The sequence below is a fragment of the Balaenoptera physalus genome, assembly GCF_965194825.1.
Source record: "Balaenoptera physalus genome assembly, chromosome: 1".
Taxonomy (NCBI): domain Eukaryota; kingdom Metazoa; phylum Chordata; class Mammalia; order Artiodactyla; family Balaenopteridae; genus Balaenoptera; species Balaenoptera physalus.
Genome location: NC_138882.1, coordinates 85,299,607 through 85,371,695, shown reverse-complemented (window position 1 = coordinate 85,371,695; position 72,089 = coordinate 85,299,607). Strand labels below are relative to the sequence as shown.

Sequence of the window (72,089 nt, the reverse complement as noted above, 5' to 3'; positions counted from 1 at the left end):
TCAAAACTACAATGAGGTATCACTTCACACTGGTCAGTTTGGTCATCATCAAAAATCTACAAATAGTAAATGCTGAAGAGGGTGTGTAGTACAGGGAACTCTGTTGCACTCTTGGTGGGAATGTAAATTGATACAGCCACTATGGAGAACAGTGTACAGGTTCCCTAAATACTAAAAATAGAGCTACCATATGACCCAGCAATCCCACTACTCGACATATACCCTGACAAAACCATAATTCAAAAATAGTCATGTACCACAATCTTCATCGCAGCTCTATTTACAATAGCCAGGACATGGAAGCAACATAAGTGTCTATCGACAGATGAATGGATAAAGAAAATGTGGTGCATATATACAATGGACTATTACTCAGTCATAAAAGGAAAAGATATTGAGTTTTTTGTAATTAGGTGGATGGACCTGAGGTCTGTCATACAGAGTGAAGGAAGTCAGAAAGAGAAAAACAAATATAGTATGATAATATATATATGGAATGTAAAAAAAAAAAAATTGTGAAGAACCTAGGGGAAGGACACAGGCATAGTGAATGGACTTGAGGACACGGGAAGGGAGAAGGGTAAGCTGGGACGAAGTGAGAGAGTGTCATGGACATATATACTCTACCAAATGTAAAATCAATAGCTAGTGGGAAGCATCCACATAGCACAAGGAGATCAGCTCGGTGCTTTGTGAACACATAGAGGTATGGGATAGGAAGGGAGATGCAAAAGGGAGCAGATATAGAGATATATGTATATGTATGGCTGATTCACTTTGTTATAAAGCAGAAGTTAGCACACCATAGTAGAACAATTATATTCCAATAAAGATGTTTTTTAAAAATACAGTTAAATTAGAAAAGAAAATGAACACAGAATATGAAAGGGTAATAGAGTTTAAGAATCTCCCTGTTTTCTGTACTAGGTATATCTGAGCCACTTTCCTGCTGGAGCAAACATGGCGGTGGTGCTGAGGGTGGTGATGGTGGTGATGGTGATGATGAAGCAGACAGTGATGATGGGCCACCTCACAAAATGCTAATTATGTGTCCATCATTGTGCTAACTGAATTACACAGATTCATTTAATTTCTAAGCATAAGAAAGTGGGCACTCTAAATGTGATTCTCCCTACATTTTAAGAAGGGATTCAAATCCTGAGGAGTTACATAATTTGTTCCTCAAATCAATCAAGCAAGAAGTAAAAAAAAAAATAACCTGGATTTGAAATTATACAGAAATAATCATCGATAGGACTCAAATTCAGATAAAACTTATTGTGAGAGCCTGAAACGTGGGGTCAAAGAAGGACAGAAATCAACCAAAATTATGATATGGTATAGCAAAAAGCAGGTTGTAAAAGAAAGAAAATATTTTTACCATCAAACAAAAGAATTGTATTTTATTCAAGACGTGGAGGATAAGGAACAAATGCTCAGCTGGTAGGAACCCCTGTCCAGGTGACAGACAGACACAGAAGACATTAACAGATTCCTCAGAGGGCGCCCAGGAGGAGAGCTGCTGCTCTTCCTTCTAAGGCTCTGTGATGCTTTCTCGGGTACGTCTCAGAGGGAAGCGGTATAACGCAGCCTCAGATAGGAAACCTCTGACGGACAGGAATCACCGCACGCATACTGCAGGCTGAAGGGTGGAGAAGCTTCTTCTGTATCCATGATAGGCTTTAAAGAGAAGATGAAGGTGGAGCTGTGGAACTCGGTGAGCCAATTGTCCTTATCCTTTCCTGATCCATAGAAACGCTGAAGCTGTTACTTGTTCTTGGGTGGGCACTTCTGCTGGCATTGTTGGGGAGGTGGCACAGGAGGGCATTTCTGCTGGCACTGCTGAGGTGGGCATGGCTCAGGGCCCTTTATACGTGGGCAAGGTTCTGGACACTTGGGAGGTGAGCAAGGATCAGGGCACTTAGGTGGGCACACTGGAGGTGGCTGGCAAGGCTGCTTGCACTGCTGCTGTTCAGAAGACCACTTTCTGGAGTCTTAATATCTGAAAGGAAATATAAGACCGTGTTCACCAGAAGGAATTCTTACAGAGAGGAGCGGAAAAGCTTGTGTAATAAGAACAGATACTATCACGGCAATCTCTAAGCATGGGCTTTAATATCTTTAATACCTTTCAATGAATTTCTGACTTCTCTTTCGCTCTTTAGCAAATCGATACATCACCCCAGAGAAAATCTTTTCTTTTCTCACACAACTTTTCCAAAGAAAATATCTTTATTTGAAAGAAACAAGCAGGTGTTTTTACTTTTATTTCTTTTTCTTTTTTATGAAAACAACATCTTCACAAAAGGCCAACACAAGTCCTAAAATCCTGGGCAAGCTCACAAGCAATTGCTATCATCATCTTCTCTCATGAGGTACCAACAGAATGACATATACAGAGTAAAGGGCAATCAGGAAGAATGTAAGGACCTCACACCTTCTAAGATAAATGCCTCTAACGTCACAGCAGAGGGACACCACAAAGGCATAGGAAAGGGAAAATACTTTATTCTTTTTCTTTCATGTCAAAATTTCCTATTAATTTCTTCTTCAATACAAGAATTCAAACAAGGTATCAGAAATCTCATAAATACAATATAACTTTGTGCCCAAATTGCAAGTTCCCATCCAATAAGTAGCATTAAACCCATAATGGTAACTTTGGACCCATCAAATTTGCTGTCTCCAAGATAAATGCTACATTCAGAAGCTGAAGAACAAATTTGAACTAAAGAATCCTACTCACCACGTTCTCCAAATTCAATTGGGACTACAGTAGCAGGAGGATGGCTGTGATGCAGCAGAGGACCTATTCATTGGGGCTTGCTGTCCCACCTAGGAGGAAGGGGAGCTGCCAAAACTGGCCCGGTCCAATCATTTCCCAACCAAAATGCAAATCCATCTATAACTGGCTAGGCAAAGACTCTGAAAACAAGAAATGTCCTGCTCCAGGACCTCCTCAATGGATTACGTTCTCATGACTCACAGAGTCCCTGCCTTAGCTCTCCGTTTCCGTGGTTTATGGCAGTGGGGGGATTTGGGAGGTTCTCTAACTTGTAATCAAAATTCCCCTTTCTTGATTGGGGAAGACGACCCTTGTGTATCTTTCACCTTCCTTGATTTCTAAGACTGCCTTCCTAGTTGCACTTGATCTGGTGACCATTTTGATGCCCATACTGGTTTCAAAAGGGTCTGGCTACGTAGTGACACCTTTCTCTTTACCTCAAGATTTTCTTACAATGCATTTCCCATTTATTCATGGCTTGCCAAGCAAAGTCTCTTCTCTTCTTCTAAAATGGACTGAGGGAAGTTAGCAGATCATCTCAGATGACTTCCCATCATGACACTTAGACACGTTCAGTAAAGTGGTGACCTCTAGGGTCCTCCTTTCACTGCTTTGCTCCCTCAAATAATGAATATCCAGCAGTCAGATTCCTGGGACCCTTATAAAACTGTTTTACTTCAGGCCAAAAGGAATTCACTAAGAGCATAGCATGAGCTACCATAACTAAGAGGAGCTGGCAGCTCAGACTCTAGATTTTCAACAGAAATCAAGCATTTTGCTCATACCGCCCAAATGTGATATACCACCTGCTCCTGCCTAATTTCTGCCAACCAACCTCTTTGGATTGCTTCACCTTGAAGAAAGCCCAGAGGATTGTTCAAATTTTCTGGCTTCCTGTCCCTTTGAAATTATTGGGAATCCCAATATGCAATGCCATTCAAATAACTAATTTTATATGTATTTAATATTTATGAATTATTTAAACACATGTTGTTTCACAGCAAATCTAGGGATAAATTTAAGAGGAAGTTGAAATCACTTTATTAAAAATGCAGTCCCTGAAGTTCATTGCCATTCATATACAATTTTTCAATTATTAATAACAATTTTATTATAATTTTAACTTAGTATTTACATTTTCCATTTTGGTCACAGCGAAACATATGTCAAATAAACCTATTTCCTGCTCTATTTTCTTCATACAATTTGTTACTGTGCTGGAAGGAAGTTTTGATGGTGAATTTATGGGTCAGCTTCAGTGGCACAGGGTCCATGGTTATCTGGTCAAACATTATTCTGGGTGCTCCTGTACAGATTCTTTTGGATGAGAGTACTTTTTAAATCAGTGACCTGAGTAAAGGCAGTTGCCCTCTATAAGGTAGGAAGTCCTCATCCAATCCACTGATGGCCTGAATAGAACAAGGCTGACCTTCACCCAGGTAAAAGATAATTCCCCTGTCGGATCGACTTCCAGCAGCGTTTCAGCTCTGCATATTTTGAGTTTGCCAAACTTTGTAATATCTCTCTCTCTCTCTCTCTCTCTCCCTCTTTCTCTCTCTCTCTCTCTCTCTCTCCCTCTGTCCCTCTCATTCTGTAACATATTTCTATATGTATATATGTACATATATGCTGTAATATATAATTTAAATATTTCATCTGCCATATCATGTACATGATTAACTATGGCCAACTAAATTAAAAATGTTCAAAGTTATTATAAAGTGAAGTTAAATTAAAAATTATTAATGTTATGTAATACATGTGGTGTGGAATTATGACAAACATAATGAGGTTTTAGCGAATAACTGAAGTTCGGGCAACAGTGTCCTATCATGTTCTCCAAAGATTTCCTTTCTGCCTTTTCAGAGATTTAGCTGTCAACATTTCTTCTACAGTTCCTCTCTTCTATCCTGGGCCTGAACACTACTCTTTTCTATGCTGTCCCCTTGGGCACTGAAGCTTCTCGTGATGGGCCATGGCTGGTGAAGAGCCGTGTCTCACTTAGGAATAAACTTGTAACTCTCACTGAATGTTACTGTAGAATGTGGGAACACATGTTTAATGGAATCAGGATAGCCTACCTCACCTGAGGAGAACACTTCCCTAGACTGCCCTCTTGTGCTTAAAATTCCTTTATCAGGAAATAAAACTGTTGTATTCCATAAGTAAATACCAGATTGCAATTGTGTGAAACCAAAAATAGATATAAGATACCATTTAAAACCCAGAGCATCACATATAAGTGATTGAGAGTGGGGTTGGGAAGGGAGAGAAGATCAGAGCACTAAGGTCTGAAATCTAGATGAAATATGGACTTAGGGCTCATCTGATATGCTTGCTTTCTTCTGCTCTTTCCAAACATGCTTTATGGCTTTGAAGACAGTAATAGAAAAAAAATTTTCACCGTTTATTCTCTGTCTACTTCTTCAACTCTCCGGAAACCTCCACCAGCCATATTACCTTCGCTGCCCAATATATACACCTTAACTGTTCAATTTAGTTCTTTGAAATGTTGCCCATGCATTTAGTAATAGTCCTTTAATATCTTTCATAATTCTTCCTGCAGTCAGGAGGAAGAAGTGGCCTAGTAACTTGTCTTGGCCAAATAATCAGGAAGATTTTCAGGAATGTGGTTTTATAATGGGAAAGGAGGAAGAAGAGGACAATGAGGAGGAGAGGAAGAGAAAGAGGAGACACCTGAAACCTGTGAAAGAGTCACCAGCTGGGCATGCGCCAGAAGTTCAGGACATAAACTTTCCCTCCATCTCAGCCACACCTTCAGTGACTACTACATATTTTTTAAATATTATGATAAATTGTTATAAAAATATTACCTCATATAATATAATGGGGAAAACATAAAGCTGTTCAAAAATAAGCATGTTTATTAAACGGCCAAAAATAATCACTGCTTATATTTTGCTGTTTTTAGTGTTAGGAGTTTTCAATTTTCATAAACCCACACACATGCATACCTGTCTCTCAGGTTACTGATTTGAGATCTTTTATCTTCTGTAAAACACATGCCTCCAGCCGTAACTTGCTCTCTATGCACTGCGTTACATTTATCCTTAAAGTTCTTCTATGTTTTCTTTTCATTTTCATTCATCACAAAGTATTTTATATGTATTTGTTATTTCTTCTTTGAGCCAATGTTTATTTAGGATTATATTGCCAAAGTCACAGATGTCACAGAAACAGATAGTAGAATGGTGTTCAGCAGGGCCTGGGGGATGTGGGAAAAATGGAGATGTTGGGCAAAGGGTACAAGTCTGTAGTCATACGATGAATAAGCTCTGGGAGTCTGAGGTACAGCATGGTGAGTCTTGATATTAACACTGTGTTGTGTACTTGAAACTTGCTGAGAAAGTAGACCTTAAGCATTCTCACCAAACACAAACGCACACACACACACACACACGCAAAAACTCAGCCATACACACAGTTAAATGGCTACTGTTGAAGTAATTAATGTATTATGTAACCTATGGTGTAAATCACTACACAAAGTACACATATGTCAAATCGCCACATTATACACAGTAATGTGTACAATTTAATCAATTATACCTCAATAAAACTGGAGGGGAAAGATGAAAGAATAACCATCATACAAAAGAGTAACAACGTTTGAGAAGCTCTGTGTTCCTTCTCCTCCTTGCCTCTCTTAGGCTCTGATACTATTCTCTGAGAGAGCTTCCCTTATCCATTATTCTTTGGGGCCCTGTATCCACCTCATAGGGGATATTCAATTTTAATCACCTGTACTGACCACATCTGAAGTAGGTAGGGTTGAAAGTGGGGAAAGGAGGGCTGGAAAGTCATTACAATTCTTGAAAAATCAGTCTTTTTCGTTTTGGCATATAGTTTATTTAGTTGTCAATTCCCTTAGTAGGCACCTGACATAATTCGTTCGTCCAAACATTACTATGTGCTAGAGACCTCACTCAGGTCCTTTTCTGGAAACAATTTTCTGGCCTGATTAAATTGCTGCCTTGATCCCTGAACATAATACAATTACCATGAGGCTCCCTGGCAAACAGGTGGAAAGACTACAACTTTTGTAACTTTTCTCTATTGTTACAGTCAACTGAAACTGGGCTTCAAGTTCAAAACCACTTCTAGGGCTTTCCCGGTAGTGCAGTGGTTGAGAATCTGCCTGCTAATGCAGGGGACACGGGTTTGAGTCCTAGTTTGGGATGATCCTACATGCCGCGGAGCACCTAGGCCCGTGAACCACCACTACTGAGCCTGCGCGACTGGAGCCTGTGCTCTGCAACAAGAGAGTCCACGAGAGGGAAAGGCCCGCGCACCGCGATGAAGAGTGGTCCCTGCTTGTGGCAACTAGAGAAAGCCCTCGCACAGAAACGAAGACCCAACAGTGCCAAAAATTAATTAATTAATAATTAATTATTTTAAAAAAAACACTTCTAATCTCATCTCTTACTCTTTAGGGCTTACAAGTGTTGCGTTTCCTAATTCAACAAGGTTTTGAATATCTGGGCTGTATTTTTTCCTTTTCATTTTTTTAAATTTCCGACCTGCCAACTAGAAAGTTTTTCCTGAACATATGTCTATTGAAATACCCTGGTCAAGTAACAAGTGACCAACATTTAGTCTGCCTCTCAGGATACCATGGACAACCATTACTGCAAACATTTTGCCATTGAATAAAATGTATCACCACATTGATGGCTTCCAATATCAGATTCCTTGCCAAATACCTCCAGACTCTTAAGCCAATGCCCTAATTTTAAGATTTCTACAGGAGCATCACACCTCACAGAACTAAATTCTCTGTCAGGTCAAATAACACTAACTAAAGTAGAGACAACTCCCAAATATCAGTGTTGATTTCTCACTCATGTAATACTCTGATGAGCTTTGGGCAGTAATCTGGGGATCTTTTTCTTCTGCAGTTCTGGCATCTTGGACTCCTTTACATCTAGGACCACAAGAAGAGATATGCTTAAAGAACACATCCCTATTCACGGCTTACTGGACCACTAAGCTAAGCACGTAGAAAACAAGCTGCATAGCAACAGTCATTTTGTAAATCTAGATAAACATTGGAAACCCCAGTGGACCTCAAAGGTGGGGTCAAATCAATCAAGAAAGTAACTTCAGAGGTGAAAATATATAATAAGACCCTGAGGTTGTTGAGTTTCACAGTAAGAAGAGCATGTTGTGCACATGGAGAGCAGGCAGCGCTTTGCCTGGTAAGGACACTTTAAACTTCCCATGATTTGTACTACCCATGTTTTCAGAACTACTATAATTTTATGCACAATATCCCAATATTTCCCAAAGCATTTAATGTGTCATATCAGATTATAAATACAGTTAAGTTGGAAAAGAAAAGGAACACAGAATATGAAAGTGTAATATAGTTTAAGAATCTCTTTCTGTGCTGTACTAGGTATGTCTGAGCCTCTTTCCTGCCGGAGCAAACATGGTGGTGGTGGTGATGGTGGTGACGGTGATGATGACAGAGACAATGATGATCGGCCACCTCTCAAATGCCAGTTATGTGCCCGGCATTGTGGCAACTGAATTACACACATTCATGTACATTTTATGCCTAAGCAAGTAGGCACTGTAAATGTGGTTTTCCCCACATTTTAGTAGAGGGATTTAACTTCTGAGGAGTTAAACAGTTTGTTCCTCAAATCAATCCAGCAATAATTAAGAAAATAACCTGGATTTGAAATTATATACAAACAATCATCGATATAACTCTAAATTCAGATAACACTGACTGTGAGAGCCTGAAAATTGAGATCGAAGAAGGATAGAAATCAACCAAAATTATGATATGATATTGCTAAAAGCAGGTTTTAAAAGAATGAAAATACTTTTACCATCACAAGAAGAAATGTATTTTATTCAGGAAATGGAGGATAAGTAACAATTGCTCATCTGGTAGAAACCGCTGCCCACGTGACAGACAGACACAGAAGACAGCGAGAGAATCCTCAGAGGGCCCCCAGGTGGATAGCTGCTGCTTTACCTCCTGAGGCTCTGTGGTGCTTTCTCAGGTACCTCCAGAGGGAAGCGGCATAGCAGACTCAGATAGGAAACCTCTGACCATCAGGAATCACCACACGCATACTGCAGGGTGAAGGGTGGAAAGCTTCTTCTGTATCCATGATAGGCTTTGAAGACAAGATGAAGGTGGAGCTGTGGAACTAGGTGAGCCGATTGCCCTTATCCTTTCCAGATGCAGATAAAAGCTGAAGCTGTTACTTGTCCTTGGGTGGGCACTTCTGCTGGCATTGCTGGATAGCTGTCCCAGGAGGGCATTTCTGCTGGCACGGCTTAGGTGGGCAAGGGTCTGAATCCTTCTTAGGTGAGCAAGGATCAGGGCACTTAGTTACGCACAGTGGAGGTGTCTTGCACTTCTGCTTGCACTGCTGCTCTTGAGAAGACATCTTTCTGCAGTCTTAATATCTGAAAGAAAGTATATGACCGTGTTCACAATAAGGAATCCCTACATAGAGAAGAGCAACAGCTTGTGTAACACAAACGGACAGTATCTCTCCAATCTCTAAGCATGTGTTTTAATCTCTTTAATACCTTTTAATGAATTTCTGACATCTCTCTCGTTCTTTGGCAAATCTATTCATCAGCCCAGAGAAAACTTTCTTTTCTCATACAACTTTTCCAAAGAAAATATCTTTGTTTTGAAGAAACAAGCGATGGTTTCAGTTTTATTTCTCTTTCTTCTTTTTTTAATGAAAACAACATATTTTTAAAAGGCTATCAAAAGTTCAAAAATTCTGGGCAAGCTCACAAGCAATTCCTATCACCATTTTCTCTCATGAGGACCCGACAGGATGACTTTGTACAGAGCAAAGGGCAATCAGGATGAATGTAAGAGCCTCACACCTTCTAAGATAAATGTCTCTGAAATCACAGCGGAGGTCCAAGAAAAGAGTATAGAAAAAGGTAAACCCTTTGCTCTTTATCCCTTCATGTCAAAATTTCCTATTAATTTCTTTTTCAATAGAGGAATTCAAACTAGGTATCAGAAATCTAGTAAATACAATATAACATTGTGCCCATATTCCAAATTCCCATCCACTAAGTAGCATTATACACATGATCATAACTTTGGACCCATCAAATTTGCTGTCTCCAGCATAAACTCAACATTCGGGGGCCCGAGAACAAATTTGAACTGAAGAATCAGACTCACCAGGTTCTCCAAAGTCAATCGGAACTCGAGTAGCAGGAGGATAGCTGTCGTGCAGCAGAGGACCTTTTTATTGGGGCTTGCTGCCGCACCCAAGGGGAAGCGGAGCTGTCCAAACTAGCCTCGTGCAGTCATTTCCCAACCCAAATGCAAATCTATCCATAACTGGCTTAGCAGGGACTCTGAAAACAGGAAATGCCCTGCGCCAGGACCTCCTCACTAGACTATGTTCTCATGACTCACAGAGTCCCTGCCTTAGCTGTCCGATTCAGTGGTGTATGGCAGTGGGAGAATTTCAGGGGTTCTCTAACTTGTAGGCAAGTGTTCCCTTTCTTGATTGGGGAAGATGACCCTTTTCTATCTTTCACCTTCTTTGACTTCTAAAACTGCCTGCCTAGTTGCCCTTGATCTGGTGGCCATTTTGTTGTACATACTGGTTTGAAAATGGCATGGCTACCTGGTGACACCTTTCCCTTTACCTCAAGTCCTTCTTACAATACATTTCGCCTTGATCCACGGCTTGCTAAGTGAAATCTCTTCTCCTCTTCTAAAATGGACTGAGAGATGTTTGCAGATGATCTCAGATGACTTCCCATCATGATACTTAGATACGTTTAGCAAAGTGGTGACCTCTGGGGCCCTCCTTTCACTGCTTTGTTCCTTCAGATTAAGAACATCCAACAGTCAGATTCCTATGAACTTTATAAATCTGTTTCACTTCCGGCCACAAGGAATTCACTAGGAGCATAGCATCACCTACCATAATTCCAATCAGCTGGCAGATCAGAACCTAGACTTACAATAGAAACCAAGCCTTTTACTCATACCTCCCAAACGTGACATCCCACCGGCTCTTACCTAATTTCCCCCAAAGGACCTCTTTGGATTCTTCAACTTTTGAAGAAAGCTCAGACGAGTGTTTAAATTTTCTAGCTTCCTGTCTCTTTGAAATCATTGGGAAACCCTATCTAATAGGCAATGCCATTCAAATAACGAGTTTTAAATCTATTTATTATTTATGAATTATTTAAGCACATTGATTCACATCAAATCTAGGGGTAAATTCAAGAGATAGTTGAAATCACTTTATTAATAATTCGTTCGTTGATGTTAATTGCCATTCATACACTACTTCTTAATCGTTAATAATAATTTTACTATAACTTTAAGCTATCTGTAGATTCTTCCATATTGATCACAGTGGAATATACGTGAAATTAACCTATTTCCTGCTCTATTTTCTTTATAAAGTTTGTCCATGTGCTGGAAGGAATTTTTGATATTTTTTATGGGTCCACTTGACTGGAACAGGTTGCTCAAATATTTGTTCAATCTTTTTTCGGGCTTTTTCTCTAAGGATGCTTTTGGATGAGAGTGATATTTACATCAGTGCCCTGAGTAAAGGAGTTTGCCCTCTGTAAGTGGGTAGGCCTCATAGAGTCTGTTGAATAGAACAAAAGCCTGACCCCTCCCCCATCCAGGTAAGAGACAATTCCCCTGCCTGATGGCCTTCCAGCTAGGGTTGGTCCTGCATATTTTGGACTTTCCAGCCTTCCTAATCTCTCTCTCTATATTTGGCTCTTTCTGTGTCTCTTCTCTCTCTCTCTCTCTCTCTTGCTGTGTGTGTGTGTGTGTCTCTCTCTATTCATATATATATGCATATATACATACATATATGTAAATTGAATATTTCTTCTGCCATTTCATGCACTTGATTCCCTATGGCCAATTAAATTAGAAATTCAAAAAGTTAGTTTAAAGTGAATTTAAAGTAAAAATTATCAATATTACATGATACTTGTGATGTGTAATTATAACAAATATAATGAGCCTTTAGGGAATAACTGAAGTTCAGGAAACAATGCCCTAGTATGTTCTCCAACCCTGGCAAAAGATTTCATTTCTGCCTTTTCAGTCCAGGACCTGAACTATCCTCTGTCCCCTTGGGCACTGAAACTTTTCTTTATGGGTCATGGCTGGTGAGCAGCCCTGTCTCATTTAGGAAAAGTTTTCAACACTGGCTTTATGTTACTGTAGAACGTGGTAACACATTTTTAATAGAATCAGGATGTCCCATATCACCTGACCACAACACTCCCCTAGACTGCTGTCATATGCTTAAAATTCCTTTATCAGGAAAATAAATACTTTTTATTCCAACAATCAATATCAGATTTAAATTGTGTGAAACCAGAAAGAAATGGAAGATACCATTTAAGACTCGAACCCTCACGTATAAGTGACTGAGAGTAGGTTTGGGGAGGGGAGAGAGGATCAGAGCACTAAAGGTCTGAAATCTACGTGAATTACAAACTTAGGGCTGATCTCTTTTCTTTCTTCTACTCTTTTCACATGTGTTTTAGGTCTTTAAAAGACAGTAATTTTAAAAATGTATTTTCATGCTCATTTTCTGTCTTCTCCTTCAACCCTCCAGTCCCCTCAACCTGCCATAGTACCCTTTGCTCCCCCACATGTACTCCTAACTGTCCAATTTTGTACATTTTCATGTCAATGCATTTAGTGATTAGTACTTTCATATTTTTAAAAACTCAACATTGTGAAAATCACTATACTACCCAAAGCAATCTACAGATCCAATGCAACACTGATCTAAGTACCAATGCCACTTTTCACAGAACTAGAACAAAAAAATTCACAATTTCTATGGAAACAAAAAAGACCCCAAATAGCAAAAGCAAACTTGAGAAAGAAAAATGGAACTGAAGGAATCAGGCTCCTGGACTTCAGACTATACTACAAAGCTACAGTAATCAAGACAGTATGGTACTGGAACAAAAAGAGAAATATAGATCAATGGAACAGGACGGAAAGCCCAGAGATAAACCCACATACATATGGTCACCTTATTTTTGATAAAGGAGGCAAGAATATACAATGGAGAAAAGACAGCCTCGTCAATAAGTGGTGCTCGGAAAATTGGACAGCTACATGTAAAAGAGTGAAATTACAACACTCCCTAACACCATAAACAAAAATAAACTCAAAATGGATTAAAGACCTCCATGTAAGGCCAGACACTATCAAACTCTTAGAGGAAAACAATGGCAGTACACTCTATGTAAAGAATCACAGCAAGATCCTTTTTGGCCCACCTCCTGGGGAAATGGAAATAAAACAAAAATAAACAAATGGGACCAAATGAAACTTAAAAGCTTTTGCACAACAAACAAACCATAAACAAGACGAAAAGACAACCCTCAGAATGGGAGGAAATATTTGTAAACGAAGCAACTGACAGCAGATTAGTCTCCAAAATTTACAAGCAGCACATGCAGCTCATTATCAAAAAAACAAACAAACCAATCCAAAAATGGGCCGAAGACTTAAATAGACATTTCTCAAAAAAAAGATATACAGATTGAAATCAAACACATAAAAGCCTGCTCAACATCACTAATCATTAGAGAAATGCAAATCAAAACTATACTGAGGTATCACTTCACACTAGTCAGTATGGCCATCATCAAAAATCTACAAATAACAAATGCTGAAGAGGGTGTGGAGAAAAGGGAACTCTGTTGCACTCTTGGTGGGAATGTAAATTGATACAGCCACCATGGAGAACAGTGTACAGGTTCTTTAAATACTAAAAATAGAGCTACCATATGGGCCAGCAATTCCACTACTCGGCATATACCCTGACAAAACCATAATTCAAAAATAGTCATGTACCACAATCTTCATCGCAGCTCTATTTACAATAGCCAGGACATGGAAGCAACCTAAGTGTCTATCGACAGATGAATGGATAAAGAAAATGTGGTGCATATATACAATGGAATACTACTCAGTCATAAAAGGAAAAGATATTGAGTTTTTTGTAATTAGGTGGATGGACCTGAGGTCTGTCATACAGAGTGAAGGAAGTCAGAAAGAGAAAAACAAATATCGTATGATAATATATATATGCAATGTAAAAAAAAAAATTGTGAAGAACCTAGGGAAAGGACACAGGCATAGTGAATGGACTTGAGGACAAGGGAAGGGAGAAAGGTAAGCTGGGACGAAGTGAGAGAGTGTCATGGACATATATACTCTACCAAATGTAAAATCAATAGCTAGTGGGAAGCATCCACATAGCACAAGGAGATCAGCTCGGTGCTTTGTGACCACATAGAGGTATGGGATAGGAAGGGAGATGCAAAAGGGAGCAGATATAGGGATATATGTATATGTATGGCTGATTCACTTTGTTATAAAGCAGAAGTTAGCACACCATACTAGAACAATTATATTCCAATAAAGATGTTTTTTAAAAATACAGTTAAATTGGAAAAGAAAATGAACACAGAATATGAAAGGGTAATAGAGTTTAAGAATCTCCCTGTTTTCTGTACTAGGTATGTCTGAGCCACTTTCCTGCTGGAGCAAACATGGCGGTGGTGGTGATGGTGGTGATGGTGGTGATGGTGATGATGAAGCAGACAGTGATGATGGGTCACCTCACAAAATGCTAATTATGTGTCCATCATTGTGCTAACTGAATTACACAGATTCATTTAATTTCTAAGCATAAGAAAGTGGGCACTCTAAATGTGATTCTCCCTACATTTTAATAAGGGATTCAAATCCTGAGGAGTTAAATAATTTGTTCCTCAAATCAATCAAGCAAGAAGTAAAAAAAAAAATAACCTGGATTTGAAATTATACAGAAATAATCATCGATAGGACTCAAAATTCAGATAAAACTTATTGTGAGAGCCTGAAACGTGGGGTCAAAGAAGGACAGAAATCAACCAAAATTATGATATGGTATAGCAAAAAGCAGGTTGTAAAAGAAAGAAAATATTTTTACCATCAAACAAAAGAACTGTATTTTATTCAAGACGTGGAGGATAAGGAACAAATGCTCAGCTGGTAGGAACCCCTGTCCAGGTGACAGACAGACGCAGAAGACATTAACAGATTCCTCAGAGGGCGCCCAGGAGGAGAGCTGCTGCTCTTCCTTCTGAGGCTCTGTGATGCTTTCTCGGGTACGTCTCAGAGGGAAGCGGTATAACGCAGCCTCAGATAGGAAACCTCTGACGGACAGGAATCACCGCACGCATACTGCAGGCTGAAGGTTGGAGAAGCTTCTTCTGTATCCATGATAGGCTTTAAAGAGAAGATGAAGGTGGAGCTGTGGAACTCGGTGAGCCAATTGTCCTTATCCTTTCCTGATCCATAGAAACGCTGAAGCTGTTACTTGTTCTTGGGTGGGCACTTCTGCTGGCATTGTTGGGGAGGTGGCACAGGAGGGCATTTCTGCTGGCACTGCTGAGGTGGGCATGGCTCAGGGCACTTTATACGTGGGCAAGGTTCTGGACACTTGGGAGGTGAGCAAGGATCAGGGCACTTAGGTGGGCACACTGGAGGTGGCTGGCAAGGCTGCTTGCACTGCTGCTGTTCAGAAGACCTCTTTCTGGAGTCTTAATATCTGAAAGAAAGTATATGACCGTGTTCACAAGAAGGAATTCTTACAGAGAAGAGCGGAAAAGCTTGTGTAATAACAACAGATACTATCTCGGCAATCTCTAAGCATGGGCTTTAATATCTTTAATACCTTTCAATGAATTTCTGACTTCTCTCTCGCTCTTTAGCAAATCGATACATCACCCCAGAGAAAAACTTTTCTTTTCTCACACAACTTTTCCAAAGAAAATATCTTTATTTGAAAGAAACAAGCAGGTGTTTTTACTTTTATTTCTTTTTCTTTTTTATGAAAACAACATGTTCAAAAAAGGCCAATACAAGCTCTAAAATCCTGGGCAAGCTCAAAAGCAATTGCTATCATCATCTTCTCTCATGAGGTACCAACAGAATGACATATACAGAGCAAAGGACAATCAGGAAGAATGTAAGGACCTCACACCTTCTAAGATAAATGCCTCTAACATCAGAGCAGAGGGACACCAAAAAGGCATAAGAAAGGGAAAATACTGTATTCTTTATCTTTCATGTCAAAATTTCCTATCAATTTCTTCTTCAATACAAGAATTCAAACAAGGTATCAGAAATCTCATAAATACAATATAACTTTGTGCCCAAATTGCAAGTTCCCATCCAATAAGTAGCATTAAACCCATGATGGTAACTTTGGACCCATCAAATTTGCTGTCTCCAGGATAAATGCTACATTCAGAAGCTGAAGAACAAATTTGAACTAAAGAATCCTACTCACCACGTTCTCCAAATTCAATTGGGACTACAGTAGCAGGAGGATGGCTCTGATGCAGCAGAGGACCTATTCATTGGGGCTTGCTGTCCCACCTAGGAGGAAGGGGAGCTGCCAAAACTGGCCTGGTCCAATCATTTCCCAACCAAAATGCAAATCCATCTATAAATGGCTTGGCAGAGACTCTGAAAACAAGAAATGTCCTGCTCCAGGATCTCCTCAATGGATTACGTTCTCATGACTCACAGAGTCCCTGCCTTAGCTCTCCGTTTCCGTGGTTTATGGCAGTGGGGGGATTTGGGAGGTTCTCTAACTTGTAATCAAAATTCCCCTTTCTTGATTGGGGAAGACGACCCTTTTCTATCTTTCACCTTCCTTGACTTCTACAACTGCCTTCCTAGCTGCACTTGATCTGGTGACCATTTTGATGCCCATAATGGTTTCAAAAGGGTCTGGCTACGTAGTGACACCTTTCTCTTTACCTCAAGATTTTCTTACAATGCATTTCCCATTTATTCATGGCTTGCCAAGCAAAGTCTCTTCTCTTCTTCTAAAATGGACTGAGGGAAGTTAGCAGATCATCTCAGATGACTTCCCATCATGACACTTAGACACGTTCAGTAAAGTGGTGACCTCTAGGGTCCTCCTTTCACTGCTTTGCTCCCTCAAATAACGAACATCCAGCAGTCAGATTCCTGGGACCTTTATAAAACTGTTTTACTTCAGGCCAAAAGGAGTTCACTAAGAGCATAGCATGAGCTACCATAACTAAGAGGAGCTGGCAGCTCAGACTCTAGATTTTCAACAGAAATCAAGCATTTTGCTCATACCGCCCAAAAGTGTTATACCACCTGCTCCTATCTAATTTCTCCCAACTAACCTCTTTGGATTTCTTCACCTTGAAGAAAGCCCAGAGGATTGTTCAAATTTTCTGGCTTCCTGTCCCTTTGAAATTATTGGGAATCCCAATATGCAACGCCATTCAAATAACTAATTTTATATGTATTTAATATTTATGAATTATTTAAACACATGTTGTTTCACAGCAAATCTAGGGATAAATTTAAGAGGAAGTTGAAATCACTTTATTAAAAATGCAGTCCCTGAAGTTCATTGCCATTCATATACAATTTTTCAATCATTAATAACAATTTTATTATAATTTTAACTTAGTTTTTATATTTTCCATTTTGGTCCCAGTGGAACGTATGTCACATAAACCTATTTCCTGCTCTATTTTCTTCATACAATTTGTTACTGTGCTGGAAGGAAGTTTTGATGCTTAATTTATGGGTCAGCTTCAGTGGCACAGGGTCCACGGTTATCTGGTCAAACATTATTCTGGGTGCTCCTGTACAGATTCTTTTGGATGAGAGTATTTTTTAAATCAGTGACCTGAGTAAAGCAGTTGCCCTCTATAAGGTAGGAAGTCCTCATCCAATCCACTGATGGCCTGAATAGAACAAGGCTGACCTTCACCCAGGAAAAAGATAATTCCCCTGTCGGATCGGCTTCCAGCAGCGTTTCAGCTCTGCAGATTTTGAGTTTGCCAAACTTTGTAATCTCTCTCTCTCTCTCTCTCCCTCTTTCTCTCTCTCTCTCTCTCTCTCTCCCTCTGTCCCTCTCATTCTGTAACATATTTCTATATGTATATATGTACATATATGCTGTAATATATAATTTAAATATTTCATCTGCCATATCATGTACATGATTAACTATGGTCAACTAAATTAAAAATGTTCAAAGTTATTATAAAGTGAAGTTAAATTAAAAATTATTAATGTTATGTAATACATGTGGTGTGGAATTATGACAAATATAATGAGGTTTTAGCGAATAACTGAAGTTCGGGCAACAGTGTCCTAGCATGTTCTCCAAAGATTTCCTTTCTGCCTTTTCAGAGATTTAGCTGTCAACATTTCTTCTACAGTTCCTCTCTTCTATCCTGGGCCTGAACACTACTCTTTTCTATGCTGTCCCCTTGGGCACTGAAGCTTCTCGTGATGGGCCATGGCTGGTGAAGAGCCGTGTCTCGCTTAGGAATAAACTTGTAACTCTCACTGAATGTTACTGTAGAATGTGGGAACACATGTTTAATGGAATCAGGATAGCCTACCTCACCTGAGGAGAACACTTCCCTAGACTGCCCTCTTGTGCTTAAAATTCCTTTATCAGGAAATAAAACTGTTGTATTCCATAAGTAAATACCAGATTGCAATTGTGTGAAACCAAAAATAGATATAAGATACCATTTAAAACCCAGAGCATCACATATAAGTGATTGAGAGTGGGGTTGGGAAGGGAGAGAAGATCAGAGCACTAAGGTCTGAAATCTAGATGAAATATGGACTTAGGGCTCATCTGATATGCTTGCTTTCTTCTGCTCTTTCCAAACATGCTTTATGGCTTTGAAGACAGTAATAGAAAAAAAATTTTCACCGTTTATTCTCTGTCTACTTCTTCAACTCTCCGGAAACCTCCACCAGCCATATTACCTTCGCTGCCCAATATATACACCTTAACTGTTCAATTTAGTTCTTTGAAATGTTGCCCATGCATTTAGTAATAGTCCTTTAATATCTTTCATAATTCTTCCTGCAGTCAGGAGGAAGAAGTGGCCTAGTAACTTGTCTTGGCCAAATAATCAGGAAGATTTTCAGGAATGTGGTTTTATAATGGGAAAGGAGGAAGAAGAGGACAATGAGGAGGAGAGGAAGAGAAAGAGGAGACACCTGAAACCTGTGAAAGAGTCACCAGCTGGGCATGCGCCAGAAGTTCAGGACATAAACTTTCCCTCCATCTCAGCCACACCTTCAGTGACTACTACATATTTTTTAAATATTATGATAAATTGTTATAAAAATATTACCTCATATAATATAATGGGGAAAACATAAAGCTGTTCAAAAATAAGCATGTTTATTAAACGGCCAAAAATAATCACTGCTTATATTTTGCTGTTTTTAGTGTTAGGAGTTTTCAATTTTCATAAACCCACACACATGCATACCTGTCTCTCAGGTTACTGATTTGAGATCTTTTATCTTCTGTAAAACACATGCCTCCAGCCGTAACTTGCTCTCTATGCACTGCGTTACATTTATCCTTAAAGTTCTTCTATGTTTTCTTTTCATTTTCATTCATCACAAAGTATTTTATATGTATTTGTTATTTCTTCTTTGAGCCAATGTTTATTTAGGATTATATTGCCAAAGTCACAGATGTCACAGAAACAGATAGTAGAATGGTGTTCAGCAGGGCCTGGGGGATGTGGGAAAAATGGAGATGTTGGGCAAAGGGTACAAGTCTGTAGTCATACGATGAATAAGCTCTGGGAGTCTGAGGTACAGCATGGTGAGTCTTGATATTAACACTGTGTTGTGTACTTGAAACTTGCTGAGAAAGTAGACCTTAAGCATTCTCACCAAACACAAACGCACACACACACACACACACGCAAAAACTCAGCCATACACACAGTTAAATGGCTACTGTTGAAGTAATTAATGTATTATGTAACCTATGGTGTAAATCACTACACAAAGTACACATATGTCAAATCGCCACATTATACACAGTAATGTGTACAATTTAATCAATTATACCTCAATAAAACTGGAGGGGAAAGATGAAAGAATAACCATCATACAAAAGAGTAACAACGTTTGAGAAGCTCTGTGTTCCTTCTCCTCCTTGCCTCTCTTAGGCTCTGATACTATTCTCTGAGAGAGCTTCCCTTATCCATTATTCTTTGGGGCCCTGTATCCACCTCATAGGGGATATTCAATTTTAATCACCTGTACTGACCACATCTGAAGTAGGTAGGGTTGAAAGTGGGGAAAGGAGGGCTGGAAAGTCATTACAATTCTTGAAAAATCAGTCTTTTTCGTTTTGGCATATAGTTTATTTAGTTGTCAATTCCCTTAGTAGGCACCTGACATAATTCGTTCGTCCAAACATTACTATGTGCTAGAGACCTCACTCAGGTCCTTTTCTGGAAACAATTTTCTGGCCTGATTAAATTGCTGCCTTGATCCCTGAACATAATACAATTACCATGAGGCTCCCTGGCAAACAGGTGGAAAGACTACAACTTTTGTAACTTTTCTCTATTGTTACAGTCAACTGAAACTGGGCTTCAAGTTCAAAACCACTTCTAGGGCTTTCCCGGTAGTGCAGTGGTTGAGAATCTGCCTGCTAATGCAGGGGACACGGGTTTGAGTCCTAGTTTGGGATGATCCTACATGCCGCGGAGCACCTAGGCCCGTGAACCACCACTACTGAGCCTGCGCGACTGGAGCCTGTGCTCTGCAACAAGAGAGTCCACGAGAGGGAAAGGCCCGCGCACCGCGATGAAGAGTGGTCCCTGCTTGTGGCAACTAGAGAAAGCCCTCGCACAGAAACGAAGACCCAACAGTGCCAAAAATTAATTAATTAATAATTAATTATTTTAAAAAAAACACTTCTAATCTCATCTCTTACTCTTTAGGGCTTACAAGTGTTGCGTTTCCTAATTCAACAAGGTTTTGAATATCTGGGCTGTATTTTTTCCTTTTCATTTTTTTCAATTTCCGACCTGCCAACTAGAAAGTTTTTCCTGAACATATGTCTATTGAAATACCCTGGTCAAGTAACAAGTGACCAACATTTAGTCTGCCTCTCAGGATACCATGGACAACCATTACTGCAAACATTTTGCCATTGAATAAAATGTATCACCACATTGATGGCTTCCAATATCAGATTCCTTGCCAAATACCTCCAGACTCTTAAGCCAATGCCCTAATTTTAAGATTTCTACAGGAGCATCACACCTCACAGAACTAAATTCTCTGTCAGGTCAAATAACACTAACTAAAGTAGAGACAACTCCCAAATATCAGTGTTGATTTCTCACTCATGTAATACTCTGATGAGCTTTGGGCAGTAATCTGGGGATCTTTTTCTTCTGCAGTTCTGGCATCTTGGACTCCTTTACATCTAGGACCACAAGAAGAGATATGCTTAAAGAACACATCCCTATTCACGGCTTACTGGACCACTAAGCTAAGCACGTAGAAAACAAGCTGCATAGCAACAGTCATTTTGTAAATCTAGATAAACATTGGAAACCCCAGTGGACCTCAAAGGTGGGGTCAAATCAATCAAGAAAGTAACTTCAGAGGTGAAAATATATAATAAGACCCTGAGGTTGTTGAGTTTCACAGTAAGAAGAGCATGTTGTGCACATGGAGAGCAGGCAGCGCTTTGCCTGGTAAGGACACTTTAAACTTCCCATGATTTGTACTACCCATGTTTTCAGAACTACTATAATTTTATGCACAATATCCCAATATTTCCCAAAGCATTTAATGTGTCATATCAGATTATAAATACAGTTAAGTTGGAAAAGAAAAGGAACACAGAATATGAAAGTGTAATATAGTTTAAGAATCTCTTTCTGTGCTGTACTAGGTATGTCTGAGCCTCTTTCCTGCCGGAGCAAACATGGTGGTGGTGGTGATGGTGGTGACGGTGATGATGACAGAGACAATGATGATCGGCCACCTCTCAAATGCCAGTTATGTGCCCGGCATTGTGGCAACTGAATTACACACATTCATGTACATTTTATGCCTAAGCAAGTAGGCACTGTAAATGTGGTTTTCCCCACATTTTAGTAGAGGGATTTAACTTCTGAGGAGTTAAACAGTTTGTTCCTCAAATCAATCCAGCAATAATTAAGAAAATAACCTGGATTTGAAATTATATACAAACAATCATCGATATAACTCTAAATTCAGATAACACTGACTGTGAGAGCCTGAAAATTGAGATCGAAGAAGGATAGAAATCAACCAAAATTATGATATGATATTGCTAAAAGCAGGTTTTAAAAGAATGAAAATACTTTTACCATCACAAGAAGAAATGTATTTTATTCAGGAAATGGAGGATAAGTAACAATTGCTCATCTGGTAGAAACCGCTGCCCACGTGACAGACAGACACAGAAGACAGCGAGAGAATCCTCAGAGGGCCCCCAGGTGGATAGCTGCTGCTTTACCTCCTGAGGCTCTGTGGTGCTTTCTCAGGTACCTCCAGAGGGAAGCGGCATAGCAGACTCAGATAGGAAACCTCTGACCATCAGGAATCACCACACGCATACTGCAGGGTGAAGGGTGGAAAGCTTCTTCTGTATCCATGATAGGCTTTGAAGACAAGATGAAGGTGGAGCTGTGGAACTAGGTGAGCCGATTGCCCTTATCCTTTCCAGATGCAGATAAAAGCTGAAGCTGTTACTTGTCCTTGGGTGGGCACTTCTGCTGGCATTGCTGGATAGCTGTCCCAGGAGGGCATTTCTGCTGGCACGGCTTAGGTGGGCAAGGGTCTGAATCCTTCTTAGGTGAGCAAGGATCAGGGCACTTAGTTACGCACAGTGGAGGTGTCTTGCACTTCTGCTTGCACTGCTGCTCTTGAGAAGACATCTTTCTGCAGTCTTAATATCTGAAAGAAAGTATATGACCGTGTTCACAATAAGGAATCCCTACATAGAGAAGAGCAACAGCTTGTGTAACACAAACGGACAGTATCTCTCCAATCTCTAAGCATGTGTTTTAATCTCTTTAATACCTTTTAATGAATTTCTGACATCTCTCTCGTTCTTTGGCAAATCTATTCATCAGCCCAGAGAAAACTTTCTTTTCTCATACAACTTTTCCAAAGAAAATATCTTTGTTTTGAAGAAACAAGCGATGGTTTCAGTTTTATTTCTCTTTCTTCTTTTTTTAATGAAAACAACATATTTTTAAAAGGCTATCAAAAGTTCAAAAATTCTGGGCAAGCTCACAAGCAATTCCTATCACCATTTTCTCTCATGAGGACCCGACAGGATGACTTTGTACAGAGCAAAGGGCAATCAGGATGAATGTAAGAGCCTCACACCTTCTAAGATAAATGTCTCTGAAATCACAGCGGAGGTCCAAGAAAAGAGTATAGAAAAAGGTAAACCCTTTGCTCTTTATCCCTTCATGTCAAAATTTCCTATTAATTTCTTTTTCAATAGAGGAATTCAAACTAGGTATCAGAAATCTAGTAAATACAATATAACATTGTGCCCATATTCCAAATTCCCATCCACTAAGTAGCATTATACACATGATCATAACTTTGGACCCATCAAATTTGCTGTCTCCAGCATAAACTCAACATTCGGGGGCCCGAGAACAAATTTGAACTGAAGAATCAGACTCACCAGGTTCTCCAAAGTCAATCGGAACTCGAGTAGCAGGAGGATAGCTGTCGTGCAGCAGAGGACCTTTTTATTGGGGCTTGCTGCCGCACCCAAGGGGAAGCGGAGCTGTCCAAACTAGCCTCGTGCAGTCATTTCCCAACCCAAATGCAAATCTATCCATAACTGGCTTAGCAGGGACTCTGAAAACAGGAAATGCCCTGCGCCAGGACCTCCTCACTAGACTATGTTCTCATGACTCACAGAGTCCCTGCCTTAGCTGTCCGATTCAGTGGTGTATGGCAGTGGGAGAATTTCAGGGGTTCTCTAACTTGTAGGCAAGTGTTCCCTTTCTTGATTGGGGAAGATGACCCTTTTCTATCTTTCACCTTCTTTGACTTCTAAAACTGCCTGCCTAGTTGCCCTTGATCTGGTGGCCATTTTGTTGTACATACTGGTTTGAAAATGGCATGGCTACCTGGTGACACCTTTCCCTTTACCTCAAGTCCTTCTTACAATACATTTCGCCTTGATCCACGGCTTGCTAAGTGAAATCTCTTCTCCTCTTCTAAAATGGACTGAGAGATGTTTGCAGATGATCTCAGATGACTTCCCATCATGATACTTAGATACGTTTAGCAAAGTGGTGACCTCTGGGGCCCTCCTTTCACTGCTTTGTTCCTTCAGATTAAGAACATCCAACAGTCAGATTCCTATGAACTTTATAAATCTGTTTCACTTCCGGCCACAAGGAATTCACTAGGAGCATAGCATCACCTACCATAATTCCAATCAGCTGGCAGATCAGAACCTAGACTTACAATAGAAACCAAGCCTTTTACTCATACCTCCCAAACGTGACATCCCACCGGCTCTTACCTAATTTCCCCCAAAGGACCTCTTTGGATTCTTCAACTTTTGAAGAAAGCTCAGACGAGTGTTTAAATTTTCTAGCTTCCTGTCTCTTTGAAATCATTGGGAAACCCTATCTAATAGGCAATGCCATTCAAATAACGAGTTTTAAATCTATTTATTATTTATGAATTATTTAAGCACATTGATTCACATCAAATCTAGGGGTAAATTCAAGAGATAGTTGAAATCACTTTATTAATAATTCGTTCGTTGATGTTAATTGCCATTCATACACTACTTCTTAATCGTTAATAATAATTTTACTATAACTTTAAGCTATCTGTAGATTCTTCCATATTGATCACAGTGGAATATACGTGAAATTAACCTATTTCCTGCTCTATTTTCTTTATAAAGTTTGTCCATGTGCTGGAAGGAATTTTTGATATTTTTTATGGGTCCACTTGACTGGAACAGGTTGCTCAAATATTTGTTCAATCTTTTTTCGGGCTTTTTCTCTAAGGATGCTTTTGGATGAGAGTGATATTTACATCAGTGCCCTGAGTAAAGGAGTTTGCCCTCTGTAAGTGGGTAGGCCTCATAGAGTCTGTTGAATAGAACAAAAGCCTGACCCCTCCCCCATCCAGGTAAGAGACAATTCCCCTGCCTGATGGCCTTCCAGCTAGGGTTGGTCCTGCATATTTTGGACTTTCCAGCCTTCCTAATCTCTCTCTCTATATTTGGCTCTTTCTGTGTCTCTTCTCTCTCTCTCTCTCTCTCTTGCTGTGTGTGTGTGTGTGTCTCTCTCTATTCATATATATATGCATATATACATACATATATGTAAATTGAATATTTCTTCTGCCATTTCATGCACTTGATTCCCTATGGCCAATTAAATTAGAAATTCAAAAAGTTAGTTTAAAGTGAATTTAAAGTAAAAATTATCAATATTACATGATACTTGTGATGTGTAATTATAACAAATATAATGAGCCTTTAGGGAATAACTGAAGTTCAGGAAACAATGCCCTAGTATGTTCTCCAACCCTGGCAAAAGATTTCATTTCTGCCTTTTCAGTCCAGGACCTGAACTATCCTCTGTCCCCTTGGGCACTGAAACTTTTCTTTATGGGTCATGGCTGGTGAGCAGCCCTGTCTCATTTAGGAAAAGTTTTCAACACTGGCTTTATGTTACTGTAGAACGTGGTAACACATTTTTAATAGAATCAGGATGTCCCATATCACCTGACCCCAACACTCCCCTAGACTGCTGTCATATGCTTAAAATTCCTTTATCAGGAAAATAAATACTTTTTATTCCAACAATCAATATCAGATTTAAATTGTGTGAAACCAGAAAGAAATGGAAGATACCATTTAAGACTCGAACCCTCACGTATAAGTGACTGAGAGTAGGTTTGGGGAGGGGAGAGAGGATCAGAGCACTAAAGGTCTGAAATCTACGTGAATTACAAACTTAGGGCTGATCTCTTTTCTTTCTTCTACTCTTTTCACATGTGTTTTAGGTCTTTAAAAGACAGTAATTTTAAAAATGTATTTTCATGCTCATTTTCTGTCTTCTCCTTCAACCCTCCAGTCCCCTCAACCTGCCATAGTACCCTTTGCTCCCCCACATGTACTCCTAACTGTCCAATTTTGTACATTTTCATGTCAATGCATTTAGTGATTAGTACTTTCATATTTTTAAAAACTCAACATTGTGAAAATCACTATACTACCCAAAGCAATCTACAGATCCAATGCAACACTGATCTAAGTACCAATGCCACTTTTCACAGAACTAGAACAAAAAAATTCACAATTTCTATGGAAACAAAAAAGACCCCAAATAGCAAAAGCAAACTTGAGAAAGAAAAATGGAACTGAAGGAATCAGGCTCCTGGACTTCAGACTATACTACAAAGCTACAGTAATCAAGACAGTATGGTACTGGAACAAAAAGAGAAATATAGATCAATGGAACAGGACGGAAAGCCCAGAGATAAACCCACATACATATGGTCACCTTATTTTTGATAAAGGAGGCAAGAATATACAATGGAGAAAAGACAGCCTCGTCAATAAGTGGTGCTCGGAAAATTGGACAGCTACATGTAAAAGAGTGAAATTACAACACTCCCTAACACCATAAACAAAAATAAACTCAAAATGGATTAAAGACCTCCATGTAAGGCCAGACACTATCAAACTCTTAGAGGAAAACAATGGCAGTACACTCTATGTAAAGAATCACAGCAAGATCCTTTTTGGCCCACCTCCTGGGGAAATGGAAATAAAACAAAAATAAACAAATGGGACCAAATGAAACTTAAAAGCTTTTGCACAACAAACAAACCATAAACAAGACGAAAAGACAACCCTCAGAATGGGAGGAAATATTTGTAAACGAAGCAACTGACAGCAGATTAGTCTCCAAAATTTACAAGCAGCACATGCAGCTCATTATCAAAAAAACAAACAAACCAATCCAAAAATGGGCCGAAGACTTAAATAGACATTTCTCAAAAAAAAGATATACAGATTGAAATCAAACACATAAAAGCCTGCTCAACATCACTAATCATTAGAGAAATGCAAATCAAAACTATACTGAGGTATCACTTCACACTAGTCAGTATGGCCATCATCAAAAATCTACAAATAACAAATGCTGAAGAGGGTGTGGAGAAAAGGGAACTCTGTTGCACTCTTGGTGGGAATGTAAATTGATACAGCCACCATGGAGAACAGTGTACAGGTTCTTTAAATACTAAAAATAGAGCTACCATATGGGCCAGCAATTCCACTACTCGGCATATACCCTGACAAAACCATAATTCAAAAATAGTCATGTACCACAATCTTCATCGCAGCTCTATTTACAATAGCCAGGACATGGAAGCAACCTAAGTGTCTATCGACAGATGAATGGATAAAGAAAATGTGGTGCATATATACAATGGAATACTACTCAGTCATAAAAGGAAAAGATATTGAGTTTTTTGTAATTAGGTGGATGGACCTGAGGTCTGTCATACAGAGTGAAGGAAGTCAGAAAGAGAAAAACAAATATCGTATGATAATATATATATGCAATGTAAAAAAAAAAAATTGTGAAGAACCTAGGGAAAGGACACAGGCATAGTGAATGGACTTGAGGACAAGGGAAGGGAGAAAGGTAAGCTGGGACGAAGTGAGAGAGTGTCATGGACATATATACTCTACCAAATGTAAAATCAATAGCTAGTGGGAAGCATCCACATAGCACAAGGAGATCAGCTCGGTGCTTTGTGACCACATAGAGGTATGGGATAGGAAGGGAGATGCAAAAGGGAGCAGATATAGGGATATATGTATATGTATGGCTGATTCACTTTGTTATAAAGCAGAAGTTAGCACACCATACTAGAACAATTATATTCCAATAAAGATGTTTTTTAAAAATACAGTTAAATTGGAAAAGAAAATGAACACAGAATATGAAAGGGTAATAGAGTTTAAGAATCTCCCTGTTTTCTGTACTAGGTATGTCTGAGCCACTTTCCTGCTGGAGCAAACATGGCGGTGGTGGTGATGGTGGTGATGGTGGTGATGGTGATGATGAAGCAGACAGTGATGATGGGTCACCTCACAAAATGCTAATTATGTGTCCATCATTGTGCTAACTGAATTACACAGATTCATTTAATTTCTAAGCATAAGAAAGTGGGCACTCTAAATGTGATTCTCCCTACATTTTAATAAGGGATTCAAATCCTGAGGAGTTAAATAATTTGTTCCTCAAATCAATCAAGCAAGAAGTAAAAAAAAAAATAACCTGGATTTGAAATTATACAGAAATAATCATCGATAGGACTCAAAATTCAGATAAAACTTATTGTGAGAGCCTGAAACGTGGGGTCAAAGAAGGACAGAAATCAACCAAAATTATGATATGGTATAGCAAAAAGCAGGTTGTAAAAGAAAGAAAATATTTTTACCATCAAACAAAAGAACTGTATTTTATTCAAGACGTGGAGGATAAGGAACAAATGCTCAGCTGGTAGGAACCCCTGTCCAGGTGACAGACAGACGCAGAAGACATTAACAGATTCCTCAGAGGGCGCCCAGGAGGAGAGCTGCTGCTCTTCCTTCTGAGGCTCTGTGATGCTTTCTCGGGTACGTCTCAGAGGGAAGCGGTATAACGCAGCCTCAGATAGGAAACCTCTGACGGACAGGAATCACCGCACGCATACTGCAGGCTGAAGGTTGGAGAAGCTTCTTCTGTATCCATGATAGGCTTTAAAGAGAAGATGAAGGTGGAGCTGTGGAACTCGGTGAGCCAATTGTCCTTATCCTTTCCTGATCCATAGAAACGCTGAAGCTGTTACTTGTTCTTGGGTGGGCACTTCTGCTGGCATTGTTGGGGAGGTGGCACAGGAGGGCATTTCTGCTGGCACTGCTGAGGTGGGCATGGCTCAGGGCACTTTATACGTGGGCAAGGTTCTGGACACTTGGGAGGTGAGCAAGGATCAGGGCACTTAGGTGGGCACACTGGAGGTGGCTGGCAAGGCTGCTTGCACTGCTGCTGTTCAGAAGACCTCTTTCTGGAGTCTTAATATCTGAAAGAAAGTATATGACCGTGTTCACAAGAAGGAATTCTTACAGAGAAGAGCGGAAAAGCTTGTGTAATAACAACAGATACTATCTCGGCAATCTCTAAGCATGGGCTTTAATATCTTTAATACCTTTCAATGAATTTCTGACTTCTCTCTCGCTCTTTAGCAAATCGATACATCACCCCAGAGAAAAACTTTTCTTTTCTCACACAACTTTTCCAAAGAAAATATCTTTATTTGAAAGAAACAAGCAGGTGTTTTTACTTTTATTTCTTTTTCTTTTTTATGAAAACAACATGTTCAAAAAAGGCCAATACAAGCTCTAAAATCCTGGGCAAGCTCAAAAGCAATTGCTATCATCATCTTCTCTCATGAGGTACCAACAGAATGACATATACAGAGCAAAGGACAATCAGGAAGAATGTAAGGACCTCACAACTTCTAAGATAAATGCCTCTAACATCAGAGCAGAGGGACACCAAAAAGGCATAAGAAAGGGAAAATACTGTATTCTTTATCTTTCATGTCAAAATTTCCTATCAATTTCTTCTTCAATACAAGAATTCAAACAAGGTATCAGAAATCTCATAAATACAATATAACTTTGTGCCCAAATTGCAAGTTCCCATCCAATAAGTAGCATTAAACCCATGATGGTAACTTTGGACCCATCAAATTTGCTGTCTCCAGGATAAATGCTACATTCAGAAGCTGAAGAACAAATTTGAACTAAAGAATCCTACTCACCACGTTCTCCAAATTCAATTGGGACTACAGTAGCAGGAGGATGGCTCTGATGCAGCAGAGGACCTATTCATTGGGGCTTGCTGTCCCACCTAGGAGGAAGGGGAGCTGCCAAAACTGGCCTGGTCCAATCATTTCCCAACCAAAATGCAAATCCATCTATAAATGGCTTGGCAGAGACTCTGAAAACAAGAAATGTCCTGCTCCAGGATCTCCTCAATGGATTACGTTCTCATGACTCACAGAGTCCCTGCCTTAGCTCTCCGTTTCCGTGGTTTATGGCAGTGGGGGGATTTGGGAGGTTCTCTAACTTGTAATCAAAATTCCCCTTTCTTGATTGGGGAAGACGACCCTTTTCTATCTTTCACCTTCCTTGACTTCTACAACTGCCTTCCTAGCTGCACTTGATCTGGTGACCATTTTGATGCCCATAATGGTTTCAAAAGGGTCTGGCTACGTAGTGACACCTTTCTCTTTACCTCAAGATTTTCTTACAATGCATTTCCCATTTATTCATGGCTTGCCAAGCAAAGTCTCTTCTCTTCTTCTAAAATGGACTGAGGGAAGTTAGCAGATCATCTCAGATGACTTCCCATCATGACACTTAGACACGTTCAGTAAAGTGGTGACCTCTAGGGTCCTCCTTTCACTGCTTTGCTCCCTCAAATAACGAACATCCAGCAGTCAGATTCCTGGGACCTTTATAAAACTGTTTTACTTCAGGCCAAAAGGAGCTCACTAAGAGCATAGCATGAGCTACCATAACTAAGAGGAGCTGGCAGCTCAGACTCTAGATTTTCAACAGAAATCAAGCATTTTGCTCATACCGCCCAAAAGTGTTATACCACCTGCTCCTATCTAATTTCTCCCAACTAACCTCTTTGGATTTCTTCACCTTGAAGAAAGCCCAGAGGATTGTTCAAATTTTCTGGCTTCCTGTCCCTTTGAAATTATTGGGAATCCCAATATGCAACGCCATTCAAATAACTAATTTTATATGTATTTAATATTTATGAATTATTTAAACACATGTTGTTTCACAGCAAATCTAGGGATAAATTTAAGAGGAAGTTGAAATCACTTTATTAAAAATGCAGTCCCTGAAGTTCATTGCCATTCATATACAATTTTTCAATCATTAATAACAATTTTATTATAATTTTAACTTAGTTTTTATATTTTCCATTTTGGTCCCAGTGGAACGTATGTCACATAAACCTATTTCCTGCTCTATTTTCTTCATACAATTTGTTACTGTGCTGGAAGGAAGTTTTGATGCTTAATTTATGGGTCAGCTTCAGTGGCACAGGGTCCACGGTTATCTGGTCAAACATTATTCTGGGTGCTCCTGTACAGATTCTTTTGGATGAGAGTATTTTTTAAATCAGTGACCTGAGTAAAGCAGTTGCCCTCTATAAGGTAGGAAGTCCTCATCCAATCCACTGATGGCCTGAATAGAACAAGGCTGACCTTCACCCAGGAAAAAGATAATTCCCCTGTCGGATCGGCTTCCAGCAGCGTTTCAGCTCTGCAGATTTTGAGTTTGCCAAACTTTGTAATCTCTCTCTCTCTCTCTCTCCCTCTTTCTCTCTCTCTCTCTCTCTCTCTCCCTCTGTCCCTCTCATTCTGTAACATATTTCTATATGTATATATGTACATATATGCTGTAATATATAATTTAAATATTTCATCTGCCATATCATGTACATGATTAACTATGGTCAACTAAATTAAAAATGTTCAAAGTTATTATAAAGTGAAGTTAAATTAAAAATTATTAATGTTATGTAATACATGTGGTGTGGAATTATGACAAATATAATGAGGTTTTAGCGAATAACTGAAGTTCGGGCAACAGTGTCCTAGCATGTTCTCCAAAGATTTCCTTTCTGCCTTTTCAGAGATTTAGCTGTCAACATTTCTTCTACAGTTCCTCTCTTCTATCCTGGGCCTGAACACTACTCTTTTCTATGCTGTCCCCTTGGGCACTGAAGCTTCTCGTGATGGGCCATGGCTGGTGAAGAGCCGTGTCTCGCTTAGGAATAAACTTGTAACTCTCACTGAATGTTACTGTAGAATGTGGGAACACATGTTTAATGGAATCAGGATAGCCTACCTCACCTGAGGAGAACACTTCCCTAGACTGCCCTCTTGTGCTTAAAATTCCTTTATCAGGAAATAAAACTGTTGTATTCCATAAGTAAATACCAGATTGCAATTGTGTGAAACCAAAAATAGATATAAGATACCATTTAAAACCCAGAGCATCACATATAAGTGATTGAGAGTGGGGTTGGGAAGGGAGAGAAGATCAGAGCACTAAGGTCTGAAATCTAGATGAAATATGGACTTAGGGCTCATCTGATATGCTTGCTTTCTTCTGCTCTTTCCAAACATGCTTTATGGCTTTGAAGACAGTAATAGAAAAAAAATTTTCACCGTTTATTCTCTGTCTACTTCTTCAACTCTCCGGAAACCTCCACCAGCCATATTACCTTCGCTGCCCAATATATACACCTTAACTGTTCAATTTAGTTCTTTGAAATGTTGCCCATGCATTTAGTAATAGTCCTTTAATATCTTTCATAATTCTTCCTGCAGTCAGGAGGAAGAAGTGGCCTAGTAACTTGTCTTGGCCAAATAATCAGGAAGATTTTCAGGAATGTGGTTTTATAATGGGAAAGGAGGAAGAAGAGGACAATGAGGAGGAGAGGAAGAGAAAGAGGAGACACCTGAAACCTGTGAAAGAGTCACCAGCTGGGCATGCGCCAGAAGTTCAGGACATAAACTTTCCCTCCATCTCAGCCACACCTTCAGTGACTACTACATATTTTTTAAATATTATGATAAATTGTTATAAAAATATTACCTCATATAATATAATGGGGAAAACATAAAGCTGTTCAAAAATAAGCATGTTTATTAAACGGCCAAAAATAATCACTGCTTATATTTTGCTGTTTTTAGTGTTAGGAGTTTTCAATTTTCATAAACCCACACACATGCATACCTGTCTCTCAGGTTACTGATTTGAGATCTTTTATCTTCTGTAAAACACATGCCTCCAGCCGTAACTTGCTCTCTATGCACTGCGTTACATTTATCCTTAAAGTTCTTCTATGTTTTCTTTTCATTTTCATTCATCACAAAGTATTTTATATGTATTTGTTATTTCTTCTTTGAGCCAATGTTTATTTAGGATTATATTGCCAAAGTCACAGATGTCACAGAAACAGATAGTAGAATGGTGTTCAGCAGGGCCTGGGGGATGTGGGAAAAATGGAGATGTTGGGCAAAGGGTACAAGTCTGTAGTCATACGATGAATAAGCTCTGGGAGTCTGAGGTACAGCATGGTGAGTCTTGATATTAACACTGTGTTGTGTACTTGAAACTTGCTGAGAAAGTAGACCTTAAGCATTCTCACCAAACACAAACGCACACACACACACACACACGCAAAAACTCAGCCATACACACAGTTAAATGGCTACTGTTGAAGTAATTAATGTATTATGTAACCTATGGTGTAAATCACTACACAAAGTACACATATGTCAAATCGCCACATTATACACAGTAATGTGTACAATTTAATCAATTATACCTCAATAAAACTGGAGGGGAAAGATGAAAGAATAACCATCATACAAAAGAGTAACAACGTTTGAGAAGCTCTGTGTTCCTTCTCCTCCTTGCCTCTCTTAGGCTCTGATACTATTCTCTGAGAGAGCTTCCCTTATCCATTATTCTCTGGGGCCCTGTATCCACCTCATAGGGGATATTCAATTTTAATCACCTGTACTGACCACATCTGAAGTAGGTAGGGTTGAAAGTGGGGAAAGGAGGGCTGGAAAGTCATTACAATTCTTGAAAAATCAGTCTTTTTCGTTTTGGCATATAGTTTATTTAGTTGTCAATTCCCTTAGTAGGCACCTGACATAATTCGTTCGTCCAAACATTACTATGTGCTAGAGACCTCACTCAGGTCCTTTTCTGGAAACAATTTTCTGGCCTGATTAAATTGCTGCCTTGATCCCTGAACATAATACAATTACCATGAGGCTCCCTGGCAAACAGGTGGAAAGACTACAACTTTTGTAACTTTTCTCTATTGTTACAGTCAACTGAAATTGGGCTTCAAGTTCAAAACCACTTCTAGGGCTTCCCCGGTGGTGCAGTGGTTGAGAATCTGCCTGCTAATGCAGGGGACACGGGTTTGAGTCCTAGTTTGGGATGATCCTACATGCCGCGGAGCACCTAGGCCCGTGAACCACCACTACTGAGCCTGCGCGACTGGAGCCTGTGCTCTGCAACAAGAGAGTCCACGAGAGGGAAAGGCCCGCGCACCGCGATGAATAGTGGTCCCTGCTTGCCGCAACTAGAGAAAGCCCTCGCACAGAAACGAAGACCCAACAGTGCCAAAAATTAATTAATTAATAATTAATTATTTTAAAAAAAACACTTCTAATCTCATCTCTTACTCTTTAGGGCTTACAAGTGTTGCGTTTCCTAATTCAACAAGGTTTTGAATATCTGGGCTGTATTTTTTCCTTTTCATTTTTTTAAATTTCCGACCTGCCAACTAGAAAGTTTTTCCTGAACATATGTCTATTGAAATACCCTGGTCAAGTCAACAAGTGACCAACATTTAGTCTGCCTCTCAGGATACCATGGACAACCATTACTGCAAACATTTTGCCATTGAATAAAATGTATCACCACATTGATGGCTTCCAATATCAGATTCCTTGCCAAATACCTCCAGACTCTTAAGCCAATGCCCTAATTTTAAGATTTCTACAGGAGCATCACACCTCACAGAACTAAATTCTCTGTCAGGTCAAATAACACTAACTAAAGTAGAGACAACTCCCAAATATCAGTGTTGATTTCTCACTCATGTAATACTCTGATGAGCTTTGGGCAGTAATCTGGGGATCTTTTTCTTCTGCAGTTCTGGCATCTTGGACTCCTTTACATCTAGGACCACAAGAAGAGATATGCTTAAAGAACACATCCCTATTCACGGCTTACTGGACCACTAAGCTAAGCACGTAGAAAACAAGCTGCATAGCAACAGTCATTTTGTAATTCTAGATAAACATTGGAAACCCCAGTGGACCTCAAAGGTGGGGTCAAATCAATCAAGAAAGTAACTTCAGAGGTGAAAATATATAATAAGACCCTGAGGTTGTTGAGTTTCACAGTAAGAAGAGCATGTTGTGCACATGGAGAGCAGGCAGCGCTTTGCCTGGTAAGGACACTTTAAACTTCCCATTATTTGTACTACCCATGTTTTCAGAACTACTATAATTTTATGCACAATATCCCAATATTTCCCAAAGCATTTAATGTGTCATATCAGATTATAAATACAGTTAAGTTGGAAAAGAAAAGGAACACAGAATATGAAAGTGTAATATAGTTTAAGAATCTCTTTCTGTGCTGTACTAGGTATGTCTGAGCCTCTTTCCTGCCAGAGCAAACATGGTGGTGGTGGTGATGGTGGTGACGGTGATGATGACAGAGACAATGATGATCGGCCACCTCTCAAATGCCAGTTATGTGCCCGGCATTGTGGCAACTGAATTACACACATTCATGTACATTTTATGCCTAAGCAAGTAGGCACTGTAAATGTGGTTTTCCCCACATTTTAGTAGAGGGATTTAACTTCTGAGGAGTTAAACAGTTTGTTCCTCAAATCAATCCAGCAATAATTAAGAAAATAACCTGGATTTGAAATTATATACAAACAATCATCGATATAACTCTAAATTCAGATAACACTGACTGTGAGAGCCTGAAAATTGAGATCGAAGAAGGATAGAAATCAACCAAAATTATGATATGATATTGCTAAAAGCAGGTTTTAAAAGAATGAAAATACTTTTACCATCACAAGAAGAAATGTATTTTATTCAGGAAATGGAGGATAAGTAACATTTGCTCATCTGGTAGAAACCGCTGCCCACGTGACAGACAGACACAGAAGACAGCGAGAGAATCCTCAGAGGGCCCCCAGGTGGAGAGCTGCTGCTTTACCTCCTGAGGCTCTGTGGTGCTTTCTCAGTTGTCTCCAGAGGGAAGCGGCATAGCAGACTCAGATAGGAAACCTCTGACCATCAGGAATCACCACACGCATACTGCAGGGTGAAGGGTGGAAAGCTTCTTCTGTATCCATGATAGGCTTTGAAGACAAGATGAAGGTGGAGCTGTGGAACTAGGTGAGCCGATTGCCCTTATCCTTTCCAGATGCAGATAAAAGCTGAAGCTGTTACTTGTCCTTGGGTGGGCACTTCTGCTGGCATTGCTGGATAGCTGTCCCAGGAGGGCATTTCTGCTGGCACGGCTTAGGTGGGCAAGGGTCTGAATCCTTCTTAGGTGAGCAAGGATCAGGGCACTTAGTTACGCACAGTGGAGGTGTCTTGCACTTCTGCTTGCACTGCTGCTCTTGAGAAGACATCTTTCTGCAGTCTTAATATCTGAAAGAAAGTATATGACCGTGTTCACAATAAGGAATCCCTACATAGAGAAGAGCAACAGCTTGTGTAACACAAACGGACAGTATCTCTCCAATCTCTAAGCATGTGTTTTAATCTCTTTAATACCTTTTAATGAATTTCTGACATCTCTCTCGTTCTTTGGCAAATCTATTCATCAGCCCAGAGAAAACTTTCTTTTCTCATACAACTTTTCCAAAGAAAATATCTTTGTTTTGAAGAAACAAGCGATGGTTTCAGTTTTATTTCTCTTTCTTCTTTTTTTAATGAAAACAACATATTTTTAAAAGGCTATCAAAAGTTCAAAAATTCTGGGCAAGCTCACAAGCAATTCCTATCACCATTTTCTCTCATGAGGACCCGACAGGATGACTTTGTACAGAGCAAAGGGCAATCAGGATGAATGTAAGAGCCTCACACCTTCTAAGATAAATGTCTCTGAAATCACAGCGGAGGTCCAAGAAAAGGGTATAGAAAAAGGTAAACCCTTTGCTCTTTATCCCTTCATGTCAAAATTTCCTATTAATTTCTTTTTCAATAGAGGAATTCAAACTAGGTATCAGAAATCTAGTAAATACAATATAACATTGTGCCCATATTCCAAATTCCCATCCACTAAGTAGCATTATACACATGATCATAACTTTGGACCCATCAAATTTGCTGTCTCCAGCATAAACTCAACATTCGGGGGCCCGAGAACAAATTTGAACTGAAGAATCAGACTCACCAGGTTCTCCAAAGTCAATCGGAACTCGAGTAGCAGGAGGATAGCTGTCGTGCAGCAGAGGACCTTTTTATTGGGGCTTGCTGCCGCACCCAAGGGGAAGCGGAGCTGTCCAAACTAGCCTCGTGCAGTCATTTCCCAACCCAAATGCAAATCTATCCATAACTGGCTTAGCAGGGACTCTGAAAACAGGAAATGCCCTGCGCCAGGACCTCCTCACTAGACTATGTTCTCATGACTCACAGAGTCCCTGCCTTAGCTGTCCGATTCAGTGGTGTATGGCAGTGGGAGAATTTCAGGGGTTCTCTAACTTGTAGGCAAGTGTTCCCTTTCTTGATTGGGGAAGATGACCCTTTTCTATCTTTCACCTTCTTTGACTTCTAAAACTGCCTGCCTAGTTGCCCTTGATCTGGTGGCCATTTTGTTGTACATACTGGTTTGAAAATGGCATGGCTACCTGGTGACACCTTTCCCTTTACCTCAAGTCCTTCTTACAATACATTTCGCCTTGATCCACGGCTTGCTAAGTGAAATCTCTTCTCCTCTTCTAAAATGGACTGAGAGATGTTTGCAGATGATCTCAGATGACTTCCCATCATGATACTTAGATACGTTTAGCAAAGTGGTGACCTCTGGGGCCCTCCTTTCACTGCTTTGTTCCTTCAGATTAAGAACATCCAACAGTCAGATTCCTATGAACTTTATAAATCTGTTTCACTTCCGGCCACAAGGAATTCACTAGGAGCATAGCATCACCTACCATAATTCCAATCAGCTGGCAGATCAGAACCTAGACTTACAATAGAAACCAAGCCTTTTACTCATACCTCCCAAACGTGACATCCCACCGGCTCTTACCTAATTTCCCCCAAAGGACCTCTTTGGATTCTTCAACTTTTGAAGAAAGCTCAGACGAGTGTTTAAATTTTCTAGCTTCCTGTCTCTTTGAAATCATTGGGAAACCCTATCTAATAGGCAATGCCATTCAAATAACGAGTTTTAAATCTATTTATTATTTATGAATTATTTAAGCACATTGATTCACATCAAATCTAGGGGTAAATTCAAGAGATAGTTGAAATCACTTTATTAATAATTCGTTCGTTGATGTTAATTGCCATTCATACACTACTTCTTAATCGTTAATAATAATTTTACTATAACTTTAAGCTATCTGTAGATTCTTCCATATTGATCACAGTGGAATATACGTGAAATTAACCTATTTCCTGCTCTACTTTCTTTATAAAGTTTGTCCATGTGCTGGAAGGAATTTTTGATATTTTTTATGGGTCCACTTGACTGGAACAGGTTGCTCAAATATTTGGTCAATCTTTTTTCGGGCTTTTTCTCTAAGGATGCTTTTGGATGAGAGTGATATTTACATCAGTGCCCTGAGTAAAGGAGTTTGCCCTCTGTAAGTGGGTAGGCCTCATAGAGTCTGTTGAATAGAACAAAAGCCTGACCCCTCCCCCATCCAGGTAAGAGACAATTCCCCTGCCTGATGGCCTTCCAGCTAGGGTTGGCCCTGGATATTTTGGACTTTCCAGCCTTCCTAATCTCTCTCTCTATATTGGGCTCTTTCTCTGTCTCTTCTCTCTCTCTCTCTCTTGCTGTGTGTGTGTGTGTCTCTCTCTCTATTCATATATATATGCATATATACATACATATATGTAAATTGAATATTTCTTCTGCCATTTCATGCACTTGATTCCCTATGGCCAATTAAATTAGAAATTCAAAAAGTTAGTTTAAAGTGAATTTAAAGTAAAAATTATCAATATTACATGATACTTGTGATGTGTAATTATAACAAATATAATGAGCCTTTAGGGAATAACTGAAGTTCAGGAAACAATGCCCTAGTATGTTCTCCAACCCTGGCAAAAGATTTCATTTCTGCCTTTTCAGTCCAGGACCTGAACTATCCTCTGTCCCCTTGGGCACTGAAACTTTTCTTTATGGGTCATGGCTGGTGAGCAGCCCTGTCTCATTTAGGAAAAGTTTTCAACACTGGCTTTATGTTACTGTAGAACGTGGTAACACATTTTTAATAGAATCAGGATGTCCCATATCACCTGACCCCAACACTCCCCTAGACTGCTGTCATATGCTTAAAATTCCTTTATCAGGAAAATAAATACTTTTTATTCCAACAATCAATATCAGATTTAAATTGTGTGAAACCAGAAAGAAATGGAAGATACCATTTAAGACTCGAACCCTCATGTATAAGTGACTGAGAGTAGGTTTGGGGAGGGGAGAGAGGATCAGAGCACTAAAGGTCTGAAATCTACGTGAATTACAAACTTAGGGCTGATCTCTTTTCTTTCTTCTACTCTTTCCACATGTGTTTTAGGTCTTTAAAAGACAGTAATTTTAAAAATGTATTTTCATGCTCATTTTCTGTCTTCTCCTTCAACCCTCCAGTCCCCTCAACCTGCCATAGTACCCTTTGCTCCCCAACATTTACTCCTAACTGTCCAATTTTGTACATTTGCATGTCAATGCATTTAGTGATTAGTACTTTCATATTTTTAAAAATTCAACATTGTGAAAATCACTATACTACCCAAAGCAATCTACAGATCCAATGCAACACTGATCTAAGTACCAATGCCACTTTTCACAGAACTAGAACAAAAAATTTCACAATTTCTATGGAAACAAAAAAGACCCCAAATAGCAAAAGCAAACGTGAGAAAGAAAAATGGAACTGAAGGAATCAGGCTCCTGGACTTCAGACTATACTACAAAGCTACAGTAATCAAGACAGTATGGTACTGGAACAAAAAGAGAAATATAGATCAATGGAACAGGACGGAAAGCCCAGAGATAAACCCACATACATATGGTCACCTTATTTTTGATAAAGGAGGCAAGAATATACAATGGAGAAAAGACAGCCTCTTCAATAAGTGGTGCTCGGAAAATTGGACAGCTACATGTAAAAGAGTGAAATTACAACACTCCCTAACACCATAAACAAAAATAAACTCAAAATGGATTAAAGACCTCCATGTAAGGCCAGACACTATCAAACTCTTAGAGGAAAACAATGGCAGTACACTCTATGTAAAGAATCACAGCAAGATCCTTTTTGGCCCACCTCCTGGGGAAATGGAAATAAAACAAAAATAAACAAATGGGACCAAATGAAACTTAAAAGCTTTTGCACAACAAACAAACCATAAACAAGACGAAAAGACAACCCTCAGAATGGGAGGAAATATTTGTAAACGAAGCAACTGACAGCAGATTAGTCTCCAAAATTTACAAGCAGCACATGCAGCTCATTATCAAAAAAACAAACAAACCAATCCAAAAATGGGCCGAAGACTTAAATAGACATTTCTCAAAAAAAAGATATACAGATTGAAATCAAACACATAAAAGCCTGCTCAACATCACTAATCATTAGAGAAATGCAAATCAAAACTATACTGAGGTATCACTTCACACTAGTCAGTATGGCCATCATCAAAAATCTACAAATAACAAATGCTGAAGAGGGTGTGGAGAAAAGGGAACTCTGTTGCACTCTTGGTGGGAATGTAAATTGATACAGCCACCATGGAGAACAGTGTACAGGTTCTTTAAATACTAAAAATAGAGCTACCATATGGGCCAGCAATTCCACTACTCGGCATATACCCTGACAAAACCATAATTCAAAAATAGTCATGTACCACAATCTTCATCGCAGCTCTATTTACAATAGCCAGGACATGGAAGCAACCTAAGTGTCTATCGACAGATGAATGGATAAAGAAAATGTGGTGCATATATACAATGGAATACTACTCAGTCATAAAAGGAAAAGATATTGAGTTTTTTGTAATTAGGTGGATGGACCTGAGGTCTGTCATACAGAGTGAAGGAAGTCAGAAAGAGAAAAACAAATATCGTATGATAATATATATATGCAATGTAAAAAAAAAATTGTGAAGAACCTAGGGAAAGGACACAGGCATAGTGAATGGACTTGAGGACAAGGGAAGGGAGAAAGGTAAGCTGGGACGAAGTGAGAGAGTGTCATGGACATATATACTCTACCAAATGTAAAATCAATAGCTAGTGGGAAGCATCCACATAGCACAAGGAGATCAGCTCGGTGCTTTGTGACCACATAGAGGTATGGGATAGGAAGGGAGATGCAAAAGGGAGCAGATATAGGGATATATGTATATGTATGGCTGATTCACTTTGTTATAAAGCAGAAGTTAGCACACCATACTAGAACAATTATATTCCAATAAAGATGTTTTTTAAAAATACAGTTAAATTGGAAAAGAAAATGAACACAGAATATGAAAGGGTAATAGAGTTTAAGAATCTCCCTGTTTTCTGTACTAGGTATGTCTGAGCCACTTTCCTGCTGGAGCAAACATGGCGGTGGTGGTGATGGTGGTGATGGTTGTGATGGTGATGATGAAGCAGACAGTGATGATGGGTCACCTCACAAAATGCTAATTATGTGTCCATCATTGTGCTAACTGAATTACACAGATTCATTTAATTTCTAAGCATAAGAAAGTGGGCACTCTAAATGTGATTCTCCCTACATTTTAATAAGGGATTCAAATCCTGAGGAGTTAAATAATTTGTTCCTCAAATCAATCAAGCAAGAAGTAAAAAAAAAAATAACCTGGATTTGAAATTATACAGAAATAATCATCGATAGGACTCAAAATTCAGATAAAACTTATTGTGAGAGCCTGAAACGTGGGGTCAAAGAAGGACAGAAATCAACCAAAATTATGATATGGTATAGCAAAAAGCAGGTTGTAAAAGAAAGAAAATATTTTTACCATCAAACAAAAGAACTGTATTTTATTCAAGACGTGGAGGATAAGGAACAAATGCTCAGCTGGTAGGAACCCCTGTCCAGGTGACAGACAGACACAGAAGACATTAACAGATTCCTCAGAGGGCGCCCAGGAGGAGAGCTGCTGCTCTTCCTTCTGAGGCTCTGTGATGCTTTCTCGGGTACGTCTCAGAGGGAAGCGGTATAACGCAGCCTCAGATAGGAAACCTCTGACGGACAGGAATCACCGCACGCATACTGCAGGCTGAAGGTTGGAGAAGCTTCTTCTGTATCCATGATAGGCTTTAAAGAGAAGATGAAGGTGGAGCTGTGGAACTCGGTGAGCCAATTGTCCTTATCCTTTCCTGATCCATAGAAACGCTGAAGCTGTTACTTGTTCTTGGGTGGGCACTTCTGCTGGCATTGTTGGGGAGGTGGCACAGGAGGGCATTTCTGCTGGCACTGCTGAGGTGGGCATGGCTCAGGGCACTTTATACGTGGGCAAGGTTCTGGACACTTGGGAGGTGAGCAAGGATCAGGGCACTTAGGTGGGCACACTGGAGGTGGCTGGCAAGGCTGCTTGCACTGCTGCTGTTCAGAAGACCTCTTTCTGGAGTCTTAATATCTGAAAGAAAGTATATGACCGTGTTCACAAGAAGGAATTCTTACAGAGAAGAGCGGAAAAGCTTGTGTAATAACAACAGATACTATCTCGGCAATCTCTAAGCATGGGCTTTAATATCTTTAATACCTTTCAATGAATTTCTGACTTCTCTCTCACTCTTTAGCAAATCGATACATCACCCCAGAGAAAAACTTTTCTTTTCTCACACAACTTTTCCAAAGAAAATATCTTTATTTGAAAGAAACAAGCAGGTGTTTTTACTTTTATTTCTTTTTCTTTTTTATGAAAACAACATGTTCAAAAAAGGCCAATACAAGCTCTAAAATCCTGGGCAAGCTCAAAAGCAATTGCTATCATCATCTTCTCTCATGAGGTACCAACAGAATGACATATACAGAGCAAAGGACAATCAGGAAGAATGTAAGGACCTCACACCTTCTAAGATAAATGCCTCTAACATCAGAGCAGAGGGACACCAAAAAGGCATAAGAAAGGGAAAATACTGTATTCTTTATCTTTCATGTCAAAATTTCCTATCAATTTCTTCTTCAATACAAGAATTCAAACAAGGTATCAGAAATCTCATAAATACAATATAACTTTGTGCCCAAATTGCAAGTTCCCATCCAATAAGTAGCATTAAACCCATGATGGTAACTTTGGACCCATCAAATTTGCTGTCTCCAGGATAAATGCTACATTCAGAAGCTGAAGAACAAATTTGAACTAAAGAATCCTACTCACCACGTTCTCCAAATTCAATTGGGACTACAGTAGCAGGAGGATGGCTCTGATGCAGCAGAGGACCTATTCATTGGGGCTTGCTGTCCCACCTAGGAGGAAGGGGAGCTGCCAAAACTGGCCTGGTCCAATCATTTCCCAACCAAAATGCAAATCCATCTATAAATGGCTTGGCAGAGACTCTGAAAACAAGAAATGTCCTGCTCCAGGATCTCCTCAATGGATTACGTTCTCATGACTCACAGAGTCCCTGCCTTAGCTCTCCGTTTCCGTGGTTTATGGCAGTGGGGGGATTTGGGAGGTTCTCTAACTTGTAATCAAAATTCCCCTTTCTTGATTGGGGAAGACGACCCTTTTCTATCTTTCACCTTCCTTGACTTCTACAACTGCCTTCCTAGCTGCACTTGATCTGGTGACCATTTTGATGCCCATAATGGTTTCAAAAGGGTCTGGCTACGTAGTGACACCTTTCTCTTTACCTCAAGATTTTCTTACAATGCATTTCCCATTTATTCATGGCTTGCCAAGCAAAGTCTCTTCTCTTCTTCTAAAATGGACTGAGGGAAGTTAGCAGATCATCTCAGATGACTTCCCATCATGACACTTAGACACGTTCAGTAAAGTGGTGACCTCTAGGGTCCTCCTTTCACTGCTTTGCTCCCTCAAATAACGAACATCCAGCAGTCAGATTCCTGGGACCTTTATAAAACTGTTTTACTTCAGGCCAAAAGGAGTTCACTAAGAGCATAGCATGAGCTACCATAACTAAGAGGAGCTGGCAGCTCAGACTCTAGATTTTCAACAGAAATCAAGCATTTTGCTCATACCGCCCAAAAGTGTTATACCACCTGCTCCTATCTAATTTCTCCCAACTAACCTCTTTGGATTTCTTCACCTTGAAGAAAGCCCAGAGGATTGTTCAAATTTTCTGGCTTCCTGTCCCTTTGAAATTATTGGGAATCCCAATATGCAACGCCATTCAAATAACTAATTTTATATGTATTTAATATTTATGAATTATTTAAACACATGTTGTTTCACAGCAAATCTAGGGATAAATTTAAGAGGAAGTTGAAATCACTTTATTAAAAATGCAGTCCCTGAAGTTCATTGCCATTCATATACAATTTTTCAATCATTAATAACAATTTTATTATAATTTTAACTTAGTTTTTATATTTTCCATTTTGGTCCCAGTGGAACGTATGTCACATAAACCTATTTCCTGCTCTATTTTCTTCATACAATTTGTTACTGTGCTGGAAGGAAGTTTTGATGCTTAATTTATGGGTCAGCTTCAGTGTCACAGGGTCCACGGTTATCTGGTCAAACATTATTCTGGGTGCTCCTGTACAGATTCTTTTGGATGAGAGTATTTTTTAAATCAGTGACCTGAGTAAAGCAGTTGCCCTCTATAAGGTAGGAAGTCCTCATCCAATCCACTGATGGCCTGAATAGAACAAGGCTGACCTTCACCCAGGAAAAAGATAATTCCCCTGTCGGATCGGCTTCCAGCAGCGTTTCAGCTCTGCAGATTTTGAGTTTGCCAAACTTTGTAATCTCTCTCTCTCTCTCTCTCCCTCTTTCTCTCTCTCTCTCTCTCTCTCTCCTCTGTCCCTCTCATTCTGTAACATATTTCTATATGTATATATGTACATATATGCTGTAATATATAATTTAAATATTTCATCTGCCATATCATGTACATGATTAACTATGGTCAACTAAATTAAAAATGTTCAAAGTTATTATAAAGTGAAGTTAAATTAAAAATTATTAATGTTATGTAATACATGTGGTGTGGAATTATGACAAATATAATGAGGTTTTAGCGAATAACTGAAGTTCGGGCAACAGTGTCCTAGCATGTTCTCCAAAGATTTCCTTTCTGCCTTTTCAGAGATTTAGCTGTCAACATTTCTTCTACAGTTCCTCTCTTCTATCCTGGGCCCTGAACCACTACTCTTTTCTATGCTGTCCCCTTGGGCACTGAAGCTTCTCGTGATGGGCCATGGCTGGTGAAGAGCCGTGTCTCGCTTAGAATAAACTTGTAACTCTCACTGAATGTTACTGTAGAATGTGGGAACACATGTTTAATGGAATCAGGATAGCCTACCTCACCTGAGGAGAACACTTCCCTAGACTGCCCTCTTGTGCTTAAAATTCCTTTATCAGGAAATAAAACTGTTGTATTCCATAAGTAAATACCAGATTGCAATTGTGTGAAACCAAAAATAGATATAAGATACCATTTAAAACCCAGAGCATCACATATAAGTGATTGAGAGTGGGGTTGGGAAGGGAGAGAAGATCAGAGCACTAAGGTCTGAAATCTAGATGAAATATGGACTTAGGGCTCATCTGATATGCTTGCTTTCTTCTGCTGTTTCCAAACATGCTTATGGCTTTGAAGACAGTAATAGAAAAAAATTTTCACCGTTTATTCTCTGTCTACTTCTTCAACTCTCCGGAAACCTCCACCAGCCATATTACCTTCGCTGCCCAATATATACACCTTAACTGTTCAATTTAGTTCTTTGAAATGTTGCCCATGCATTTAGTAATAGTCCTTTAATATCTTTCATAATTCTTCCTGCAGTCAGGAGGAAGAAGTGGCCTAGTAACTTGTCTTGGCCAAATAATCAGGAAGATTTTCAGGAATGTGGTTTTATAATGGGAAAGGAGGAAGAAGAGGACAATGAGGAGGAGAGGAAGAGAAGAGGATACACCTGAAACCTGTGAAAGAGTCACCAGCTGGGCATGCGCCAGAAGTTCAGGACATAAACTTTCCCTCCATCTCAGCCACACCTTCAGTGACTACTACATATTTTTTAAATATTATGATAAATTGTTATAAAAATATTACCTCATATAATATAATGGGGAAAACATAAAGCTGTTCAAAAATAAGCATGTTTATTAAACGGCCAAAAATAATCACTGCTTATATTTTGCTGTTTTTAGTGTTAGGAGTTTTCAATTTTCATAAACCCACACACATGCATACCTGTCTCTCAGGTTACTGATTTGAGATCTTTTATCTTCTGTAAAACACATGCCTCCAGCCGTAAGTTGCTCTCTATGCACTGCGTTACATTTATCCTTAAAGTTCTTCTATGTTTTCTTTTCATTTTCATTCATCACAAAGTATTTTATATGTATTTGTTATTTCTTCTTTGAGCCAATGTTTATTTAGGATTATATTGCCAAAGTCACAGATGTCACAGAAACAGATAGTAGAATGGTGTTCAGCAGGGCCTGGGGGATGTGGGAAAAATGGAGATGTTGGGCAAAGGGTACAAGTCTGTAGTCATACGATGAATAAGCTCTGGGAGTCTGAGGTACAGCATGGTGAGTCTTGATATTAACACTGTGTTGTGTACTTGAAACTTGCTGAGAAAGTAGACCTTAAGCATTCTCACCAAACACAAACGCACACACACACACACACACGCAAAAACTCAGCCATACACACAGTTAAATGGCTACTGTTGAAGTAATTAATGTATTATGTAACCTATGGTGTAAATCACTACACAAAGTACACATATGTCAAATCGCCACATTATACACAGTAATGTGTACAATTTAATCAATTATACCTCAATAAAACTGGAGGGGAAAGATGAAAGAATAACCATCATACAAAAGAGTAACAACGTTTGAGAAGCTCTGTGTTCCTTCTCCTCCTTGCCTCTCTTAGGCTCTGATACTATTCTCTGAGAGAGCTTCCCTTATCCATTATTCTCTGGGGCCCTGTATCCACCTCATAGGGGATATTCAATTTTAATCACCTGTACTGACCACATCTGAAGTAGGTAGGGTTGAAAGTGGGGAAAGGAGGGCTGGAAAGTCATTACAATTCTTGAAAAATCAGTCTTTTTCGTTTTGGCATATAGTTTATTTAGTTGTCAATTCCCTTAGTAGGCACCTGACATAATTCGTTCGTCCAAACATTACTATGTGCTAGAGACCTCACTCAGGTCCTTTTCTGGAAACAATTTTCTGGCCTGATTAAATTGCTGCCTTGATCCCTGAACATAATACAATTACCATGAGGCTCCCTGGCAAACAGGTGGAAAGACTACAACTTTTGTAACTTTTCTCTATTGTTACAGTCAACTGAAATTGGGCTTCAAGTTCAAAACCACTTCTAGGGCTTCCCCGGTGGTGCACTGGTTGAGAATCTGCCTGCTAATGCAGGGGACACGGGTTTGAGTCCTAGTTTGGGATGATCCTACATGCCGCGGAGCACCTAGGCCCGTGAACCACCACTACTGAGCCTGCGCGACTGGAGCCTGTGCTCTGCAACAAGAGAGTCCACGAGAGGGAAAGGCCCGCGCACCGCGATGAATAGTGGTCCCTGCTTGCCGCAACTAGAGAAAGCCCTCGCACAGAAACGAAGACCCAACAGTGCCAAAAATTAATTAATTAATAATTAATTATTTTAAAAAAAACACTTCTAATCTCATCTCTTACTCTTTAGGGCTTACAAGTGTTGCGTTTCCTAATTCAACAAGGTTTTGAATATCTGGGCTGTATTTTTTCCTTTTCATTTTTTTAAATTTCCGACCTGCCAACTAGAAAGTTTTTCCTGAACATATGTCTATTGAAATACCCTGGTCAAGTCAACAAGTGACCAACATTTAGTCTGCCTCTCAGGATACCATGGACAAACATTACTGCAAACATTTTGCCATTGAATAAAATGTATCACCACATTGATGGCTTCCAATATCAGATTCCTTGCCAAATACCTCCAGACTCTTAAGCCAATGCCCTAATTTTAAGATTTCTACAGGAGCATCACACCTCACAGAACTAAATTCTCTGTCAGGTCAAATAACACTAACTAAAGTAGAGACAACTCCCAAATATCAGTGTTGATTTCTCACTCATGTAATACTCTGATGAGCTTTGGGCAGTAATCTGGGGATCTTTTTCTTCTGCAGTTCTGGCATCTTGGACTCCTTTACATCTAGGACCACAAGAAGAGATATGCTTAAAGAACACATCCCTATTCACGGCTTACTGGACCACTAAGCTAAGCACGTAGAAAACAAGCTGCATAGCAACAGTCATTTTGTAAATCTAGATAAACATTGGAAACCCCAGTGGACCTCAAAGGTGGGGTCAAATCAATCAAGAAAGTAACTTCAGAGGTGAAAATATATAATAAGACCCTGAGGTTGTTGAGTTTCACAGTAAGAAGAGCATGTTGTGCACATGGAGAGCAGGCAGCGCTTTGCCTGGTAAGGACACTTTAAACTTCCCATTATTTGTACTACCCATGTTTTCAGAACTACTATAATTTTATGCACAATATCCCAATATTTCCCAAAGCATTTAATGTGTCATATCAGATTATAAATACAGTTAAGTTGGAAAAGAAAAGGAACACAGAATATGAAAGTGTAATATAGTTTAAGAATCTCTTTCTGTGCTGTACTAGGTATGTCTGAGCCTCTTTCCTGCCAGAGCAAACATGGTGGTGGTGGTGATGGTGGTGACGGTGATGATGACAGAGACAATGATGATCGGCCACCTCTCAAATGCCAGTTATGTGCCCGGCATTGTGGCAACTGAATTACACACATTCATGTACATTTTATGCCTAAGCAAGTAGGCACTGTAAATGTGGTTTTCCCCACATTTTAGTAGAGGGATTTAACTTCTGAGGAGTTAAACAGTTTGTTCCTCAAATCAATCCAGCAATAATTAAGAAAATAACCTGGATTTGAAATTATATACAAACAATCATCGATATAACTCTAAATTCAGATAACACTGACTGTGAGAGCCTGAAAATTGAGATCGAAGAAGGATAGAAATCAACCAAAATTATGATATGATATTGCTAAAAGCAGGTTTTAAAAGAATGAAAATACTTTTACCATCACAAGAAGAAATGTATTTTATTCAGGAAATGGAGGATAAGTAACATTTGCTCATCTGGTAGAAACCGCTGCCCACGTGACAGACAGACACAGAAGACAGCGAGAGAATCCTCAGAGGGCCCCCAGGTGGAGAGCTGCTGCTTTACCTCCTGAGGCTCTGTGGTGCTTTCTCAGTTGTCTCCAGAGGGAAGCGGCATAGCAGACTCAGATAGGAAACCTCTGACCATCAGGAATCACCACACGCATACTGCAGGGTGAAGGGTGGAAAGCTTCTTCTGTATCCATGATAGGCTTTGAAGACAAGATGAAGGTGGAGCTGTGGAACTAGGTGAGCCGATTGCCCTTATCCTTTCCAGATGCAGATAAAAGCTGAAGCTGTTACTTGTCCTTGGGTGGGCACTTCTGCTGGCATTGCTGGATAGCTGTCCCAGGAGGGCATTTCTGCTGGCACGGCTTAGGTGGGCAAGGGTCTGAATCCTTCTTAGGTGAGCAAGGATCAGGGCACTTAGTTACGCACAGTGGAGGTGTCTTGCACTTCTGCTTGCACTGCTGCTCTTGAGAAGACATCTTTCTGCAGTCTTAATATCTGAAAGAAAGTATATGACCGTGTTCACAATAAGGAATCCCTACATAGAGAAGAGCAACAGCTTGTGTAACACAAACGGACAGTATCTCTCCAATCTCTAAGCATGTGTTTTAATCTCTTTAATACCTTTTAATGAATTTCTGACATCTCTCTCGTTCTTTGGCAAATCTATTCATCAGCCCAGAGAAAACTTTCTTTTCTCATACAACTTTTCCAAAGAAAATATCTTTGTTTTGAAGAAACAAGCGATGGTTTCAGTTTTATTTCTCTTTCTTCTTTTTTTAATGAAAACAACATATTTTTAAAAGGCTATCAAAAGTTCAAAAATTCTGGGCAAGCTCACAAGCAATTCCTATCACCATTTTCTCTCATGAGGACCCGACAGGATGACTTTGTACAGAGCAAAGGGCAATCAGGATGAATGTAAGAGCCTCACACCTTCTAAGATAAATGTCTCTGAAATCACAGCGGAGGTCCAAGAAAAGAGTATAGAAAAAGGTAAACCCTTTGCTCTTTATCCCTTCATGTCAAAATTTCCTATTAATTTCTTTTTCAATAGAGGAATTCAAACTAGGTATCAGAAATCTAGTAAATACAATATAACATTGTGCCCATATTCCAAATTCCCATCCACTAAGTAGCATTATACACATGATCATAACTTTGGACCCATCAAATTTGCTGTCTCCAGCATAAACTCAACATTCGGGGGCCCGAGAACAAATTTGAACTGAAGAATCAGACTCACCAGGTTCTCCAAAGTCAATCGGAACTCGAGTAGCAGGAGGATAGCTGTCGTGCAGCAGAGGACCTTTTTATTGGGGCTTGCTGCCGCACCCAAGGGGAAGCGGAGCTGTCCAAACTAGCCTCGTGCAGTCATTTCCCAACCCAAATGCAAATCTATCCATAACTGGCTTAGCAGGGACTCTGAAAACAGGAAATGCCCTGCGCCAGGACCTCCTCACTAGACTATGTTCTCATGACTCACAGAGTCCCTGCCTTAGCTGTCCGATTCAGTGGTGTATGGCAGTGGGAGAATTTCAGGGGTTCTCTAACTTGTAGGCAAGTGTTCCCTTTCTTGATTGGGGAAGATGACCCTTTTCTATCTTTCACCTTCTTTGACTTCTAAAACTGCCTGCCTAGTTGCCCTTGATCTGGTGGCCATTTTGTTGTACATACTGGTTTGAAAATGGCATGGCTACCTGGTGACACCTTTCCCTTTACCTCAAGTCCTTCTTACAATACATTTCGCCTTGATCCACGGCTTGCTAAGTGAAATCTCTTCTCCTCTTCTAAAATGGACTGAGAGATGTTTGCAGATGATCTCAGATGACTTCCCATCATGATACTTAGATACGTTTAGCAAAGTGGTGACCTCTGGGGCCCTCCTTTCACTGCTTTGTTCCTTCAGATTAAGAACATCCAACAGTCAGATTCCTATGAACTTTATAAATCTGTTTCACTTCCGGCCACAAGGAATTCACTAGGAGCATAGCATCACCTACCATAATTCCAATCAGCTGGCAGATCAGAACCTAGACTTACAATAGAAACCAAGCCTTTTACTCATACCTCCCAAACGTGACATCCCACCGGCTCTTACCTAATTTCCCCCAAAGGACCTCTTTGGATTCTTCAACTTTTGAAGAAAGCTCAGACGAGTGTTTAAATTTTCTAGCTTCCTGTCTCTTTGAAATCATTGGGAAACCCTATCTAATAGGCAATGCCATTCAAATAACGAGTTTTAAATCTATTTATTATTTATGAATTATTTAAGCACATTGATTCACATCAAATCTAGGGGTAAATTCAAGAGATAGTTGAAATCACTTTATTAATAATTCGTTCGTTGATGTTAATTGCCATTCATACACTACTTCTTAATCGTTAATAATAATTTTACTATAACTTTAAGCTATCTGTAGATTCTTCCATATTGATCACAGTGGAATATACGTGAAATTAACCTATTTCCTGCTCTACTTTCTTTATAAAGTTTGTCCATGTGCTGGAAGGAATTTTTGATATTTTTTATGGGTCCACTTGACTGGAACAGGTTGCTCAAATATTTGGTCAATCTTTTTTCGGGCTTTTTCTCTAAGGATGCTTTTGGATGAGAGTGATATTTACATCAGTGCCCTGAGTAAAGGAGTTTGCCCTCTGTAAGTGGGTAGGCCTCATAGAGTCTGTTGAATAGAACAAAAGCCTGACCCCTCCCCCATCCAGGTAAGAGACAATTCCCCTGCCTGATGGCCTTCCAGCTAGGGTTGGCCCTGGATATTTTGGACTTTCCAGCCTTCCTAATCTCTCTCTCTATATTGGGCTCTTTCTCTGTCTCTTCTCTCTCTCTCTCTCTTGCTGTGTGTGTGTGTGTCTCTCTCTCTATTCATATATATATGCATATATACATACATATATGTAAATTGAATATTTCTTCTGCCATTTCATGCACTTGATTCCCTATGGCCAATTAAATTAGAAATTCAAAAAGTTAGTTTAAAGTGAATTTAAAGTAAAAATTATCAATATTACATGATACTTGTGATGTGTAATTATAACAAATATAATGAGCCTTTAGGGAATAACTGAAGTTCAGGAAACAATGCCCTAGTATGTTCTCCAACCCTGGCAAAAGATTTCATTTCTGCCTTTTCAGTCCAGGACCTGAACTATCCTCTGTCCCCTTGGGCACTGAAACTTTTCTTTATGGGTCATGGCTGGTGAGCAGCCCTGTCTCATTTAGGAAAAGTTTTCAACACTGGCTTTATGTTACTGTAGAACGTGGTAACACATTTTTAATAGAATCAGGATGTCCCATATCACCTGACCCCAACACTCCCCTAGACTGCTGTCATATGCTTAAAATTCCTTTATCAGGAAAATAAATACTTTTTATTCCAACAATCAATATCAGATTTAAATTGTGTGAAACCAGAAAGAAATGGAAGATACCATTTAAGACTCGAACCCTCATGTATAAGTGACTGAGAGTAGGTTTGGGGAGGGGAGAGAGGATCAGAGCACTAAAGGTCTGAAATCTACGTGAATTACAAACTTAGGGCTGATCTCTTTTCTTTCTTCTACTCTTTCCACATGTGTTTTAGGTCTTTAAAAGACAGTAATTTTAAAAATGTATTTTCATGCTCATTTTCTGTCTTCTCCTTCAACCCTCCAGTCCCCTCAACCTGCCATAGTACCCTTTGCTCCCCAACATTTACTCCTAACTGTCCAATTTTGTACATTTGCATGTCAATGCATTTAGTGATTAGTACTTTCATATTTTTAAAAATTCAACATTGTGAAAATCACTATACTACCCAAAGCAATCTACAGATCCAATGCAACACTGATCTAAGTACCAATGCCACTTTTCACAGAACTAGAACAAAAAATTTCACAATTTCTATGGAAACAAAAAAGACCCCAAATAGCAAAAGCAAACGTGAGAAAGAAAAATGGAACTGAAGGAATCAGGCTCCTGGACTTCAGACTATACTACAAAGCTACAGTAATCAAGACAGTATGGTACTGGAACAAAAAGAGAAATATAGATCAATGGAACAGGACGGAAAGCCCAGAGATAAACCCACATACATATGGTCACCTTATTTTTGATAAAGGAGGCAAGAATATACAATGGAGAAAAGACAGCCTCGTCAATAAGTGGTGCTCGGAAAATTGGACAGCTACATGTAAAAGAGTGAAATTACAACACTCCCTAACACCATAAACAAAAATAAACTCAAAATGGATTAAAGACCTCCATGTAAGGCCAGACACTATCAAACTCTTAGAGGAAAACAATGGCAGTACACTCTATGTAAAGAATCACAGCAAGATCCTTTTTGGCCCACCTCCTGGGGAAATGGAAATAAAACAAAAATAAACAAATGGGACCAAATGAAACTTAAAAGCTTTTGCACAACAAACAAACCATAAACAAGACGAAAAGACAACCCTCAGAATGGGAGGAAATATTTGTAAACGAAGCAACTGACAGCAGATTAGTCTCCAAAATTTACAAGCAGCACATGCAGCTCATTATCAAAAAAACAAACAAACCAATCCAAAAATGGGCCGAAGACTTAAATAGACATTTCTCAAAAAAAAGATATACAGATTGAAATCAAACACATAAAAGCCTGCTCAACATCACTAATCATTAGAGAAATGCAAATCAAAACTATACTGAGGTATCACTTCACACTAGTCAGTATGGCCATCATCAAAAATCTACAAATAACAAATGCTGAAGAGGGTGTGGAGAAAAGGGAACTCTGTTGCACTCTTGGTGGGAATGTAAATTGATACAGCCACCATGGAGAACAGTGTACAGGTTCTTTAAATACTAAAAATAGAGCTACCATATGGGCCAGCAATTCCACTACTCGGCATATACCCTGACAAAACCATAATTCAAAAATAGTCATGTACCACAATCTTCATCGCAGCTCTATTTACAATAGCCAGGACATGGAAGCAACCTAAGTGTCTATCGACAGATGAATGGATAAAGAAAATGTGGTGCATATATACAATGGAATACTACTCAGTCATAAAAGGAAAAGATATTGAGTTTTTTGTAATTAGGTGGATGGACCTGAGGTCTGTCATACAGAGTGAAGGAAGTCAGAAAGAGAAAAACAAATATCGTATGATAATATATATATGCAATGTAAAAAAAAAAAATTGTGAAGAACCTAGGGAAAGGACACAGGCATAGTGAATGGACTTGAGGACAAGGGAAGGGAGAAAGGTAAGCTGGGACGAAGTGAGAGAGTGTCATGGACATATATACTCTACCAAATGTAAAATCAATAGCTAGTGGGAAGCATCCACATAGCACAAGGAGATCAGCTCGGTGCTTTGTGACCACATAGAGGTATGGGATAGGAAGGGAGATGCAAAAGGGAGCAGATATAGGGATATATGTATATGTATGGCTGATTCACTTTGTTATAAAGCAGAAGTTAGCACACCATAGTAGAACAATTATATTCCAATAAAGATGTTTTTTAAAAATACAGTTAAATTGGAAAAGAAAATGAACACAGAATATGAAAGGGTAATAGAGTTTAAGAATCTCCCTGTTTTCTGTACTAGGTATGTCTGAGCCACTTTCCTGCTGGAGCAAACATGGCGGTGGTGGTGATGGTGGTGATGGTGGTGATGGTGATGATGAAGCAGACAGTGATGATGGGCCACCTCACAAAATGCTAATTATGTGTCCATCATTGTGCTAACTGAATTACACAGATTCATTTAATTTCTAAGCATAAGAAAGTGGGCACTCTAAATGTGATTTTCCCTACATTTTAATAAGGGATTCAAATCCTGAGGAGTTACATAATTTGTTCCTCAAATCAATCAAGCAAGAAGTAAAAAAAAAAAATAACCTGGATTTGAAATTATACAGAAATAATCATCGATAGGTCTCAAAATTCAGATAAAACTTATTGTGAGAGCCTGAAACGTGGGGTCAAAGAAGGACAGAAATCAACCAAAATTATGATATGGTATAGCAAAAAGCAGGTTGTAAAAGAAAGAAAATATTTTTACCATCAAACAAAAGAACTGTATTTTATTCAAGACGTGGAGGATAAGGAACAAATGCTCAGCTGGTAGGAACCCCTGTCCAGGTGACAGACAGACACAGAAGATATCAACAGATTCCTCAAAGGGCGCCCAGGAGGAGAGCTGCTGCTCTTCCTTCTGAGGCTCTGTGATGCTTTCTCGGGTACGTCTCAGAGGGAAGCGGTATAACGCAGCCTCAGATAGGAAACCTCTGACGGACAGGAATCACCGCACGCATACTGCAGGCTGAAGGGTGGAGAAGCTTCTTCTGTATCCATGATAGGCTTTAAAGAGAAGATGAAGGTGGAGCTGTGGAACTCGGTGAGACAATTGTCCTTATCCTTTCCTGATCCATAGAAACGCTGAAGCTGTTCCTTGTTCTTGGGTGGGCACTTCTGCTGGCATTGTTGGGGAGGTGGCACAGGAGGGCATTTCTGCTGGCACTGCTGAGGTGGGCATGGCTCAGGGCCCTTTATACGTGGGCAAGGTTCTGGACACTTGGGAGGTGAGCAAGGATCAGGGCACTTAGGTGGGCACACTGGAGGTGGCTGGCAAGGCTGCTTGCACTGCTGCTGTTCAGAAGACCTCTTTCTGGAGTCTTAATATCTGAAAGAAAGTATATGACCGTGTTCACAAGAAGGAATTCTTACAGAGAAGAGCGGAAAAGCTTGTGTAATAACAACAGATACTATCTCGGCAATCTCTAAGCATGGGCTTTAATATCTTTAATACCTTTCAATGAATTTCTGACTTCTCTCTCGCTCTTTAGCAAATCGATACATCACCCCAGAGAAAAACTTTTCTTTTCTCACACAACTTTTCCAAAGAAAATATCTTTATTTGAAAGAAACAAGCAGGTGTTTTTACTTTTATTTCTTTTTCTTTTTTATGAAAACAACATGTTCAAAAAAGGCCAACACAAGCTCTAAAATCCTGGGCAAGCTCACAAGCTATTGCTATCATCATCTTCTCTCATGAGGTACCAACAGAATGACATATACAGAGCAAAGGACAATCAGGAAGAATGTAAGGACCTCACACCTTCTAAGATAAATGCCTCTAACATCACAGCAGAGGGACACCAAAAAGGCATAAGAAAGAGAAAATACTGTATTCTTTATCTTTCATGTCAAAATTTCCTATCAATTTCTTCTTCAATACAAGAATTCAAACAAGGTATCAGAAATCTCATAAATACAATATAACTTTGTGCCCAAATTGCAAGTTCCCATCCAATAAGTAGCATTAAACCCATGATGGTAATTTTGGACCCATCAAATTTGCTGTCTCCAGGATAAATGCTACATTCAGAAGCTGAAGAACAAATTTGAACTAAAGAATCCTACTCACCACGTTCTCCAAATTCAATTGGGACTACAGTAGCAGGAGGATGGCTGTGATGCAGCAGAGGACCTATTCATTGGGGCTTGCTGTCCCACCTAGGAGGAAGGGGAGCTGCCAAAACTGGCCCGGTCCAATCATTTCCCAACCAAAATGCAAATCCATCTATAACTGGCTTGGCAAGGACTCTGAAAACAAGAAATGTCCTGCTCCAGGACCTCCTCAATGGATTACGTTCTCATGACTCACAGAGTCCCTGCCTTAGCTCTCCGTTTCCGTGGTTTATGGCAGTGGGGGGATTTGGCAGGTTCTCTAACTTGTAATCAAAATTCCCCTTTCTTGATTGGGGAAGACGACCCTTTTCTATCTTTCGCCTTCCTTGACTTCTACAACTGCCTTCCTAGCTGCACTTGATCTGGTGACCATTTTGATGCCCATAATGGTTTCAAAAGGGTCTGGCTACGTAGTGACACATTTCTCTTTACCTCAAGATTTTCTTACAATGCATTTCCCATTTATTCATGGCTTGCCAAGCAAAGTCTCTTCTCTTCTTCTAAAATGGACTGAGGGAAGTTAGCAGATCATCTCAGATGACTTCCCATCATGACACTTAGACACGTTCAGTAAAGTGGTGACCTCTAGGGTCCTCCTTTCACTGCTTTGCTCCCTCAAATAACGAACATCCAGCAGTCAGATTCCTGGGACCTTTATAAAACTGTTTTACTTCAGGCCAAAAGGAGCTCACTAAGAGCATAGCATGAGCTACCATAACTAAGAGGAGCTGGCAGCTCAGACTCTAGATTTTCAACAGAAATCAAGCATTTTGCTCATACCGCCCAAAAGTGTTATACCACCTGCTCCTATCTAATTTCTCCCAACTAACCTCTTTGGATTTCTTCACCTTGAAGAAAGCCCAGAGGATTGTTCAAATTTTCTGGCTTCCTGTCCCTTTGAAATTATTGGGAATCCCAATATACAATGCCATTCAAATAACTAATTTTACATGTATTTAATATTTATGAATTATTTAAACACATGTTGTTTCACAGCAAATCTAGGGAAAACTTTAAGAGGAAGTCGAAATCACTTTATTAAAAATGCAGTCCCTGAAGTTCATTGCCATTCATATACAATTTTTCAATCATTAATAAAAATTTTATTATAATTTTAACTTAGTTTTTATATTTTCCATTTTGGTCCCAGTGGAACGTATGTCACATAAACCTATTTCCTGCTCTATTTTCTTCATACAATTTGTTACTGTGCTGGAAGGAAGTTTTGATGCTTAATTTATGGGTCAGCTTCAGTGGCACAGGGTCCACGGTTATCTGGTCAAACATTATTCTGGGTGCTCCTGTACAGATTCTTTTGGATGAGAGTATTTTTTAAATCAGTGACCTGAGTAAAGCAGTTGCCCTCTATAAGGTAGGAAGTCCTCATCCAATCCACTGATGGCCTGAATAGAACAAGGCTGACCTTCACCCAGGAAAAAGATAATTCCCCTGTCGGATCGGCTTCCAGCAGCGTTTCAGCTCTGCAGATTTTGAGTTTGCCAAACTTTGTAATATCTCTCTCTCTCTCTCTCCCTCTTTCTCTCTCTCTCTCTCTCTCTCTCCCTCTGTCCCTCTCGTTCTGTAACATATTTCTATATGTATATATGTACATATATGCTGTAATATATAATTTAAATATTTCATCTGCCATATCATGTACATGATTAACTATGGTCAACTAAATTAAAAATGTTCAAAGTTATTATAAAGTGAAGTTAAATTAAAAATTATTAATGTTATGTAATACATGTGGTGTGGAATTATGACAAATATAATGAGGTTTTAGCGAATAACTGAAGTTCGGGCAACAGTGTCCTAGCATGTTCTCCAAAGATTTCCTTTCTGCCTTTTCAGAGATTTAGCTGTCAACATTTCTTCTACAGTTCCTCTCTTCTATCCTGGGCCTGAACACTACTCTTTTCTATGCTGTCCCCTTGGGCACTGAAGCTTCTCGTGATGGGCCATGGCTGGTGAAGAGCCGTGTCTCGCTTAGGAATAAACTTGTAACTCTCACTGAATGTTACTGTAGAATGTGGGAACACATGTTTAATGGAATCAGGATAGCCTACCTCACCTGAGGAGAACACTTCCCTAGACTGCCCTCTTGTGCTTAAAATTCCTTTATCAGGAAATAAAACTGTTGTATTCCATAAGTAAATACCAGATTGCAATTGTGTGAAACCAAAAATAGATATAAGATACCATTTAAAACCCACAGCATCACATATAAGTGATTGAGAGTGGGGTTGGGAAGGGAGAGAAGATCAGAGCACTAAGGTCTGAAATCTAGATGAAATATGGACTTAGTGCTCATCTGATATGCTTGCTTTCTTCTGCTTTTTCCAAACATGCTTTATGGCTTTGAAGACAGTAATAGAAAAAAAATTTTCACCGTTTATTCTCTGTCTACTTCTTCAACTCTCCGGAAACCTCCACCAGCCATATTACCTTCGCTGCCCAATATATACACCTTAACTGTTCAATTTAGTTCTTTGAAATGTTGCCCATGCATTTAGTAATAGTCCTTTAATATCTTTCATAATTCTTCCTGCAGTCAGGAGGAAGAAGTGGCCTAGTAACTTGTCTTGGCCAAATAATCAGGAAGATTTTCAGGAATGTGGTTTTATAATGGGAAAGGAGGAAGAAGAGGACAATGAGGAGGAGAGGAAGAGAAAGAGGAGACACCTGAAACCTGTGAAAGAGTCACCAGCTGGGCATGCGCCAGAAGTTCAGGACATAAACTTTCCCTCCATCTCAGCCACATCTTCAGTGATTACTACATATTTTTTAAATATTATGATAAATTGTTATAAAAATATTACCTCATATAATATAATGGGGAAAACATAAAGCTGTTCAAAAATAAGCATGTTTATTAAACGGCCAAAAATAATCACTGCTTATATTTTGCTGTTTTTAGTGTTAGGAGTTTTCAATTTTCATAAACCCACACACATGCATACCTGTCTCTCAGGTTACTGATTTGAGATCTTTTATCTTCTGTAAAACACATGCCTCCAGCCGTAACTTGCTCTCTATGCACTGCGTTACATTTATCCTTAAAGTTCTTCTATGTTTTCTTTTCATTTTCATTCATCACAAAGTATTTTATATGTATTTGTTATTTCTTCTTTGAGCCAATGTTTATTTAGGATTATATTGCCAAAGTCACAGATGTCACAGAAACAGATAGTAGAATGGTGTTCAGCAGGGCCTGGGGGATGTGGGAAAAATGGAGATGTTGGGCAAAGGGTACAAGTCTGTAGTCATACGATGAATAAGCTCTGGGAGTCTGAGGTACAGCATGGTGAGTCTTGATATTAACACTGTGTTGTGTACTTGAAACTTGCTGAGAAAGTAGACCTTAAGCATTCTCACCAAACACAAACGCACACACACACACACACGCAAAAACTCAGCCATACACACAGTTAAATGGCTACTGTTGAAGTAATTAATGTATTATGTAACCTATGGTGTAAATCACTACACAAAGTACACATATGTCAAATCGCCACATTATACACAGTAATGTGTACAATTTAATCAATTATACCTCAATAAAACTGGAGGGGAAAGATGAAAGAATAACCATCATACAAAAGAGTAACAACGTTTGAGAAGCTCTGTGTTCCTTCTCCTCCTTGCCTCTCTTAGGCTCTGATACTATTCTCTGAGAGAGCTTCCCTTATCCATTATTCTCTGGGGCCCTGTATCCACCTCATAGGGGATATTCAATTTTAATCACCTGTACTGACCACATCTGAAGTAGGTAGGGTTGAAAGTGGGGAAAGGAGGGCTGGAAAGTCATTACAATTCTTGAAAAATCAGTCTTTTTCGTTTTGGCATATAGTTTATTTAGTTGTCAATTCCCTTAGTAGGCACCTGACATAATTCGTTCGTCCAAACATTACTATGTGCTAGAGACCTCACTCAGGTCCTTTTCTGGAAACAATTTTCTGGCCTGATTAAATTGCTGCCTTGATCCCTGAACATAATACAATTACCATGAGGCTCCCTGGCACACAGGTGGAAAGACTACAACTTTTGTAACTTTTCTCTATTGTTACAGTCAACTGAAATTGGGCTTCAAGTTCAAAACCACTTCTAGGGCTTCCCCGGTGGTGCAGTGGTTTAGAATCTGCCTGCTAATGCAGGGGACACGGGTTTGAGTCCTAGTTTGGGATGATCCCACATGCCGCGGAGCACCTAGGCCCGTGAACCACCACTACTGAGCCTGCGCGACTGGAGCCTGTGCTCTGCAACAAGAGAGTCCACGAGAGGGAAAGGCCCGCGCACCGCGATGAATAGTGGTCCCTGCTTGCCGCAACTAGAGAAAGCCTTCGCACAGAAATGAAGACCCAACAGAGCCAAAAATTAATTAATTAATTAATAATTAATTATTTTTAAAAAACACTTCTAATCTCATCTCTTACTCTTTAGGGCTTACAAGTGTTGCGTTTCCTAATTCAACAAGGTTTTGAATATCTGGGCTGTATTTTTTCCTTTTCATTTTTTTAAATTTCCGACCTGCCAACTAGAAAGTTTTTCCTGAACATATGTCTATTGAAATACCCTGGTCAAGTCAACAAGTGACCAACATTTAGTCTGCCTCTCAGGATACCATGGACAACCATTACTGCAAACATTTTGCCATTGAATAAAATGTATCACCACATTGATGGCTTCCAATATCTGATTCCTTGCCAAATACCTCCAGACTCTTAAGCCAGTGCCCTAATTTTAAGATTTCTACAGGAGCATCACACCTCACAGAACTAAATTCTCTGTCAGGTCAAATAACACTAACTAAAGTAGAGACAACTCCCAAATATCAGTGTTGATTTCTCACTCATGTAATACTCTGATGAGCTTTGGGCAGTAATCTGGGGATCTTTTTCTTCTGCAGTTCTGGCATCTTGGACTCCTTTACATCTAGGACCACAAGAAGAGATATGCTTAAAGAACACATCCCTATTCACGGCTTACTGGACCACTAAGCTAAGCACGTAGAAAACAAGCTGCATAGCAACAGTCATTTTGTAAATCTAGATAAACATTGGAAACCCCAGTGGACCTCAAAGGTGGGGTCAAATCAATCAAGAAAGTAACTTCAGAGGTGAAAATATATAATAAGACCCTGAGGTTGTTGAGTTTCGCAGTAAGAAGAGCATGCTGTCCACATGGAGAGCAGGCAGCGCTTTGCCTGGTAAGGACACTTTAAACTTCCCATTATTTGTACTACCCATGTTTTCAGAACTACTATAATTTTATACACAATATCCCAATATTTCCCAAAGCATTTAATGTGTCGTATCAGATTATAAATACAGTTAAGTTGGAAAAGAAAAGGAACACAGAATATGAAAGTGTAATATAGTTTAAGAATCTCTTTCTGTGCTGTACTAGGTATGTCTGAGCCTCTTTCCTGCCGGAGCAAACATGGTGGTGGTGGTGATGGTGGTGACGGTGATGATGACAGAGACAATGATGATCGGCCACCTCTCAAATGCCAATTATGTGCCCGGCATTGTGGCAACTGAATTACACACATTCATGTACATTTTATGCCTAAGCAAGTAGGCACTGTAAATGTGGTTTTCCCCACATTTTAGTAGAGGGATTGAACCTCTGAGGAGTTAAAAAGTTTATTCCTCAAATCAATCAAGCAATAATTAAGAAAATAACCTGGATTTGAAATTATATACAAACAATCATCGATATAACTCTAAATTCAGATAACACTGACTGTGAGAGCCTGAAAATTGAGATCGAAGAAGGATAGAAATCAACCAAAATTATGATATAATATTGCTAAAAGCAGGTTTTAAAAGAAGGAAAATACTTTTACCATCACAAGAAGAAATGTATTTTATTCAGGAAATGGAGGAAAAGTAACAATTGCTCAACTGGTAGAAACCACTGCCCAGGTGACAGACAGACACAGAAGACAGTGAGAGAATCCTCAGAGGGCCCCCAGGAGGAGAGCTGCTGCTTTTCCTCCTGAGGCTCTGTGGTGCTTTCTCAGGTACCTCCAGAGGGAAGCGGCATAGCAGACTCAGATAGGAAACCTCTGACCATCAGGAATCACCACACGCATACTGCAGGCTGAAGGGTGGAAAGCTTTTTCTGTATCCATGATAGGCTTTGAAGACAAGATGAAGGTGGAGCTGTGGAACTAGGTGAGCCGATTGCCCTTATCCTTTCCAGATGCAGATAAAAGCTGAAGCTGTTACTTGTCCTTGGGTGGGCACTTCTGCTGGCATTGCTGGATAGCTGTCCCAGGAGGGCATTTCTGCTGGCACGGCTTAGGTGGGCAAGGGTCTGAATCCTTCTTAGGTGAGCAAGGATCAGGGCACTTAGTTACGCACACTGGAGGTGTCTTGCACTTCTGCTTGCACTGCTGCTCTTGAGAAGACATCTTTCTGCAGTCTTAATATCTGAAAGAAAGTATATGACCGTGTTCACAATAAGGAATCCCTACATAGAGAAGAGCAAAAGCTTGTGTAACACAAACGGACAGTATCTCTCCAATCTCTAAGCATGTGTTTTAATCTCTTTAATACCTTTTAATGAATTTCTGACATCTCTCTCGTTCTTTAGCAAATCTATTCATCAGCCCAGAGAAAACTTTCTTTTCTCATACAACTTTTCCAAAGAAAATATCTTTGTTTTGAAGAAACAAGCGATGGTTTCAGTTTTATTTCTCTTTCTTTTTTTTTTAATGAAAACAACATATTTTTAAAAGGCTATCAAAAGTTCAAAAATTCTGGGCAAGCTCACAAGCAATTCCTATCACCATTTTCTCTCATGAGGACACGACAGGATGACTTTGTACAGAGCAAAGGGCAATCAGGATGAATGTAAGAGCCTCACACCTTCTAAGATAAATGTCTCTGAAATCACAGCAGAGGTCCAAGAAAAAGGTATAGAAAAAGGTAAACCCTTTGCTCTTTATCCCTTCATGTCAAAATTTCCTATTAATTTCTTTTTCAATAGAGGAATTCAAACTAGGTATCAGAAATCTAGTAAATACAATATAACATTGTGCCCATATTCCAAGTTCCCATCCACTAAGTAACATTATACCCATGATCATAATTTTGGACCCATCATATTTGCTGTCTCCAGCATAAACCCAACATTCGGGGGCCTAGAACTAATTTGGACAGAAGAATCAGACTCACCAGGTTCTCCAAAGTCAATCGGAACTCGAATAGCAGGAGGATAGCTGTCGTGCAGCAGAGGACCTTTTTATTGGGGCTTGCTGCCCCACCCAAGGGGAAGCAGAGCTGTCCAAACTAGCCTCGTGCAGTCATTTCCCAACCCAAATGCAAATCTATCCATAACTGGCTTGGCAGGGACTCTGAAAACAGGAAATGTCCTGTGCCAGGATCTCCTCACTAGCTTATGTTCTCATGACTCACAGAGGCCCTGCCTTAGCTCTCCGTTTCAGTGGTTTATGGCAGTGGGAGAATTTCAGGGCTTCTCTAACTTGTAGGCAAGTGTTCCCTTTCTTGATTGGGGAAGATGACCCTTTTCTATCTTTCACCTTCTTTGACTTCTAAAACTGCCTGCCTAGTTGCACTTGATCTGGTGGCCATTTTGTTGTACATACTGGTTTGAAAATGGCCTGGCTACCTGGTGACACCTTTCCCTTTACCTCAAGTCCTTCTTACAATACATTTCACCTTGATCCACGGCTTGCTAAGTGAAATCTCTTCTCCTCTTCTAAAATGGACTGAGAGATGTTTGCAGATGATCTCAGATGACTTCCCATCATGATACTTAGATACGTTTAGCAAAGTGGTGACCTCTGGGGCCCTCCTTTCACTGCTTTGTTCCTTCAGATTAAGAACATCCAACAGTCAGATTCCTATGAACTTTATAAATCTGTTTCACTTCCGGCCACAAGGAATTCACTAGGAGCGTAGCATCACCTACCATAATTCCAATCAGCTGGCAGATCAGAACCTAGACTTACAATAGAAACCAAGCCTTTTCCTCATACCTCCCAAACGTGACATCCCACCTGCTCCTACCTAATTTCCCCCAAAGGACCTCTTTGGATTCTTCAACTTTTGAAGAAAGCTCAGACGAGTGTTTAAATTTTCTGGCTTCCTATCTCTTTGAAATCAGTGGGAAACCCTATCTAATAGGCAATGCCATTCAAATAACGAGTTTTAAATCTATTTATTATTTATGAATTATTTAAGCACATTGATTCACATCAAATCTAGGGGTAAATTCAAGAGATAGTTGAAATCCCTTTATTAATAATTCGGTCGTTGATGTTAATTGCCATTCATACACTACTTCTTAATCATTAATAATAATTTTACTATAACTTTAAGCTATCTGTAGATTCTCCAATATTGATCATAGTGGAATATACGTGAAATTAACCTATTTCCTGCTCTACTTTCTTTATACAGTTTGTCCATGTGCTGGAAGGAATTTTTGATATTTTTTATGGGTCCACTTGACTGGAACAGGTTGCTCAAATATTTGGTCAATCTTTTTTTGGGCTTTTTCTCTAAGGATGCTTTTGGATGAGAGTGATATTTAAATCAGTGCCCTGAGTAAAGAAGTTTGCCCTCTGTAAGTGGGTTCGCCTCATAGAGTCTTTTGAATAGAACAAAAGCCTGACCCGTCCCCCATCCAGGTAAGAGACAATTCCCCTGCCTGATGGCCTTCCAGCTAGGGTTGGCCCTGCATATTTTGGACTTTCCAGCCTTCCTAATCTCTCTCTATATATTTGGCTCTTTCTCTGTCTCTTCTCTCTCTCTCTCTCTTGCTGTGTGTGTGTGTGTCTCTCTCTCTATTCATATATATATGCATATATACATACATATATGTAAATTGAATATTTCTTCTGCCATTTCATGCACTTGATTCCCTATGGCCAATTAAATTAGAAATTCAAAAAGTTAGTTTAAAGTGAATTTAAAGTAAAAATTATCAATATTACATGCTACTTGTGATGTGTAATTATAACAAATATAATGAGCCTTTAGGGAATAACTGAAGTTCAGGAAACAATGCCCTAGTATGTTCTCCAACCCTGGCAAAAGATTTCATTTCTGCCTTTTCAGTCCAGGACCTGAACTATCCTCTGTCCCCTTGGGCACTGAAACTTTTCTTTATGGGTCATGGCTGGTGAGCAGCCCTGTCTCATTTAGGAAAAGTTTTCAACACTGGCTTTATGTTACTGTAGAACGTGGTAACACATTTTTAATAGAATCACGATGTCCCATATCACCTGACCCCAACACTCCCCTAGACTGCTGTCATATGCTTAAAATTCCTTTATCAGGAAAATAAATACTTTTTATTCCAACAATCAATATCAGATTTAAAGTGTGTGAAACCAGAAAGAAATGGAAGATACCATTTAAGACTCAAACCGTCACGTATAAGTCACTGAGAGTAGGTTTGGGGAGGGGAGAGAGGATCAGAGCAGTAAAGGTCTGAAATCTAGGTGAATTACAATCTTAGGGCTGATCTCTTTTCTTTCTTCTATTCTTTCCACATGTGTTTTAGGTCTTTAAAAGACAGTAATTTTAAAAATGTATTTTCATGCTCATTTTCTGTCTTCTCCTTCAACCCTCCAGTCCCCTCAACCTGCCATAGTACCCTTTGCTCCCCAACATTTACTCCTAACGTCCAATTTTGTACATTTGCATGTCAATGCATTTAGTGATTAGTACTTTCATATTTTTAAAAATTCAACATTGTGAAAATCACTATACTACCCAAAGCAATCTACAGATCCAATGCAACACTGATCTAAGTACCAATGCCACTTTTCACAGAACTAGAACAAAAAAATTCACAATTTCTATGGAAACAAAAAAGACCCCAAATAGCAAAAGCAAACGTGAGAAAGAAAAATGGAACTGAAGGAATCAGGCTCCTGGACTTCAGACTATACTACAAAGCTACAGTAATCAAGACAGTATGGTACTGGAACAAAAAGAGAAATATAGATCAATGGAACAGGACGGAAAGCCCAGAGATAAACCCACATACATATGGTCACCTTATTTTTGATAAAGGAGGCAAGAATATACAATGGAGAAAAGACAGCCTCGTCAATAAGTGGTGCTCGGAAAATTGGACAGCTACATGTAAAAGAGTGAAATTACAACACTCCCTAACACCATAAACAAAAATAAACTCAAAATGGATTAAAGACCTCCATGTAAGGCCAGACACTATCAAACTCTTAGAGGAAAACAATGGCAGTACACTCTATGTAAAGAATCACAGCAAGATCCTTTTTGGCCCACCTCCTGGGGAAATGGAAATAAAACAAAAATAAACAAATGGGACCAAATGAAACTTAAAAGCTTTTGCACAACAAACAAACCATAAACAAGACGAAAAGACAACCCTCAGAATGGGAGGAAATATTTGTAAACGAAGCAACTGACAGCAGATTAGTCTCCAAAATTTACAAGCAGCACATGCAGCTCATTATCAAAAAAACAAACAAACCAATCCAAAAATGGGCCGAAGACTTAAATAGACATTTCTCAAAAAAAAGATATACAGATTGAAATCAAACACATAAAAGCCTGCTCAACATCACTAATCATTAGAGAAATGCAAATCAAAACTATACTGAGGTATCACTTCACACTGGTCAGTATGGCCATCATCAAAAATCTACAAATAACAAATGCTGAAGAGGGTGTGGAGAAAAGGGAACTCTGTTGCACTCTTGGTGGGAATGTAAATTGATACAGCCACCATGGAGAACAGTGTACAGGTTCTTTAAATACTAAAAATAGAGCTACCATATGGGCCAGCAATTCCACTACTCGGCATATACCCTGACAAAACCATAATTCAAAAATAGTCATGTACCACAATCTTCATCGCAGCTCTATTTACAATAGCCAGGACATGGAAGCAACCTAAGTGTCTATCGACAGATGAATGGATAAAGAAAATGTGGTGCATATATACAATGGAATATTACTCAGTCATAAAAGGAAAAGATATTGAGTTTTTTGTAATTAGGTGGATGGAGCTGAGGTCTGTCATACAGAGTGAAGGAAGTCAGAAAGAGAAAAACAAATATCGTATGATAATATATATATGCAATGTAAAAAAAAAAATTGTGAAGAACCTAGGGAAAGGACACAGGCATAGTGAATGGACTTGAGGACAAGGGAAGGGAGAAAGGTAAGCTGGGACGAAGTGAGAGAGTGTCATGGACATATATACTCTACCAAATGTAAAATCAATAGCTAGTGGGAAACATCCACATAGCACAAGGAGATCAGCTCGGTGCTTTGTGACCACATAGAGGTATGGGATAGGAAGGGAGATGCAAAAGGGAGCAGATATAGGGATATATGTATATGTATGGCTGATTCACTTTGTTATAAAGCAGAAGTTAGCACACCATAGTAGAACAATTATATTCCAATAAAGATGTTTTTTAAAAATACAGTTAAATTGGAAAAGAAAATGAACACAGAATATGAAAGGGTAATAGAGTTTAAGAATCTCCCTGTTTTCTGTACTAGGTATGTCTGAGCCACTTTCCTGCTGGAGCAAACATGGCGGTGGTGGTGATGGTGGTGATGGTGGTGATGGTGATGATGAAGCAGACAGTGATGATGGGTCACCTCACAAAATGCTAATTATGTGTCCATCATTGTGCTAACTGAATTACACAGATTCATTTAATTTCTAAGCATAAGAAAGTGGGCACTCTAAATGTGATTCTCCCTACATTTTAATAAGGGATTCAAATCCTGAGGAGTTAAATAATTTGTTCCTCAAATCAATCAAGCAAGAAGTAAAAAAAAAAATAACCTGGATTTGAAATTATACAGAAATAATCATCGATAGGACTCAAAATTCAGATAAAACTTATTGTGAGAGCCTGAAACGTGGGGTCAAAGAAGGACAGAAATCAACCAAAATTATGATATGGTATAGCAAAAAGCAGGTTGTAAAAGAAAGAAAATATTTTTACCATCAAACAAAAGAATTGTATTTTATTCAAGACGTGGAGGATAAGGAACAAATGCTCAGCTGGTAGGAACCCCTGTCCAGGTGACAGACAGACACAGAAGACATTAACAGATTCCTCAGAGGGCGCCCAGGAGGAGAGCTGCTGCTCTTCCTTCTGAGGCTCTGTGATGCTTTCTCGGGTACGTCTCAGAGGGAAGCGGTATAACGCAGCCTCAGATAGGAAACCTCTGACGGACAGGAATCACGACACGCATACTGCAGGCTGAAGGGTGGAGAAGCTTCTTCTGTATCCATGATGGGCGTTAAAGAGAAGATGAAGGTGGAGCTGTGGAACTCGGTGAGCCAATTGTCCTTATCCTTTCCTGATCCATAGAAACGCTGAAGCTGTTCCTTGTTCTTGGGTGGGCACTTCTGCTGGCATTGTTGGGGAGGTGGCACAGGAGGGCATTTCTGCTGGCACTGCTGAGGTGGGCATGGCTCAGGGCCCTTTATACGTGGGCAAGGTTCTGGACACTTGGGAGGTGAGCAAGGATCAGGGCACTTAGGTGGGCACACTGGAGGTGGCTGGCAAGGCTGCTTGCACTGCTGCTGTTCAGAAGACCTCTTTCTGGAGTCTTAATATCTGAAAGAAAGTATATGACCGTGTTCACAAGAAGGAATTCTTACAGAGAAGAGCGGAAAAGCTTGTGTAATAACAACAGATACTATCTCGGCAATCTCTAAGCATGGGCTTTAATATCTTTAATACCTTTCAATGAATTTCTGACTTCTCTCTCGCTCTTTAGCAAATCGATACATCACCCCAGAGAAAAACTTTTCTTTTCTCACACAACTTTTCCAAAGAAAATATCTTTATTTGAAAGAAACAAGCAGGTGTTTTTACTTTTATTTCTTTTTCTTTTTTATGAAAACAACATGTTCAAAAAAGGCCAACACAAGCTCTAAAATCCTGGGCAAGCTCACAAGCAATTGCTATCATCATCTTCTCTCATGAGGTACCAACAGAATGACATATACAGAGCAAAGGACAATCAGGAAGAATGTAAGGACCTCACACCTTCTAAGATAAATGCCTCTAACATCACAGCAGAGGGACACCAAAAAGGCATAAGAAAGAGAAAATACTGTATTCTTTATCTTTCATGTCAAAATTTCCTATCAATTTCTTCTTCAATACAAGAATTCAAACAAGGTATCAGAAATCTCATAAATACAATATAACTTTGTGCCCAAATTGCAAGTTCCCATCCAATAAGTAGCATTAAACCCATGATGGTAATTTTGGACCCATCAAATTTGCTGTCTCCAGGATAAATGCTACATTCAGAAGCTGAAGAACAAATTTGAACTAAAGAATCCTACTCACCACGTTCTCCAAATTCAATTGGGACTACAGTAGCAGGAGGATGGCTGTGATGCAGCAGAGGACCTATTCATTGGGGCTTGCTGTCCCACCTAGGAGGAAGGGGAGCTGCCAAAACTGGCCCGGTCCAATCATTTCCCAACCAAAATACAAATCCATCTATAACTGGCTTGGCAAGGACTCTGAAAACAAGAAATGTCCTGCTCCAGGACCTCCTCAATGGATTACGTTCTCATGACTCACAGAGTCCCTGCCTTAGCTCTCCGTTTCCGTGGTTTATGGCAGTGGGGGGATTTGGGAGGTTCTCTAACTTGTAATCAAAATTCCCCTTTCTTAATTGGGGAAGACGACCCTTTTCTATCTTTCACCTTCCTTGACTTCTACAACTGCCTTCCTAGCTGCACTTGATCTGGTGACCATTTTGATGCCCATAATGGTTTCAAAAGGGTCTGGCTACGTAGTGACACCTTTCTCTTTACCTCAAGATTTTCTTACAATGCATTTCCCATTTATTCATGGCTTGCCAAGCAAAGTCTCTTCTCTTCTTCTAAAATGGACTGAGGGAAGTTAGCAGATCATCTCAGATGACTTCCCATCATGACACTTAGACACGTTCAGTAAAGTGGTGACCTCTAGGGTCCTCCTTTCACTGCTTTGCTCCCTCAAATAACGAACATCCAGCAGTCAGATTCCTGGGACCTTTATAAAACTGTTTTACTTCAGGCCAAAAGGAGCTCACTAAGAGCATAGCATGAGCTACCAAAACTAAGAGGAGCTGGCAGCTCAGACTCTAGATTTTCAACAGAAATCAAGCATTTTGCTCATACCGCCCAAAAGTGTTATACCACCTGCTCCTATATAATTTCTCCCAACTAACCTCTTTGGATTTCTTCACCTTGAAGAAAGCCCAGAGGATTGTTCAAATTTTCTGGCTTCCTGTCCCTTTGAAATTATTGGGAATCCCAATATACAATGCCATTCAAATAACTAATTTTACATGTATTTAATATTTATGAATTATTTAAACACATGTTGTTTCACAGCAAATCTAGGGAAAACTTTAAGAGGAAGTCGAAATCACTTTATTAAAAATGCAGTCCCTGAAGTTCATTGCCATTCATATACAATTTTTCTATCATTAATAACAATTTTATTATAATTTTAACTTAGTTTTTACATTTTCCACTTTGGTCACAGTGGAACGTATGTCAAATAAACCTATTTCCTGCTCTATTTTCTTCATACAATTTGTTACTGTGCTGGAAGGAAGTTTTGATGGTTAATTTATGGGTCAGCCTCAGTGGCACAGGGTCCACAGTTATCTGGTCAAACATTATTCTGGGTGCTCCTGTACAGATTCTTTTGGATGAGAGTATTTTTTAAATCAGTGACCTGAGTAAAGGCAGTTGCACTCTATAAGGTGGGAAGTCCTCATCCAATCCACGGATGGCCTGAATAGAACAAGGCTGACCTTCACCCAGGTAAAAGATAATTCCCCTGTCGGATCGACTTCCAGCAGCGTTTCAGCTCTGCATATTTTGAGTTTGCCAAACTTTGTAATATCTCTCTCTCTCTCTCTCTCTCTCTCTCCCTCTTTCTCTCTCTCTCTCTCTCTCTCTCCCTCTGTCCCTCTCATTCTGTAACATATTTCTATATGTATATATGTACATATATGCTGTAATATATAATTTAAATATTTCATCTGCCATATCATGTACATGATTAACTATGGCCAACTAAATTAAAAATGTTCAAAGTTATTATAAAGTGAAGTTAAATTAAAAATTATTAATGTTATGTAATACATGTGGTGTGGAATTATGACAAACATAATGAGGTTTTAGCGAATAACTGAAGTTCGGGCAACAGTGTCCTATCATGTTCTCCAAAGATTTCCTTTCTGCCTTTTCAGAGATTTAGCTGTCAACATTTCTTCTACAGTTCCTCTCTTCTATCCTGGGCCTGAACACTACTCTTTTCTATGCTGTCCCCTTGGGCACTGAAGCTTCTCGTGATGGGCCATGGCTGGTGAAGAGCCGTGTCTCGCTTAGGAATAAACTTGTAACTCTCACTGAATGTTACTGTAGAATGTGGGAACACATGTTTAATGGAATCAGGATAGCCTACCTCACCTGAGGAGAACACTTCCCTAGACTGCCCTCGTGTGCTTAAAATTCCTTTATCAGGAAATAAAACTGTTGTATTCCATAAGTAAATACCAGATTTCAATTGTGTGAAACCAAAAATAGATATAAGATACCATTTAAAACCCACAGCATCACATATAAGTGATTGAGAGTGGGGTTGGGA

The 72,089-nt window shown here is 39.5% G+C and overlaps 3 protein-coding genes and 1 long non-coding RNA gene across 4 annotated transcripts; all 4 read right to left on the bottom strand.

The window, feature by feature from the left end:
• Positions 1 to 15,133: 15,133 nt before the first annotated feature.
• Positions 15,134 to 15,410, bottom strand: LOC309662340 (uncharacterized protein; the record flags this gene model as incomplete). The annotated part of the gene is made up of 1 exon (XM_082465016.1): positions 15,134 to 15,410. A coding segment is annotated over one exon (228 nt), but the record flags the coding sequence as incomplete, so codon positions are not given.
• Positions 15,411 to 41,947: 26,537 nt separating this feature from the next.
• On the bottom strand, positions 41,948 to 42,223 carry LOC309648249 (uncharacterized protein; the record flags this gene model as incomplete). Its single annotated transcript, XM_082436709.1, has 1 exon — positions 41,948 to 42,223. A coding segment is annotated over one exon (228 nt), but the record flags the coding sequence as incomplete, so codon positions are not given.
• A 20,044-nt stretch (positions 42,224 to 62,267) lies between these two features.
• On the bottom strand, positions 62,268 to 63,640 carry LOC309655302. The gene is made up of 2 exons (XR_014260761.1): positions 63,610 to 63,640; positions 62,268 to 62,862 (listed from the first exon to the last, which is right to left on the bottom strand). It is a non-coding gene; the product is annotated as an uncharacterized lncRNA (long non-coding RNA).
• Positions 63,641 to 68,602: 4,962 nt separating this feature from the next.
• On the bottom strand, positions 68,603 to 69,031 carry LOC309655571 (uncharacterized protein; the record flags this gene model as incomplete). Its single annotated transcript, XM_082450906.1, has 1 exon — positions 68,603 to 69,031. A coding segment is annotated over one exon (429 nt), but the record flags the coding sequence as incomplete, so codon positions are not given.
• Positions 69,032 to 72,089: the final 3,058 nt, after the last annotated feature.